The 71,029-nt window shown below is 46.5% G+C and overlaps 2 protein-coding genes across 2 annotated transcripts; one reads left to right on the top strand and one right to left on the bottom strand.

The window, feature by feature from the left end:
• Nucleotides 1-20,621: 20,621 nt before the first annotated feature.
• LOC130480698 (zinc finger protein 420-like) lies at nucleotides 20,622-22,130 on the bottom strand (the record flags this gene model as incomplete). Its single annotated transcript, XM_056853325.1, has 2 exons — nucleotides 20,622-20,983; nucleotides 21,068-22,130. Coding segments are annotated over 2 exons (1,425 nt in total), but the record flags the coding sequence as incomplete, so codon positions are not given.
• Nucleotides 22,131-37,448: 15,318 nt separating this feature from the next.
• Nucleotides 37,449-63,879, top strand: LOC130493271 (zinc finger protein ZFP2-like). Its single transcript, XM_056866970.1, has 7 exons — nucleotides 37,449-37,862; nucleotides 38,032-38,080; nucleotides 41,372-41,505; nucleotides 42,178-42,385; nucleotides 62,003-62,464; nucleotides 63,389-63,722; nucleotides 63,876-63,879. The coding sequence occupies exons 1-7, from the start codon at nucleotides 37,449-37,451 to the stop codon at nucleotides 63,877-63,879; spliced, it is 1,605 nt and encodes a 534-aa protein (XP_056722948.1).
• Nucleotides 63,880-71,029: the final 7,150 nt, after the last annotated feature.

Here is a 71,029-nt window from a genome sequence, read left to right as displayed (position 1 = left end):
GCTGCACGTGGGTCGGGGAAATGATGCCCTCTTCTGTTCCCTGGGAATCGTGTGGAGGATGCGGAGCAGCTTCTGGCCGGGCTCACTGGCTTGAGCCACGCAGAGCATTGAAGAAGAAGGGTGTTTTTTTTTTAATATGCCGACTTTCTCTACCACTTGAGGAAGAATCAAACCGGCTTACAATCTCCTTCCCTTCCCCTCAACACACACCCTGTGAGGTAGGCAGGGCTGAGAGAGTGTGACTGGCCCAAGGTCACCCAGCTGGCTTCGTGTGTAGGAGTGGGGGAAACAAATCCAGTCCCCCAGATTAGCCTCCGCCACTCATGTGGGGAATCGAACCCGGTTCTCCCGATCAGAGTCCACCACTCTTAACCACTGCACCGCACTGTCTCTCAGGCGTCGGCTGTGCTGCTCCCTCCCAAGAGGGGACTTTGTTCTGGGTGATGTGGCTTGATTTTGGAAGAAGTGCACGGGTGGGGAATGGGGCTTCAAGGTCTGGGCATCCAGTTCTCCTTCCCTGCCCACAACCTTTCCTTGCCGTGTTGTTCCAAGGGTACGTCTGAAAGGCAGGTGTAGGGGAAGCTCAGCAGGTCTCTCCATGGTCCGAGTCTGGCTGGCCGCCCTCCTGAGAATGTGGTGAGAGCTCCCTTTGCAGTCACCATCCGTCCGCCGGCTGCAAAGAGAGAACCAGTTGCCCATCTGTCCAGTTGTCCATCTGTCATTTCATTGTCTGGGGACAGTTAGAGCCTGTTTGCCAGTTTCCTTTTCAAGTTGGGAACAGAGCGAATGGCCCCACTTCACACATTGTAAGCTCTAGCCCTGCGGCAAACCCATAAACAGATTCCAGCAGACGGCAAGTCCACGAAAGCAGTTTTATTGGTTAGAATCGACAGGTTACAGAAGCCATATTCAGAAGGACACGAGTAAGGGGCAAAAGGCAAGGGGCATAGCATATATGGAAAAGCAAAAGGAGAGAACTGGTAACCCAGGCAACCCCCCTCCCAGAGGCAGGAAGGAGCATTTGGCAATTCCCACACTATGGGAATTTATGCAGACTAAACACAGGGCTCAGACTGGCCTTGGACAGAACAACCCAACAGCACCTGGAGGCAGCTCAATCGCACTGCCGCATACCATCCTCCTGGCATGCTCCTGACACACATTCACATTCTCAAGGAGCCAAATGGCAGCCCCACATCCCGCCCCCCTTCTACAGACCTGGGTCCATGGCTCAGTGGCAGAGCATCTGATTGGCACGCAGAAGGTCCCAGGTTCACTACCCAGCATCTCCGATTCCAGGATCATTTTGAGATAGGTGATGGGAAAGCCATACGCCTGAGACTTCGAGTGGGAAACGGATAAAATATTTGGCTGACAGGAGATTTCCTCCAGGGGCCAGAGGCAGATCTCCTGCTTTGCACAGTGCCACAGGGTCTTCCAAATCAATTCTGGCAGACTCCCGGCTGCTCCAGGAGTGTTGGCAACCCTACTAATAACAGAGAAGCCAGGAACTTCCTGGCAAACTCTTTCAGCATCTTTCATAAGATGTCATATGAGGCACATTCAGCTGCTGAAAGAGTTTGCCAGGAAGTTCCTGGCTTCTCTGTTATTAGTAGGGTTGCCAACACTCCTGGAGCAGCCGGGAGTCTGCCAGAATTGATTTGGAAGACCCTGTGGCACTGTGCAAAGCAGGAGATCTGCCTCTGAGCTGTGGCCCCTGGAGGAAATGGCTGCCTTTGGAGGGTGGTCTCTATGGCATAACATCCTTGCTTGGGTCCCTCCCCAAATCCCACCCACCCCTAGGCTCCACCCCCGAACCTCCGGGGATTCCCCACTCTGGACTTGGCACCACTGCTCCCACTTATACGCGTGGGACCTTGCTAGAGATTTCCCCTCTGGGCTGACATTTCCGAGATAGAAGATGAAGAAGAGTTGGTTTTTATATGCCGCCTTCTCTCTCACTTAAGGAAGAATCAAACCAGCTTACAATCACCTTCTCCTCCCCACAACAGATACCCTGTGAGGTAGGTGGGGCTGAGAGAGCACTATGAGCTGTGACTAGCCCAAGGTCACCCAGCTGGCTTCATGTCTAGGAGTGGGGAAACAAATCCAGTTCACCAGATTAGCATCTGCCACTCAAGTGGAGGAGTGGGGAATCAAACCCGGTTCTCCAGATCAGAGTCCACTGCTCCAAACCTCTACTCTTCCAAGCCCTGGGATCAAGCCTGGCAGGACAGAAGAAGAAGGTTGGGCCCATGGCTACTCAAGAGGGAGGGCTTTTCGAAAACTAATATAAGACCAAATACTCCAGGAGAGTAGGGACCAGTGACGGAGCTGGCCCCCTGAGAAGTTCCTGCGGCCCTGCGGTTGGGAACATATCCCCGGTTGAAAGTTCTTCCTTGTTTTTCAAGTGGACTTTAAAAAAATTGGTTTGGTTATATCAGTTATGGTAGGAAGGGGGGATGGAGGCTATCCTTGCAGGGAGACTCCCTTACAACACCAAGGATTCCCTAGAAAGTGCCGTGGTAACCAGCCCCCACCACTCAGGACCTCATGAGAACATCTAGACTGACCTGCTGAGAAGGTAGTCTTACAGTGCAGTACTGCAGCAGTAGCAACATAGTCACCAACCTGGTAACACTTGTGCAGTCTAGCACACGGGGAAGAGATGTCCCAGAGAAATTGATTCTACTAAGCGAAGCCAAAAAAAGTCTTTATAGAAAGGTTTATTGTGAAAGAGGGGGGCAAAACAGGGAAAAAGTGGTTGGATTCAAAAAGGGGTGGGGAAAAGGCAAAACGAAATGCAGGGGGAAATGCACACAACCACAATAGCACAAAGATATTCAAAGGAAAAGGAAGACATTTGAAATAACCAAGTCAAGTGTGTTACATATACTGTAGCGTGTTCCTCAGAGCATGAGCAGAGTTCCTTCTGGGAACAAGAAGTCTTAACCTCTACCCAACTTCCTGTGGGCCCAGTTTCCACTGAAGACTGAAAAATGAAAACAAGGGGAAATCCTCAATGTCCAGATATTTATTTCATTGATGGCAAGAGGTACACCTCAACAACAGGTCTTTCTGGTCAAGATCAGCAACTGTTCCCCTGTTATAAAACCTGATTTTAGATCAAAATTGCTGTATTATAAAATTAATGCCAAATTGAAATTTAAATGTTTTATTATATTGTGTTTTATGATGTTTTCAACTGCTGTTAGCCAGCCTGAGCCTGGCTTTGGTCGGGATAGAGGGTGGGATACAAATTCAATAAATAAATAAATATTCCTGGCCATCCCGAAGGGGACTCTCCACCCTTGGCAAGCCCACGTCCCCCTTTCTGCAACACATACTCATGTTCCTCCCTGCATACAATTTCTTGGTGTGTTGTTCTGAAGACAAATGGAAGACAAATGGTGTAGCAACCTTCATGAAAAATTATTTTTCATAGGGAAGAGTAATAAAACACAGACGTTGCCAGCAAAGCGAAGATTAGTTTCATGCAAGAAGATGACCATGGGCCCCGCTGCCAGAGAAGGACAAAATGGATCACTATTTGGATGGCCTGAGCTAGGCAATAACCTAGTGAGACTTGAGCTCTTACATGATTGGGTAGATGGGGGCCAGGGCACCATAAGGGCTTCACTTCCCAAACGCAGGATTGGGCAAGGGATTCCCACCCAGCCAGGACAGCAAGGGTTAAAGGATCTGGTTCCCACTAAAACTGGATATGTTGACAGAGCCCTCTGGCTTCATGTGGAGGGTCACGCCAGGCAGAATGACGAGCTAAGATGCTCATCCCACAGATGGGCGACTGGAAAGTTTAGACTAGCTCATGTGTTTGGTTTTATTTCCTTAGATCCGCTGTAGTCCTTTAGGTGGTAATATTCTTTCCTTGTGTGTTGATGCTCTAGATTTCACAGCTGTGCTGCAGTAAATAAATATCTTGTTACTTATAAGTTCTCCAAGTGTGTTCAAAGACCTTTGTTCGAGTACCCAGTCACTCTTTTTTTTTTTTGAAAATTTTATTGGTTTTTATAATATAAATTTTCCATGTTGACAAACAACAATAAAAGTAATATAAAAAACTAAATCATGTTATAGTTATTTAAGTAATAATAAAAATAAAAAATAAAGGAAAATTTGTTGACTTCCCCATCACCTCCGTCCGCCTCTTAATAAAGTATTCTATCCCATCGTGATATGATCTGATCTTAATTATTCTGATATCTCAGTTAAGTTTCAATCACAATATTCTATTAATATAATTAATTACACTTCTTTATGTTAGCAATGTCATCTAGATCAGATTAAAAGGCACTCTTCCATTTTCCCCAGTCCTAGTTCATATTCACAATATTTCATCCAAGCCTCCCATTCCCCCATAAATTGAACATTGTCCTTTTGGTTTAAAGTAGCTGTAAGTTTTACCATTTCCACCAGTTCAAACATTTTCATAATCCAGTCTTTTTTCCCAGGAGTGTCTGCCCCTTTCCATTTTGCTGCATAGAGCAATCTTGCAGCTGTTGTCGCATAGATCAAAAAAGTCCTTTGTATTAACAAGTCATCAGGTATCATACTTAATAGCATCATTTCTGGTGTTTTGGGTATATTTTTTTGTACTATTAGTCTTAATTCATTATAAATCATATCCCAAAAATCCTTAGCTTTGTCACAAGTCCACCACATATGATAAAAAGAACCAACTTCTTTATTACATTTCCAACATTTAGGGGATGTCACTTTGTAAATCCTTGCAATCTTCTTAGGTGTTAAATGCCATGAGTACCCAGTCACTCTTCATGCATGCACAGAGGAAGGGGAGTGGGAGCTGAAAGAATCCACCCTCTCCGGCACACTGAGGCCCTACCTGTGCCCCCAACCACAGGTAAACAGAAGGGCCTAATTTTAGTTTGGGTGGTGGCAGACTGAGGGACATGTAGGGCATGGGGGAGGAGAAGGAGGAAGGCAACCTCCCTTCACAGACATGCATGCAAGCCCCCCCCCCCATATTTTACAAACACTATCCCACTTTTAACGGGAATAAAGAAGCAGCGTATAAATTCTCTAAATGTACACAGAGTGAGTCAATAAAATCAAATGCATGAGAAGTTCAATAAACAATGAACTAGCATTTGGATTATAGAACCCACCAGAAATGTAAAAGCAGAATTGTTAGCATGATACATGAAATGAAGTCCCTAATAATTTATCCCAGTAACTTTGTGGGATAAATTTTCTGCATAGAACCCTCTTGCATAATATTATGCATATAAAAGCCCTCTTGCATAATTCAGAGCTGCCTAATTTGTGGACAACAGGAGAGTGGGCGCCTTCCTGACCTCTGCATGCAAGACTTTCCATAAGGTGAAGGCTACAACGGAGACGGCACATGTACGGGCAGTTGCTGATTTTGCCCATTTGTAGGTTGGCACCTACAGAAGACTCTTCTCAGACGAGGGAAGCTGATGTGGTGAAGCATGGTGTTGGGGGGAGGGAGATAGGGAGGTCAAAGGCCATGAGGGGCTTTGAATGTGATAGCCAATATTTTAAACTGAGCCTAGTAACAGATGAGCAGCCGGTGGAGTGACTGCAGAATGAGAGTCATACGCATGTTCCATCTAGCTCCCGATAATAGTTGAGAGGTGGTAATCTGCATCTGCTGGAGTTTCCAAATTGATTTTGAGGGAAGACAAAAGTACAGTGCATTACAGTAGTCTAGACTCAACGTTAGTGTGGTGTGGGTCCAGGTGGCCAGATCTGCCGTATTAAGGCAAGGGTCCATTTTCTAGGCTGGGCTGAGTTGGAAGAAAGCCTTTTTTTGTCAACCACAACCAGCAGAACCATCTCTGTCCCTTAGCAGGCTGAAAAGCAGACTGAAAAGACTACAGTGAATTATTTATCTAGGAAGACCTGGAGTTGGTTTGCTACTGCTGGAAACCCCCACCCCTTTCATCTGCACACCCTCCCTCCCAGCATGAATGGAAGTACTGCCAGCATAACACCATAAGCAAGTCCCATGAGGAACACAGCATGCCTATTATATTGGGTGCGGTGGAACACAGGCAGGATGGTGCTGCTGCAGTCGTCTTGTTTGTGGCTTCCTAGAGGCACCTGGTTGGCCACTGTGTGAACAGACTGCTGGACTTGATGGGCCTTGGTCTAATCCAGCAGGGCCTTTCTTATTGTTACAGGCTTTGACGTATTAGAGCATATAAACTGTTATATTAGTGTTGTACATATGCAGAATTATTCAATATGAAACCTTATTATTCATAAAAACCATTTAGAGGCTTGTATTTCATTTAAAATGAACATGCCTGGCTAAGAGCCACTTTTAGAAAACTCCTCTGTTTTAAAAACCCCTAATCTTTTGAAAGATAAGCTTTTGGAACCTAACTGAATTTACTGGAATCCAACTAAGCTTGTGAAATTCAGTCTGCCACGAACACTGATTGTTATGACATAGTATTATATAAAGGTAATATTGTGTTTTAAGGTTTAAATATGAAAGTATTACTATAAGCATAGATTCATTTTGACCATACTCTTTGAGAGATGAGGTTGCTGGTAATGTTTGGTGTCGTGGAGGTATATTAAAGCTAAAAAGTGACTGTGTAAGAAATAGGCAAATGGCCAGCTGGAGGAGGAAAATCCTTATATGGTAGCCTGTTGGAATACAAGGAGGAAATCCTTATAAGGAGGCCGGCTGGAATACAGCGAGGAAGTCCATATATGGTTTAAATCTAGCCATGGAAACCCAGCTAAGTCGGAATACAGTGACTTTTAACAGTGAAATTAAGGTATGAAACAGTATAAATATGGGCAGAGAAAGGGCTAGAACTTCAGACCTCTCTGTCTTTGGACTGAGGGTCTCAGAAGATGGTCTTGGTATGTATGAATTTACTTAGATGTTATTCTAGAATGTGAATTAGATACTTTGAACTAAATCAGACTGTTATATTTTAAGTATTGGATTTTAAAACTGAATAGTATGTAGAACTTGCTTGCTTTATTGTATACATTGTTACTGAATTTTAAGACTTTGTAAAACTTGCATATACACATATATACAAATAATTTCATTGGAGCACATCAATAAAAAGACTTACTTTTTTAAGTGAGTAAAGTATTTGAGTCCTGCTTAGTAGGTGACTAATTGAATAAGATAACATACCACTTCTCAGGAAGGGGTCGATTCTAAGAGCATAGTCACTTGATTGACCTGCTTCATTATGTTCTTATGTAACACACAGAGCACGGGGAGCAATAAATAATATACCAGTTATGAAGATAGGAAGCCAGCAGGGATCGGGGCGGGGGGGGGGGCTTTCCAGTGTGCTCTATGGAGTGTCACATGTATCTGCCTGCTGGACAGAAGTCGTGGGTGTGTGCTCGGTGCAGGGCGCTTCTGGCTCTCAAGTGTTCACTTCCTTGAGACCAAGTTAGCTCAACTGGAGGAGCTGAGACAGGCAGAAAGAGAGGTAGGTAAAGACTCCAGGGATGTAATAGTCACATCCCAGCCCCAATCCTTAGGAATGTAGACAGCTGGGTTTCTGGCAGATGCATGGACCGCACAGTGACTTGCCTGCCTGGTGCAAAGGTTGCAGACATTATTTTATTTATTTATGTTCATATTTCTAGCCCGCCCTCCCCCAGTCAGGCCAGGCTCAGGGCGAGTTACCCGTCATATAGGTTGTCTGGTAGATAGTGCTGGGAAGGAGCCAGTAGTCGTGGTGCACATTGGTACCAACGATGTTGGGGAAGTGTAGTCCGGTGGTCTTGGAATCCAAATTTAGGTTGCTAGGCAGGAGACTAAAAGCCAGGGCCTCCAAGGTAGCTTTCTCAGAAATGCTACCTGTTCCACAGGATCAGCTACCTGTTTCAATGTGTGGATGAGATGGTGGTGCAGGGAGGGCTTTAGATTTGTTAGGAACTGGGCAACATCTTGGGACATGTTGGGCCTATACAAAAGAGATGGGCTCCACTTGAACCACGATGGAACCAGACTGCTGGTGTGTAACATAAAAAGGTGGCAGAGCAGCTTTTAAACTGAACCTGGGGGGAAAGGCGACAGGAGCTGAGAAGCATCCGGTTCAGGCAAACTCAATGCAAATGTACAAATTATCCACATGGGAATGGCATAGACATGAAAGGGGACGGTAAAAAAAAGTGGGATAGCCACTTAAGGATGCCCAAGGGCACATGCCAGGCAAGTCAAAAGAGAAAGACAGTGTGGAGGTGTTTCTATGCTAATGCTAGAAGCCTCCAAGAGAAAATGGGGGAGTTAGAGTTCATGGTTTTAAGGGAAAACATAGATATAGTGAGCATTACAGAAACCTGGTGGGGAGAGAACCATTGGGATACTGTAATCCCTGGTTACAAACTCTTTAGAAATGACAGGGAAGGGCATATTGGAAAGGGTGTTGCTATGTATATCAAGGAAGGCATAGTCTCTAATAAACTAGAAACTATAGAAAGGGCAAACTCATCCACAGAATCCTTGTTGGTTACAATTCCAGGCCCCAAAGGTAATTTGGTACTTGGGACATTCTATCGGCCCCCTGACCAAAAGGCTCAGGGTGATCTTAAGTTGGAAAATGAAATCAGGGAAGCATGTAAAGGTGATGAAGTAGTAATAATGGGAGACCTTCTACCCTTATATTGACTGGATAAATGCATGCTCCAGTCAAGCCAAAGAGATAAATTTTTTAGACATCCTAAATGACTGTGCCCTCGAACAATTGGTCATAGACCCAACCAGAGGGGAGGCGATCCTGGACTTAATACTCTGTGGTGCTGCCAGTGACGTAGTGTGGGATGTGGATGTAGTTGAGCCAGTTGGCAATAGTGACCAAAATGGCATCAAATTTAATTTATATGTAAGTGGGAAAGTGACTGGGAAATCTCACACAATTATCTTTGACTTTACAAGAGGGAAATTCTCTAAAATGAGAAACCTGGTAAAGAGGAAGTGGAAAAGAACAGTTAGGAGGGTCAAATCTCTGGAAAAGGCTTGGGGGTTTCTCAAGTTCACATTACTATAGGCTCAGCTGGATTGAATACCACAGGTCAGGAAAGGTGGTAATAAGTCCAAGAGGTCACCACCATGCCTAATGGGTAAGGTGAAGGAAGCAATTACAGAAAAAAGGCTTCCTTCAGAAACTAGAAGGCTTGCCCAAATGAGGCAAACAAAAGCAAACACAAACTTGCACAAAGGAAATGTAAGCAGAGATGCAAAAAAAGATGCTGTGGGACATATTGCTAAACACATCAAAACAAACAATAAGAAATTCTTTAAATACATTAGGAGTAGGGAATCAGCTAGGGAAGCAGTTGGACCATTGGATGACAATGGGAGTAAAGTAATAGGGCACATTCCTTAACCTGAGCAGAGGTTTTGGGGAGGGAAGAATGAAGAACTGGGGCAAATAGTGGTAACAAGGCAGGAAGTCCTAGAACAGGGGTGGGGAACCTTTTTTCTGCCAAGGGCCATTTGGATATTTATAATGTAATTTGCGGGCCATACAAAATTATCAACTTACAAATTAGCCGACCAAGCTCCAAACAGGCAGATGCCCCAGATGAACCCCCCCCCCCGTGCAAGCAAGCAGGCAGGCATCCAACCGGTGCACTCACCCACCTGGTGGCACAGGATGAAGTGCTGTGGAGCACAGGCTGGATAAAGCTGCTGCAGTCGTCTTGTTTGTGGGCTTCCTGTGCGAACAGACGGCCGGATTTGATGGGCCTTGGTCTGATCCAGCACAGCTTTTCTTATGTTCTTACATTCTTAACATGCCTTAAACCAATACCAGTTCAACAGCTGTATACTTCCAGCTTGATTTAGCACTAACGCTCTAGATCCGTGTTGGCGAACCTATGGCACGCGTGCCGGACTTGGCACGCCGAGCCCTGTCTGTGGGCACGCGCTGGTAAGTCGAGAAGCCCCCCCTTCCCCCGACTCCGCGCTGCCCAGCTCGGCAGGGCTTTGAACTGCTCTGCGCTGTCCGGAGCAGTTCAAAGCCTCCCCTTCCCCGGACTCCTGGGGCTCCCGGCCACACCGGGATTGTTATTCATCTTTACTGGCAGGCTGCCTTCGGATGAGTCGCTGCTTCCTCCAGGCGTTTCTACCTTCCTTTGAAGGTGCCTTCTCCCCTTTTCAGCTTAATTGCCATCATTAACTTTACAATCTTTATTGCCAGCCGCAGCTTTGCTAGCTATTGTCTCATTGCAAATTACTTTGCGGGAGTCCTCCTCGCCCCGTTGCTGACGTCATCACATACTTCCTTCTCCCTGCTCCACAGCAGGTGAAACGGAGCGCGCGTCTACAGTGTGCACAGAGCACTCACATTTATTTTTTCAATTCAGCAGGACTAGTAAGTGTTCCCTCATTATTAATTTCCATTGAGACCTTGCTGCCTTCCCACCGCCCCTAGACTGACACAGGCTTCTGTGTGTTCGTCACAGAGAGGATTTAACATCTACAGAACCGTTTGGCTCATTACTTGCAAGCACAGAAAGGGAGCTCCTGTTTCCCTCCCCCCCCCCTTCTAACCTTGTGCTTACTGCTTCTTGTGCATGCTTGTTATTCAACTATCTTGGCTGCTATTGCTTATTTAATTGTGCTGACAGCAGGTAGACTTCCCCTGACTATGGAAGATCCACTGATTTAGCAATTTGTAATAATCTCGTTTCCTTTCTGTAAAATGTATTAGGACAGCCAGGTAATAGCTTGTTGCTGGGCAGAATATCCCTGTATGTCTGTGTGCTAAGGAAGTGGGTTAAGAGTCATGGAGAGTCAGAGTGAACTATAAACATTGATAGGAGAAACTGGATAGAACTGAACTGTACTGCGCCGCCTCTATGTCTGGAGTGCTATCAGCCTACCCTGAATGTTGATGGGTTGTCATATCTTGAATTTGGATAAATATCCCTTCCTCAGTATGATCGGGGCTCAGAGATTTCTGCCCATTAGGGCCTCTGAGTCAGCAGCTGCAAATAAACTGTTTTCTTGAATAATGATCTCAGGTCTCTCTCTCCCCCCACGAACCCTTGTTTACCGTATCATTTCTGGTGCCGTGCTCGTGAAGGGGGGAGAGATGGGGTGTTGCCCCCCTCTTACCCACCCGGCTCGGGGTGCTGGACCAGGGTGCCTTTGAGTCCTTTCTGCCGGCACGACCTTTTTTTGGTCGAGAGAGTTATGCATGGACACCCTGGCCTCGCTCACCCTGGTAGGGTGTCGTTGGAACCCAACAGGATCGCAAGAACCAGCCCAGCACCTCCGGAGGAAATCACAGAAGGCAGGTGAGAATCGGGAAAGGGGTTTTAGTTCAGTTCAGGTCAGTTTCAGAGCCCTCTGCAATCAGAGGAAGGGAGGTCTGATCAACTTCCAGATTCTGCCCTAGTACAGCCATCAGGTTTGGTTGGAAACCGCAGAGATCTTAGGTCTGACAGGAAAAGGTTTGGAAATGGTGGGTGGCGTGTGAGAGTAAGTGAGTGATTTTGTGTTTGATTGAAGGGGTGGATTGATTGTGTGAGAGACTGTTGTGGAACACTTTTGCATACATTTGTACACATTTTGGGAGGAATGGGTGGAAAGAAAGCTCTGTAGTATCACCTCAGTGGGTGCCACGCAACTTTCCAAAAGTCTATCAGAATGTGGCCCTTCGTATATTTTGTGAACTGGACTGTGTTGCATATAGGGTCGGCTGGTCCGAAGGTAGTGTGTTATAGTTATTTCAACTGATTGTTCTCAGTCACAGACTGAGGGCATACCAATAACTGTCTTGTGTGATTTGCATTGTACAATAGTGGTGTAAAGCAATTGGTAAATGTCAGAAGTGTTGAGCTTGGTATTTACTGGGGAAGGGTTTCTCCGTTTGAATAAGGTCCCGTATATTGATGGGTGGAGTGACTCTGTTACAAGAAAGTTGCCAAACTCTGCTTTTCGGGCTCATGAGAATTAGTGCCGTGTCATGGTTTTATGACTCACTCCTCCAAAGCCGGCCGGAGGAAAAGCAAGTCCCACGCCGTGCGGCCCCTGCTGCCCCTATCTCCGGGTGGCATCCGTATGCCTCCCCAACGCCGCATCAGCCCTGTCCGTGCAGCTAGTCCCGGCTTCCCATGCCGTGCCAGTCTATTAAGCCTGTACCCAGCCGGCACGTCAGTCAGGAATTTTGTTAGATCAACCGTGCCCAAGAAGGCTGCTCCGACGCTCCGGTTTTAAAAAGTCAATTCCAAAAAGCCCCAGCAAGAAGAAGCAAATTCTTCCACTCAAGGGAGAAAAGAAAAGCCTCAGAACTGTAGCCCAAAAGACGCTCACCTCCCCTGCATGCCCAGCGCTCCGATAAGAAGTCAGCCTGTGTTTGCATACCAGAGAATGGGGAGGGGGGAGGCTGGAGGAACAGACGGAGAGAGAGAGAGAAGTAGAAAATGCCAAGTCTCAGTTCGTACACAAGCATCCCGAAAGCAGCAAATCTCTGCTTCTCCAAAGCAGCCGCCAAAATGCATACTGTAATCAGCAGTTCCACAGCCTGTAACTTTTCCGGGACATGCTCACTATACGATCACAGGCATCTGGGAAAGTGAAACGTAGGAACTTGAGAAAAAACTCCTTCGGCTCCCACATGTACCAGGAGTGGCCTAGCCGACCAGACTTTTCTGGAAAAGCAGACCTCCCTTCAGTCCTCCCAAGCAGCCTCCTCAGAACCCCCTCCGAGCCTCCGTGTGAAAGCAGGATCAGTCTCACCAGCCCAAGCTCGCCACAGAGAGCTTCCCATGATAGCAGCGTCTCCAGTCCGGGGGGGGGGCTACAAGAAGCCACTCTTTTCCTTGCAGCTGAAGCCCAGGTTGGAGCTTTGTTCCCCGTGCTTCTGTCTGAAGGGGAGCCACAGGTATTCCAGTGCAAAAAGAAAAGGGTTTGAGCAGCCCTCTGGGACAAGCCCCAAAATGTACAGGCAAATGCTGGGCAATGGGCAGACCAGATGTTCCCAGATAGGATCCATGGCAGGAAAGCCAGAAGAAGAAAGGCAGAAGCACCCCTTGGGGGGGAGGGGCCCTTCCTGTGGACACTGACTGCCTCTCCGTAATTAGCTGGCAGAGTCGCGGCTTGGGATAGTGTGCTTACTACAAGGAAGAATGCCTGTCAACCACCTGGCCCCCTCAAGTCAGGAGCTGAGAAAAGGAATGGGGCAGCCCAGATAAACTGATCCCTCTGTCTTAAGATTGAAGCTGACCCTAAGGGAAATAAACTGAAGATCTGCATTACTCCCCAGCTGTGCGTACCCCAGCTCCAACAGCCCATGCTGCTTCTGGGCTAAAATTCCACAGCCCAGTAGCTGACAGGCACTAATCCAGGCAGCCTGATACTGAGCTACCCACCACATGAAGTCAGCTTTGCCTGGAGCTTAAAATGACTGAGGCTGCCCCTGGCTGCAAGAACTTTAAGAAAAGTACACCCCACCCTGATAGACTGAGTGCCTACCAATGTTCCAGAGTTAACTGTACTCAGGATGCCCTGAGTAAAAGCCATCCTGGCTGCGTCCGGACCTCTCTGAAATCTCCCAAAGCAGCCAACCGCTCCATTCCAGACATTGCATCCAGCCCTGCAGCGGCCCAGCTCTTCTAAGTCTCAACAGGTCCCCTCCGACTGCCATTCCAAAGTTACTTTTCATCAGCTAGCCCAGATGTGGGAAAAATTCAGATGCAGCAAGGACAGTGGGTCAAGAACTTGGCAATGAAGATGCACGTTCAAGCCCGGCCAGTGCCAGAGAGTTTGCCCTGCATCTAGTTCAACTGTTTTCAGATACACAAGTAAAGTACTGCAGGACTTCTTCCCGGATGCAGGCTTCCTCAATTTGTGACTCTGATAGCCCCAGGAGGTGAAAACTCTGCTCAGGGACCTCCAGAGGTCATGATGACATTGTTTTTTTTGTCTCAGAACTTTGATTGCCACTCTCTCTCTGACATGGACAGCAACATGGTTGTATTAAAGAAGGGGGGCGCTCTGACTTTACATACTTTTCTGACTATGGGCTAATGGGGAAAAAACCCTTCTGGTCCAGCTTGGAATATTTCACCAGCTGCAATTGCTTCCAAAACCCAGGGCACAACCTATATATATAATCCAGAAATACCTGAACTGTCTCTTCCTATATGCCAATCTGCTTGAAATAAGTATGAAAACCAGGCTCTCGCATTCAGGACAGAATGTTATTTGTTATATGGAACTGAGTAGAACACCGACAGAAAGCTCAGATTCAAGAGAAGCATCTGGAATTTCAGATGACAAGGGGAGGAAGGTTGCAGTCTGTCCCATACCCTGAACACAGGAGAATTCAAGAGTTGTTGGGAAACAGCTGGAGTCTGTTGTATGTGGATCCTGGATTTTACCCTTCCAGCTAAACCCAGCCGCTTGTGGTGAAGAGAAAGCCTTTTTTTTAAATAAAAAAAAACAGGACATGTTGTTATTGCCCTAATGGATGTTAAAGAAGTTATGGACTTTGACAATTATTGAAATGACTGTTGTGTGAAAGATCTGCTCCCCCTCCCCCGAGATCTGCGAAGTTTTAAGCCGGCCACCCTGCTAGGTAAAGGCTCTGTCTCCAGCCATATCGGCACAGGAAAACTGCTGTGTAGGGGTTGACTTCGATAGATGTCTAGGTCACAAGAAAAGCAGTGGCTGCTGGCTTCTTTACAAAATGCAACTTGTACTGAAATTAGAATATCTGTCAAAAATACTGCTGGAATGGATCCAGACTTTAGTTTCAGCTCTGTCTACATCACATCACTGGCCCTCTTTTGCTCCCTTCCATTGGGGTCTGTCTCTCTTTGAACTGATATATGTCTGGCCACTCCCGTTACCCAGGACCAAAAAGGGGGGATTTACAGCTTTAACCCCTACCGTTGACCAGGAGAAGCCTGAGCCCCCCTCCGTTATTCAGCCCCGCTTCAATGGCTTCTAAAGGAAATTAATCAGCTTGGCTCTCCCTTTGGAAATGCTCCTGTGATGTCACAAGCTCCAGTGCCCAGGCGTTGGCATCTTCCTGATGCAGATGGAGGAAGAGAAACAAAATGAAGGGAGAAAGACTGCCTCAGCTATCCAGAGGTGAGTGACAAGGGACTGGGGTGAAGACAGTAGAAAAAGGGGGGCCAGCCAGGGAAATCAGTGCCAGGAACAAGGGACAAGAGGGCTGAAGACAACTTTCCTAGCATCAAAGCCCGTTCTTGGAAGGTCCAGCCAGACAAAGGGGTCTGCCACCATCTATGCCATTCTTGCCCCTGGTGTGAACCTAGTTTTCGTGACTTTAAATGGAGGTTTGGGGAAAATGAAACCTCTGCTTGTGGACCGTCTAGATGACCTTTGGGTACATGTTATTTTTGGGTCAAAACTTTGCTTGCAGTTTGTTCTGGTCTGTGCAGTACCTGGGATGTGCTTGAAAAAGGAGGAAAACACCCTTTTGAGGCTTGAGGAGGCTTGGAAAGTTAATGAGGTTTGGCAAGAACTTTGCAGAAATTGCCACCCCACAAGCAATGAGAAACATCTTTTGGGTTTTTGGTCTGTTCTCCTGATGGCCGGAAGCAAGCAAAGAAGATTTTTGAGTGTTTGGGAAAAGTGACAAAGTGACAATGGTTGCTTATTAGGTTCTGGGTTATTTACTTAGTCTGTCAACAGCTCTCTGGAGCATAACAGCGTCACTGTTTCCTGTGTGTCAGAAAACAAGTGAAGGGGGGGGGGAAAGTCCTCTATGAAGTCCCTCTATGTCAACAGTGTTTCCATGCAATAACTGAATTAATTGTCTTTTGAGTTTTCCAGGTTTTACTTCCAGCCACTCCTGCCTTTACAAACTTTTGATATGGACATTGCCTTTGGACATTGCTTTTCTATTGGTTCTGGTAGGTTATCAGGGCTATGTGACCGTGGTCTTGGTATTTTCTTTCCTGACGTTTTGCCTGCAACTGTGGCAGGCATCTTCAGAGTAGTAACACTGAAGGACAGTGCTTTTCTACTTTTTCAGCTAAGCTCTATAGACTTACAGGCCTTTAGAACTCTGTGTAGGCTCTTGATATTTTTGTCTTTTACAGTCTGGTTCCAGATATTTCAACGTACCCTATTTTTCCTGATACCAGATGAAGTTTTTTTCAGCAAATGACTGTATCTATATGTTAACTTTGTTCCTGTGGCTTAGACTGGGAGTCATTCGAGAGGGGCCTCCTGCCTCCTGCCTGAGACTGTGGATTTGTCTCCCCCGCCCTGCAGTAGCAAAGGGGGGCTGCTTCAGTTGTTTCTGTTTGTGTCTCAGACTCATTTGTTTTACAGCTCCTGTGGAAAGACTCTGGTGATTTTTAGTTCTGATTCTGTGGCAGTCATGCCTATTCTAGACTGCCTGAGTTATCTGGTGTTTCTCTTTGTAATGATCTCAACTGTATGACTATTGTGAAAGGTTGTGTATGTTTCCATTCAAAGTTGACAAAGGACTTTTGATTTTTGGGATGCTTTGTTTGAAAAAAGGATAAAGGGATGTTGGTGTTGTTTTATAAAATGTACCGATGTGGGATTGATGTTGCTGCTATGTATCATGCATTATGCAATGTCTTAGAAGTCTATGTTCTTCCATTAATGTATCTTGTTCAAATGTGTTCCTGCTTCTTCCAACTGTCCTTCCTAAGTTTTGGATTTTTCAATAAAGCTGTTTTAGGGACCTCCAGGAATTTCCTGGAATTATTGCCCACAGAAAAAGATATTTCACCTGTGGCCATATCAACTGCCTATGTACATAAGCAGGTGCAAGAATCTCACCTTCAGCCGTGAGAATATGTCCCCTTCCTCTGTCTTTTCTGTCTTTCCTCTTGTCTTCAACTGACAGAGTCTGCATAAGCACCCACACACTACCATTCTTTAAGTAGTAATGTTGCCAGACCTAGTTGGCTTCTTAATGTTGTTAAATTGTTTGTTGGATCTATTGTAAGGGCCTTTGTGTTTCAGCAATTGGTTTATTGTAGAAATTGTTTGTTGGATTTCAGTAGCAAGAACTGACGTATTTTGAGATGGGATGTATTTGTGAGATCAGTTGTTAAGACTGTATAGGATGACCTGAATTAATTGTGCCCAGGATGGGAATTAGAAAGTTGGTCAGAATGACAATTGGGAAGTCGATTGAGTGGTGGAGTGAGTGGTTCACTGAGATAAGAGGGTTCTGAAATGTGTATTTTGTGATAGAAAGTATGATGAAACGGAATACAGGAATGATTGACAAGCCTTATATGTATGTCTTGTATCATAAGGGGGGGAATGTGACAGCAGGTAGACTTCCCCTGACTATGGAAGTTCCACTGATATAGCAATTTGTAATAATCTCTTTACCTTTCTGTAAAATGTATTAGGACAGCCAGGGAATAGCTTGTTGCTGGGCAAAATATCCCTGTATGTCTGTGTGCTAAGGAAGTGGGTTAAGAGTCATGGAGAGTCAGAGTGAACTATAAACATTGATAGGAGAAACTGGATAGAACTGAACTGTACTGCGCCGCCTCTATGTCTGGAGTGCTATCAGCCTACCCTGAATGTTGATGGGTTGTCATATCTTGAATTTGGATAAATATCCCTTCCTCAGTATGATCGGGGCTCAGAGATTTCTGCCCATTAGGACCTCTGAGTCAGCAGCTGCAAATAAACTGTTTTCTTGAATAATGATCTCAGGTCTCTCTCTCCCCCCACGAACCCTTGTTTACCGTATCAGTGCTTATTGCTTTTTGTGTATGCCTGTTACCATCTAGGCTGCTATTGCTGGATTAATTCTGTTGGGAGACTTTAATACACTTGCATGGGATGCAGACACATTTACTATAGCTGTTCTATTTAATTCTAAAGTTGTTCATGTATTGTGGCTTTGTATTGTAATAATATTATATTGACATAGGAATATTTATTGCCATTGTAATTCATGTACTGAAAAGTGTATATTGTTACTAAACAATACTATTTGAAACAAGTGCAAGCTTTTTTGGTATTTATACTTGTGTTCACAGTTGCTGTAAGCAGTAGAGCCTTGTGCTGTATCTTGGGTTGTGACACACATTTTTGCAGCATAGGTGTTCTTTTCCATTTATTTCCTAGACTTGCCACCTGGAGGTTGGCAACCCTACCATGGCGTTTTAAGTGCAATTCTAGGGCACACACTAACTTGAGGGTGTGCTATACTTGGATACAGCGGAGCAGCAGCCCCACATTGTTGGGTATTGCACGGCTGTTATATGCTTAGGTGTGAGAGATCCCCCTCTCTGAGTTTGCTTCTCCAAATCAGTTGCTCAGACGTTGATACAGAAACAATAGACTTATTGAAGCCTTCAGGAGATGAGACAGGCACAGGTAGAAAGTTGCAAGTGAGGGGCTATACGGGTTTACAGAATATATTGACTCCAGGGCACTGGGGCACTGGGGTTCACACTTATTGTTATGGGAAGTTACAAGCTTGGCATAATACAAAACATCAGACGGATCCCAGGAAGTCTGGTGCGGCTATCACACTTCCAAGGCCGCACCGGCCTGAGGGAGTACTGGCAGGAAAACAGCGGGGGGGAAGATACATGGGCCATCAGGCCTGGCGCCTGAGACCAGAAGGTGTGAACTGCTTTTACGAGTTCACTGATAATACCGCAGGTGATGGAAAGCAGAGACACAAAGACAGAGACCCTCACATTAGGGTTGCCAACCTCCAGGTAATAATAGTAGGAGATCTCTGCGCGGAGCAGTTCAAAGCCCCCCCCCTTCCCCTGACTCTGCGCCGCCCAGCTGGGCAGCGGGGGCAAACTGCCGTGTTGGCACTTTGCGATAAATAAGTGGGTTTTGGGTTGCAGTTTGGGCACTTGGTCTCTAAAAGGTTCACCATCACTGCTCTAGATGATGATATTCAGAAAGGGTCGTTTTTCATACCCATCTTGTGTAGGTCTTTCCTGTTTCGTTATCAAGTCACTATAAGTTAGATAATTTTTATTCTTTCTATCGCGTAAGTCCAAATAACCTTCAGCTTGTGACATAATTCTTGGCGGGGTAGGGTTATGTCAAATCTTCAATAAGTTCCATACTTTTAAAAGATGACTATGGATGCTACAATCATCAACACTTATAGATTGTAATATCCTGGGATCATTCTTTTTCCATAGTTGAAAATGAAATCCTTGCGTGATGTCAATTTTTTCAAGCCTGACCTTTCTGTCCTCAGGGTGTACAATTCATTCTGAAATCCAAACCAGACATGCTGCCTGGTAATACAACTTTACGTTAGGTAGACCCAAGCAGCCTCTTTTTTTCTCATCTTGAAGCACTTTAAATCTAAACCTTGTTTTTTTACCACTCCAAACAAACTGTCAGGTTTCCAGCCAACCTGGGAAATTCCCAAAAAGCCACTCACTCAGACAGTCAGGTCAGAAGCAATTAAACTTTATTGAAGAAGCATCAGGTAAGCTAGGTAACTTGCAGGTTCGAAGCTGCTAATGAACAAGCCAGACTACAGGGCATAACTAACATGGCTACAGGATTACATCACAGGTGCATTGTCTAACAAGCTTGGGAACTGAACTGATAACCATGTCTGGTGGGAGAAGGGAGGGCGAAGGGAGAGCGAAGCAGTTTCAGTAGACACCGCTCGTTAGTCGCACCAAGGCCACGGCGACGGGCAGGGGGAACCAGGAGTGAGAACAGGAGCGAAAATATGTAAACACCCAAGACCGAGCCTTTACTCATGTCAAGAGCCCGACCGCTTGTATGGTTCTGCTCCTGCATGGCAGCAACGGGGAACACAAGGCAATAGCAAAGAGTCCAGAGGCCACCTCTGACACAAACTTGTTTAACCGTTGTTGCCATGATTTAATGATCGAGTCTTTTAGGTAAATTGGCAAAACTGAAAATGTTTGTCAGGTTTTTCTCCTCAGTGAATTTGATGCAAAACATGACTTAGCATTTATATGGTTTCTCCCGTGGGGATATTTTGATGTACCTTAAGATGTGCCTTTTGAACAAAGCTGTTTGCACACTGCAAGCATTTATATGGTTTCTCCCCAGTGTGAATACATTGATGGTAACCAAGGTTTGACCTCTGAGCAAAGCTCCTTCCACATTCCAAGCATTTATATGGTTTCTCCCCAGCGTGGATACACTGATGTCTTGGAAGCTGCGAACTCGAAGCAGTGCTCATTCCTCAATCCAAGCATTTATATGGTTTCTTCCCCATGTGGATATGTTGATGTTTAGTAAGACCTGAACTCTCAGCAAAGCTCTTTCCACACTCCAAACATGTATATGGCTTCTCCCCCGCATGTTTATTTTGATGGTAAGTAAGATGTATCTTCCGAGTAAAACTCTTTCCACAATCCAAGCATTTATATGGTTTGTCTCCAGAGTGGATACGCTGATGGTAAGTAAGGTGTGTCTTCTGAGCAAAGCTCTTTTCACAATCCAAGCATTTATATGGTTTCTCCCCAGTGTGGATTCGTTGATGAGTAGTTAGGTGACCTCTCTGACCAAAGCTCTTTCCACAATCCAAGCATTTATATGGTTTCTCCCCCGCATGCACATGTTGATGGTAAGTAAGTTGTGTCTTCTGAGCAAAGCTCTTTTCACAATCCAAGCATTTATACGGTTTCTCCCCAGTGTGGATTCGTTGATGAGTAGCTAGGTGACCTCTCTGACCAAAGCTCTTTCCACAATCCAAGCATTTATATGGTTTCTCCCCTGCATGCACATGTTGATGGTAAGTAAGCTGTGTTTTCTGAGCAAAGCTCTTTCCACAATCCAAGCATTTATATGGTTTCTCCCCAGTGTGGATACGTTGATGTTTAGTAAGATCTGAACTCTGAACAAAGCTCTTTCCACAATCCAAGCATTTATATGGTTTCTTCCCAGTGTGGATACGTTGATGGACAGTAAGTTGTGTCTTGATAGCAAAGCTCTTTCCACACTCTAAGCATTTATATGGTTTCTCCCCAGTGTGAATACGTTGATGGTAAGTAAGGTATGAACTCAAAGCATAGCTCTTTCCACAATCCCAGCATTTATATGGTTTATCCCCCGTGTGGATATGTTGGTGGATCCTAAGTTTTACACTGCAAGCAAAGCTCTTTCCACAATCCAAGCATTTATAAGGTTTCTCCCCAGTGTGGATACGTTGATGGTAAGTAAGGCTTGAACCCCGAGCAAAACACTTTCCACACTCCAAACATTTATATGGTTTCTCCCCAGTGTGGATACGCTGATGTTTAGTAAGGGCTGAACTTTGTTTAAAGCTCTTTCCACACTCCAAGCATTTATATGGTTTCTCCCCAGTGTGGATATGTTGATGAGTCCTAAGATCTTTACTCCAAGCAAAACTCTTTCCACACTCCAAGCATTTATATGGTTTCTCCCCAGTGTGGCTTCGTCGATGATTAGCTAGGCTACCACTATGAGCAAATATCTTTCCACAATCCAAGCATTTATATGGTTTCTCCCCCGTGTGCATACGCTGATGGACAGTAAGGTGTGTATTATAGGCAAAGCACTTTCCACACTCCAAGCATTTATATGGTTTCTCCCCCGTGTGGATTCGTCGATGAGCTGCTAGGTTGTCACTCCGAGCAAAACTCCTCCCACATTCTAGGCATTTATATGGTTTCTCACCAGTGTGGATACGTTGATGAATAATAAGGTGTGAACTCCGAGCAAAGCCTTTTCCACACTGCAAGCATCTATATGGTTTCTCCCCAGTGTGGATTCGTTGATGGACAGTAAGTTCTATCTTGGTAGCAAAGCTCTTTTCACACTGCAAGCATTTATATGGTTTCTCGTCCATGTGGATACGCTGATGGACAGTAAGTTGTCCCTTGGTAGCAAAGCTCTTTCCACACGGCAAGCATTTATATGGTTTCTCCCCAGTGTGGATACGTTGATGGACAGTAAGTTGTCCCTTGGTAGCAAAGCTCTTTCCACACGGCAAGCATTTATATGGTTTCTCCCTCGTGTGGATACGTTGATGGACAGTAAGTTGTCCATTGATAGCAAAACTCTTTCCACACTGCAAGCATTTATATGGTTTCTCCCCTGTGTGGATACGTTGATGTTTAGTAAGGTCTGAACTCTGAACAAAGCTCTTTCCACACTCCAAGCATTTATATGGTTTCTCGTCCATGTGGATATGCTGATGGACAGTAAGTTGTCCCTTGGTAGCAAAGCTCTTTCCACACGGCAAGCATTTATATGGTTTCTCCCCCGTGTGGATACGTTGATGGACAGTAAGTTGTCCCTTGATAGCAAAGCTCTTTCCACACAGCAAGCATTTATATGGTTTCTCCCCCATGTGGATACGTTGATGTTTAATAAGGTGTGAACTCTGAGCAAAGCTCTTTTTACACTCCAAGCATTTATATGGTTTCTCCCCTGTGTGGATACGTTGATGTCTAGTAAGATCTGTCTTGGTAGCAAAGCTCTTTACACACTCCAGGCATTTATATGGTTTCTCCCATGTGTGGATATGTTGATGGTAACTAAGGTGTGAACTTGAAGTAAAGCTCTTTCCGCACTCCAAGCATTGATATGGTTTCTCCCCTGTGTGGATACGTTGGTGGACAGAAAGTACTGTCTTGGTATCAAAGCTCTTTCGACACTGCAAGCATTGATATGGTTTCTGGCCAGTGTGTATTCGTCGATGAGCAGCAAGGAGGCAATTCTTAGCAAAGATCTTTCCACACTCCAGGCATTTATGTGTCTCCCTGCCATGGAGTCGTTGATGGCCAGAAGGGACTGTCTTCCAACCCAAACTCCTTCTACTCTCCGAACACTTATAAGCTTTCTCTCCTGTATTAATTCTTCGGTGAGTATCAAAGACCTGGGATTCCGCACCCTCAGACGCAGACCGTTCATTCCCCCTCTTCCAGTTTGTTCCAGTGCTTCTTTTCTTCTCTTTTATGTCGAACAGAAAGTGTTCTGGTTCTTCCTCAGATTTCTTCTGTGGATAATCAGCCTCTGGAATAAAGAGAAAAGACTGGTAAGACCTTCCAGCCAAAGCGAAATCAAGAATAGTAGGCCATTTACTGTGTTTGATAATGAGATAACAGTAATCAATTGAAGGGGACACAAATTCTGCCCTTCATAAATCTGCTGTTGATTTTTTTCTTTGAAGGGTAGTTCCATCAGAGACAAGGCGACTCTGTGGAAACTCAATGTTTAGAGGCAGCCTTCTCTCTCTAAAGAAAGGTGCTTTGGATCTGTACCTCCAGGGACTCTTGTTGACCACTGTGTGGCAGGGGAGGCTGGACTTCAGGGATCTCTGGCCAATCTTTTCCTGGATTCAAACACAGAAATGACTGCATTGACTGCAGAGTGAGTTTGGAGCAGAGGTATCCTCCTGAACGATGGAATCCCAACCTGAGCTCCAAACTAATAAAGTTCACCATACTCTCCACCCCCAGGTAAATTAGGCCTCCCAAGCCCTGTGTACTGGGGCCCTGCTTGCAGAGCTGAAAAAGGTGGTGCCTAGAATCAAATCAGAGTATTTTCACTGGTGGCCCCTCGTCTGGGGAATGACTTTCCCTTTGAAGCTCAACTGGACCTTACCTTCCTATCTTTTCAGAGCAAGGCCAAAGCATGTCTTTCCAAACAGGCTTTAACTTTGGGGTTTATCAATTTAGCTGTTTTATGGTCTTCTTCTGACCTGAGGAGTGTTCTCAGGATATTTTTGAGGCAGCTCAGTGGCTATTTGATGCTCTTTGTGTGCCCATGGCTTTTTAAATTGAACAGTTAGGAAGAATTTAGGATCTCATGCTAATGTTTTTTATTTTTGAGCCAAACTGAGGAGGTCTGTGGAGAAGCAGCATACAAATAAATCAAGCCGAGCACTCTATAAGCATTTCCCGCCAAGCTTCGGTATAAACAAGGCAGCGTTCCACCCCCATCCCCCGTTTTAACTTCTTCTTCTCCCTTCAGAAAGCTTTCCTGGCCATTCTTGGCCTGTTGCCTCTTGAGAAATTCCTCCAGCTGATAAATTTAGCACAAGAGGAGTCCTATCCACTTCCACCACACAAGTAAGCAGATACCTGCTGATCTCTCTCTTTCTTCTGCATCTTGGTCAAGCGGATCTCCTGCTTCTTCCACTGAGGATATGCAATCTGGTTTGAAATCCAGAAGTCCTTCTTTGGGGGAAAGAAACAGACCAGTCACTTCCAGACATTCTAACTCCAAGAAATATTCAGATTTTTAAACCAAGCCTGAGCTTAGACACAGCCACCAGGATACGGTTTCTTAGCCCCCTCCCAAGGCAAGTAGGATCTGACATCCGACTCCACTGCGGTTCTGACGAAGGGTCACTGTCTAAGGGGGCTTCTGTCCCTTTGAAGAGACCCCACAATCCCTCCAGGATGGGAACAAGTGGTGATGGATCCCCAAAACTCCTATTTAAAATTTTTTAGGACAAATCTATCTTCTGTATTAACATTTTATACCACTCAACCTGAAAAGCGCACAGAAGGAATACATCATCTTTCTTTTCTCTCCAGCCCAGAACAGGAAAACAGCACCTGCCCAACTGAATTCAAGAGAAGCCTGGCAGGGAAGAATTCAGCAAGTGTGAGCTCATCACATGAAGCTGCCTTCTTCTGAATCAGACCCTGGGTCCATCGAAGTCAGTATTGTCTACTCAGACCAGCAACGGCTCTCCAGGGTCTCAGGCAGAGGTCTTTCACATCACCTACTTGCCTAGTCGCTTTAACTGGAGATGCCGGGGACTGAACCTGGGACCTTCTGCATGCAAAACAGATGCTCTACCACTGAGCTACGGCCCTTCCTTCCTCATCATGACACAGCGCCAGACTTCCCCTGCTAAAATCCCATTTTTCTTCATTTGTTATTCAGGGCTCTGCCGCCTCGTTTTAATGAACCTGTGAGCCATGCCTAAGCTTACACTGGCATAAGCAGAATGAACACAGCAGAACCATCATTCCTCCCCTCTGCCCACTCCGCCCCACATGTATCCTCCTCAAGTCCCATAGGAGGGTGCAATGGCCTCAGGACAAGCAAATGACTTTCAGAACTTCATAAAATGCTACTGAAAACCCTATACAAATATAGATAGTATTCTTATTTTAATTATTATTATCATTATTTCATGGAATCATAGAGTTGGAAGGGACCACCAGGGTCATCTAGTCCAACCCCCTGCACAATGCAGGAATTTCAGTTACCTCCCCCACACACACCCAGGGACCCTTACTCCATGCCCAGAAGATGGCCAAGATGCCCTCCCTCTCATGAACTGCCTAAGGTCATAGAATCAGCACTGCTGACAGATGGCCACCTAGTCTCTGCTTAACAACCTCCAGGGAAGGCACACTTACCACCTCCCGAGGAAGCCTGTTCCACTGTGGAACCGCTCTAACTGTGAGAAATTTCTTCCTAATGTCTAACTCTTTTGATTTAATATCAACCCTTTGGTTCTGGTCCGACATTCTGGGGCAACAGAAAACAACTCGGCACCATCCTCTACATAACTGCCCTTCAAGTACTTGAAGATGGTTATCATGTCCCCTCTCAGTCTTCTCCTCTCCAGGCTAAACATACCCAGCTCCTTCAACCTTTCCTCATAGGACTGGTCTCCAGACCCCTCACCATCTTTGTTGCCCTTCTCTGGACACGTTCCAGCTTGTCTACATCTTTCTTAAATTGTGGTGCCCAAAACTGAACACAATACTCAATTTTAAATTCTCATTTCCATGGCTGCTCTGAAAGGCCAAAGAAGATGACCTGTTGACAATCCATAAACGGTTATTGAGGAAAATTCCCCTCCCACCCTGTTTTCAGTGGATTTTCACCTGCACTCATGAATTTGTACAATCAGGCTACTCGGTCCTCCATGGGCAGTAGGGGGTGGGTGGGCCTTCCTCCTTTTCCTTTACAAACCAATATCTCAACATGCACACTGATACTTACAGACTCCAGTAAGTATGCAGAACCCCCTCCCTTGCCTGCGTTTGGACCTTCTCTATATCCCCTCTGGGGGTATCCATTGGAAGAGCCCGGGGGATGGTGGTGGAAAGTGCCAGCAAGTCAAAGCTGAGTTACAGTGACCCCCGTAGGGTTTTAAAGTGAGAGATGTTTAGAGGTGGTTTGCCATTGCCTGCCTACCAGCAGGCTTCATGTCGAGGACCGACCGTGCTTAGCTTCCAAGATCAGGCTAGCTTGGGCCACCCAGGTCAGAGCTGGGGTCCTTCTGAGAAGGAAAAGCTTTTGCCTTCAGCATCTGTGAATCAAGTGAAAGGAGAGCCTTACCCAGAGAGGCCACAATCTGTCGATTGTCCTCCATGACCTCCTTGTGAAGCCTTTTTTGGTCCGGATCCAGCAGAGCCCACTCCTCCTCGGCGAAATGAACACACACCTCCTCAAAGGTCACCAGACCCTGAAAAGAGAGAGAGAAATCCTCTTTCTTCAAAGATAATGTAAGAATTCTTCCCTTTCTAAGTGCAATCCAAAAGGAATATTATAAGATGTTGATGTTCAAGACTCAAACCTCCATAAGACATCTCCATTTTCAACCCAGTGAGCAGGCAGATAAGAGCCAGGGGAAAGGAACAGAGAGAGATTCTCCCAGGCCTAGGGAGGGTGGGGGGAGCACCCAGGGGCAGGATCCATATTTCTAAACTTACCCGATCAGGCTGAATGGAAGCTGCTTTCTCTCTGCCAGAAAGAGAAGGCAAAGAAGCCATCTTTGTTTTCATAGCACCACCTGGGAGGATAAAAAGGTTGTTTTTAGTTTGCATTTTAGTTCCACTTGGGGAAATAAGATTCTCCCTGTATTGGCTCATGGTTGCAACTATCCTTGCATCCTTATTTTGGATAATCTAGGCTTAATACAGCTTTCATATATAAAACTGTGGTCTGTCCAGAATTCACAAGGAAGAACTAACCCCACTGGCAGAACCACTGGTACTAAATCTCACAATGGTGGGCAAGAAGAGAACATATGGGAAAAGGAAGCCCTGCAACTAGTGGGAGTGCCAAACCCTTCCCCTCTTAACGTCCCAGCCTGGCGACACGGTGTTGGGAGTCCACTGACTCAACGTCTTTATTATACTTGATTGCCGCCTTCTAGGTTTCCTCCCGGTCTGCAGTCCTAGACAGGGAGAAACTTTTCTCCCTCTCCCATAATACTAGAACGTGGGGTCATCTGCTGAAGGTGGAGGGTGAGAGATTCAAAACAGATGAAATGAAGTATTTCTTCACACAATGCATAGTTAAATTGTGGAACTCCCTGTCCCAGGATGTGGTGATGGCTGCCAACTTGGAAGGCTTTAAAAGGGGAGTGCACAAGTTCATGGCGGAGAGGGGTATTCATGACTGCTAGTAAAAATGGATACTAGGTATGAATGCATACCTATTTTCTCCAGTATCAGATGAGCATGCCTATTATCTTAGGTGCTGTGGAACACAGGCAGGATGGTGCTGCAGGTGTCTTGTTTGGGGGCTTCCTAAAGGCACCTGATTGGCCGCTGTGTGAACAAGACTGCTGGACTTGATGGACCTTGGTCTGATGCAGCATGGCCTTTCTTATGTTCTAGCCCAAATATATTATTGCATCTTACTAAGCAGCTTTGTTAAATTCAAGTATCTTACCTTCTAATCAGCTGACTACCCAACATTATAGTATCTGATCTGCTTACAGATTGACTGAAGTGTCTTTTAATCATTTGTATATTCTTCCTCAAGTCCCAGTTAAGGCGGAGTATAAAGGAACCTATTGTTCATATTATTAACAAGAGATGTAATCATTTTATTGATGATAAGGATCACAAATTGTCATATTCATAGACAATGACAAGGCCAGTGATGTCATACTGCCAAACGTGGGTGAGACCACTTTTAGCACAAGACTTTTCATACCCTGGCACTCAACGCCTAGTCAGATGGCACGTAGTTTTGAAAGCACCCGACTGCCGCCTTCCACCCCCATCCTTTCGAGGTTTCTCAACTCTGGACACTCCTTGCCTAGTTGAAAAGGTTACTACGGCATAAGAGCTTCTGAAAGCTTATGGTTTTGTCCCCCTTTTATTGGCCTAGTGCACAGATTTTGCAATTTTTGACAAGTACTTATCACTAAGAAAAGCCCTGCTGGATCAGACAAAGGTCCATCAAGTCCAGCAGTCTTGTTCACACAGCGGCCAACCAGGTGCCTCTAGGAAGCCCACAAACAAGACGACTGCAGCAGCACCATCCTGCCTGTGTTCCACAGCACCTAAGATAATAGACATCTGACTTTGGAGGAAGCGTTGTCCTCAATTCCCTGACTGTTATCTTGCACTGAAATTAAATTAGGTTTTTATTGCCCCAAACATAATTTCTATGCTGAGAAGCTGGAGCAAAGCATCTTTCCCACACAAGACCAGGGGGCATCAGAGCAGCCCACCTACACTCGAAGAGGCCATGCAGTGGGAACTGCACCCCTTTCGACCTTACCCAGAAAAGCTGCTGTGTGGAAACACTCGTGCGCGATCTTCTGCTGCACCTGAAACAGAAATGGGGATCTCAGAAAAGGGGAGGCTGATGAGAAAAGGAAGAGGAATTAGGCTAAGATGGGTTCCAAAAAGGTGGGGCAACCCATGTGGATTTTGCAGGTATCCTGGATCATATCCTGCCCCCCCCACCTTCCACAACACTACAAAGATGAATCCCTCTCACCTGCTGATCCTGATTCTTGTCCTCTGCCTGGCTCAAGAGGAAGCCTTCTGCCAGGGCCACCGCCTGGCAACTGGTCTCTGGTCCGCATTCCCTGACCCAGTTCCCCATCTCCGGGGGTAGGACAGTCAGGAACTGCTCCAGGACCACCAGGTCCAGCATCTCCTTCTTGCTGTGCCTTTCTGGCTTCAGCCACTGGCGGCACAGATGGTGGAGTCGGCTGCAAACCTCTCGGGGGCCCTCGGCCTCCTGGTAACGGAGCTGCCTGAATTGCTGGTGCCGCACATCTGGAGGACGGAGGTTCTCTTCCGGGCTCTTCTGCACGGTTCCTTCCCACAACTCCCTTTTGCTCCCAACCTCGGAGGCATCGGGACCTTTCCTTGATTCCGAGACAGCTGAGTCCGGCTCTCCTCTCATCCTTCCTTCTGCTCCAAAAAGGCTTCACCTGGACCAACAGATCACCTTCCTCCTCTGCCAGATTCTTCCATAAAGGCAAGTGCTAGATCTCTCACCTCCTGCAAGACAAAGACTGGTTTTTGCATTGAGATTGTGTGCGTGTGTACATACTTCCACGCATATACGTGACATATGCATCTGAAGAAGGGAGCTCTGATTCACAAAAGCTCATATTAGAATCAAGGGTGTTGGTCTTCTGTACTTCTGCTTCAGTGGAACCGGCTTCCTTGGAAGGAGGTAAGCCCTCCTTCCCTGGAGGTTGTTCACAGAATCATAGAGTTGGAAGGGACCACCAGGGCCATCTAGCCCAACCCCCCTGCACAATGCAGGAAAGTCACAACTACCTCCCCCCACACACACCCCCAGTGATCCCTACTCCATGCCCAGCTTAAAAACCTCCAGGGAATGAGAGCTGCTGAGCAAAACCCATCATGGCTTCTGTAAAGGTAGGTCCTGTCTCACTAACCTATTAAAGTTTTTTGAAAGTGTCAATAAGAACATAAGAACATAAGAAAGGCCCTGCTGGATCACACCAAGGCCCATCAAGTCCAGCAGTCTGTTCACACAGTGGCCAACCAGGTGCCTCCAGGAAGCCACAAACAAGACGACTGCAGCAGCACCATCCTGCCTATGTTCCACAGCACCCAAAATAATAGGCATGCTCCTGATACTAGAGAGAATAGGTAGCATGACTAGTATCCATTCTAACTAACAGCCATGAATACCCCTCTCCTCCATGAATATGTCCACTCCCCTCTAAAAGCCCTGCAAGCTGGCAGCCATCACCATCATCCTTCTGGAGCTCTTCACAGTCCAATTTTGTTTTAACCACCCTAAATAATTTGGTGTCATCTGCAAACTTGGCTACTTCACTGTTGAACCCCGACTCCAGGTCATTGATGACCGGGTTGAAAAGCTCCGGTCCCAGCACAGACCCCTGAGGCAGCCCACTGCTCACATCCCGCCACTGTGAGAACTGACCATTAATTCCTACTCTCTGCTCCCTATTTTTTCTTATCCCGTGACTTAGCAGTCTTTGGTGGGGGACTCTGTCAAAAGCTTTTTGGAAATCCAACTACACAATATCCACGGGCTCATTCCTGCCCACATGCTTGTTGACGCTATCAAAAAACTACCCTTACAGAAGCCATGTTGGGTTTTGCCCAGCAGACCTTGCCCTTGACAATTCTATCTTTAATCATGCTTCCCACTAATTTTCCTGGAACGGACGTTAAGCTAACGGGCCAGTAATTTCCTGGGTCCCCCCTGGGTCCTTTTTTTATAAATGGGTGTGACGTTGGCCATTCTCCAGTCCTCTGGGACAGAGGCTGATCGAAGGGACAATGTTGCATTTCTTTGTTACAAGTTCAGCAATTGCCCCATCTGAGATCTTGAAGATCTCTAGCATGAATGCCGTCTGGTCCCTGTGACTTGTTAGTTTGCAGTTTGTCTAGACGTCCTAGGACTTCCTGCCTTGTTACCACGATTTGCCTCAGTTAATAAACACGTGGATAGAAATGTGGCAAGTGTGCCAAGCTGCAGAAGTGGAGAAGGGAGCCTTTCAAAAAAAAAAACCAACCCACTCATGTTTGCTCCTCCGGAACAGCAAGAGAAATCCCCGCGGGCCCTTCGGGACCCCCGCCTCTGCCCCACAACCAAGCCCGGCCGATGGGGCGGATTGCAAGAAAAGGCCCACAGGGAGGGGCGGTTTGGGGCGAGTTGGGCTCTGCCTGCGGGGAAAGAGGCGCTCAGGCGTTGCAACACGGAGCCCGCCGGTGCAGGGAGGCTAGGGGGGGGGGTATTCTTGCTGCCCTTTGGGGTCTCCAGGGGGGTGAATCCCGCGGGGCTTTTTTTTGCAAGACCCCCCAATGCAGCTCCTCCTCCTCCTCCGGGCTGCTCCGCGCTCGCAACCAGGGAGATGCGTTTTGCAAAAGGAAATCTCACTGCACGGCTCACCTCTGGCTGCAAAACCCCTGTCGCCCCCTCGCCTCCTCCTCCTCACCGGAAAAGCACCCGCAAGCCACGTCACCTTCTAGGTCTGTGCCTCTCTAGGAATGGAAAACTCCCCTTTTAACCCTCGATCCATGGAATCATAGAGTTGGAAGGGACCCCCAGGGCCCCCCAGCCCAGCCCCTGCACAATGCACGGAATGCACAACCGCCTCCCCCCCACCCAAAAGAAATCACACAGATGGGCTCTGTGCACTTTGCACAAGAGGAGCTCCCCGGCTTGCTTCGCCCCGCCAGAGGCTGCACCGGTTTCCCCAGCGAGCCTCACTCCGATTCAGTTGCAAAGGGAGGCAAAGGGGGGACCGGATCCGACCCCCCTCCCTTCCCTGTCCTTCCCGATGCTCATTCTCGTCCCCACGAGTCCGAGGAGGGATCCTGAGGTTCAGCAGGGGAGGAGGGCAGCAGCTAGGAGGGAGCCGCCGGATGCCATCCCAGCTGCATAGGAGTCAGGAAAAGGCCCTAAGGAATAGTGTGGAGGATGCGGAGCAGCTTCTGGCCGGGCTCCCTGGCTTGAGCCACGCAGAGCATTTCCCAGGCATCGGCCGGATATGAGAGCTGCCCACCACCCCCGCTGACCTCGGGGGGGGGTCGACTAGATGACCTCTGCGGTTCCCCCCAACTCACTCTTTCCAACCCTGTCCTTGTCTCCCCTGCTGAGGAGCTTGGTCAGTGACATGCGAAGCGGGATCTCAGATTCAGGTCTGCTGCAAAGCGAGTCACGCCGTTGGGGTGTTGAGTGCCGGAGGGGAATGTTTGTAAGGGGACATCCTGCACGGCTAAGGCAGTCAGTTATCTATTACTGTCATGGACCAGCAGTATAAAACATACAATAAAAAAAGGAAAATCACACAAAACCCATTCATAAAAAGTGTACAAATAGCAGGTGCATTTTGCTGAATCAGCACTGAACCACGGTAGATTCTGGAGGCTGCACAAAATCTAGCCACTCTGTCCATGGTTCCAGGTCCAAGGTCTGCAAGAAGAAGGGAGGTATACCGTTCCTCTCATCTTCCAGAGTTTATGGGATGAGCACAATGAATGCATATCTTACACCTCTATAGAAGGAGGAGGGCAGCAGAGCGTGCCCAACTTGTTTCAATTTCCCCACTTGTACAAGGGCAAATGTGGCCATGGGGTGGCAAACCAAGGAATCTCCCTTCTGAGAGTGCAGATGGGAGAACATTGAAACGGGCCAGAGTGAAAGGTTTCCCCTATTCGAGGACAGATAAATTAGCCAACTAGTTTACTGGCACAAACCTCTCATTCCTAAAAAGATGGCATTTTGTAATGGTGTTGAAGTTCAGTATCCCAGATCCTTTGCTTAATTTCAGATTTAGCCCTTTTAAATAACCAAGGGCTATTATTTATTTATTTATTATTTCCATTTGTTACCCCGCTCTTCACGGCCAAAGCCAGGCTCAGAGCGGCTGCTAGGAGAATATCTAATAGACTGCAATTTCTCTGAAAGGGTCCTTTCCCATTTTGACTGAAAGGTGTCTGTTAATGTCAGAGGTGCAAGACCAACATGAAACGCATCCACTTTAATGGAACTGCTGATTCCCAGATCCAAGTTTCCTGTAAAAATAAGATGTCCCAGTCACACAAGGAGTTTAAAAAACAGGAATTTGATGTGCCACCCTCCTAGATTCCAAGACAGCATCTTTAATAATCTTCCAAGATTTTATTCAGGTCTTCTCTTGGATCGTGATAAAAATGGCCGTTTCTTGTGGAGGTTGCAAGATCAAGATGAATTGGTTCAGAAAGGTGCATGCCAACTCATGCTCTGTCGAATAACCGTTAGGTAAGTCCTTCTGGGCCCCAACTTTAGTTGCAGCTGAGCTAAGGGATGTATTTATAGCTAGATCAGCTGGATCCATGTCTTTAGTGTCCCGTTCCAGAAATAAGGGCATGCTCTGCATTGCTGGAGTTTCCTTCATTGTCAAAAGTTTATGCCCTAGCCATTCCAGTCTTTTGGTTATGGCTAACTGTTTGTCCCCCAGCGAGCCTCACTCCGCTTTAATTGCAAAGGGCAGCAAAGGGAAGACTGGATTCGAACTCTTCCCCATCCTAGCCGATGCTCATTCTGGTCTCCATGAGTCTAAGGAGGGGTCCTGAGGTTCAGGAGAAGAGGGAGTTAGGATGGAGCCACTGCATGCAAAGGAGTCCCAGCTGCATGTGGGTCGGGAAAAGGCCCTCTTCTGTTCCCTGAGAATCGCGTGGAGGATGCGGAGCAGCTTCTGGCCGGGCTCACTGGCTTGAGCCACGCAGGCATCGGCTGTGCTGCTCTAAGACTGGTGGAGGCAGGACTGTCCATCAGCTGGGGTGGGAAAGGGATGGGGGTCGAATCCCTTTGTTTCCCCTTTGCCTCCCTTTGCAAGTGAACCGGAGTGAGGCTCGCTGGGTCAAGCGAGGCAGCCTCTGACCAGTGCAGAGAGTCCATCTAAGGGTTAAGGAGGGAAATCCCGAGTTCCTAGAGAGGCAGCCACCGAGAAGACCAGGGGACTCCCTCGTATTCCTCCGTGAAGTGGAGAAGAGGCGGTACCCGAAGGTTTGGAACAAGAGGTAAACTGTGAGATGAGGTTTCCTTTGCAAAACTCCTCCCTGGTTTCGAGCATGAGACAGCCCAGAGGAGGAGCTGCATTTGGGGTCTTGCATTTGGGGTCTTGCAAATAACCCTGCAGGATTCACCCCCCGCAGACCCCAAAGTGCAGCAAGAAGACCCCCTTCCCCCCCTTAATACCCCTGCACCGGCGGGCTCCACTTTGCAAAGCCTTTTCCCGCTGGCTCTCTGGGAGCTCCTCTTCCTCGGTTGCTCTCTGCAAAAACTCTAGCAAAATCGCCTCCGTTTTGGCATCTGGTTGCAATCCTGCCCATGAGCCAGGCTTTGTTGTGGGGCAGGCGGGGGTCCCAGAGGGCCTGCAGGTTTTTCCCTTGCTGTTCGGAAAGAGCAAGCTGGGGGTTTTGGAGGGTTCCTTTTTCCCACTTCTGCACCTTGGCACCCTTTGGGTGGCCTTTTTGCCAGCGCCAGATCTCTGCCTCGCTGGAAAGCTGCCTCTCCCCTTGGGCGGGGGTTTGCAGGGACACCTGGGGAAGGTCCAGCCCCCCCCTTCTCGGTGAGCCACCAAGACCTCCAAAGTCAGCCTTGGGTTACTCAAACCAGCCGCAAACTCTGAAATGTCTCTGCCTCGCTTTGCTTTGTTGTAGGGCAAAAATGTTGATTTACAAATGGGAGCCCGCAGGGAATGGTGGGAGGCGTCTCATTGCCCCCCCTCCCCCAGTATTTCCTCTTTCCTGAAAGCCCCCTTAGCCTCTCCCCTTTTCCTGCTTTCTTCTCACCTTCACACACATGAAGCTGCCATATACTGAATCAGACCCTCGGTTCATCAAAGTCAGTATCATCTACTCAGACCGGCAGCGGCTCTCCAGGGTCTCAGGCAGAAAAGGGTCTTTCACATCACCTACTTGCCTGGTCCCTTTATCTGGAGATGCAGGGGACTGAACCTGGGACCTTCTGCATGCCAAGCAGAGGCTCTACCACTGAGCCATGGCCCTTTCCCCGGCCCTTCTGGGGTTGCCAGCCTCCAGGTGGGGCCTGCAGCTCTCCTGGCATCACGACAGACCCCCCAGCTGCAGAGATCAGTTGCCCCTTAGGGTTGCCAGCTCCAGTTTAGGAATTTCCTGGAGATTTGGGGGGGGGTGAGACCTCATCGGGGTACAATGAATACAGTACAACCTCTGAAGCAGCCATTATTTCCACGGGAACTGATCTGTCTGGTCTGGAAATCAGTTGTAATTCTGGGAGATCTCCAGGTCCCACCTGGAGTTTGGCACCCTTAGTTCTTCTGGGGAAAATGGCAGCTTTGGCGTGTGGAGGCTATGGCATTATACCCCTCTGAGGTTCCTCCCCTCCTCATATCCCACCCTCCACAGGCTCTACCCCCTCAAAATACTAACCTGGAGATAGCAGCCCCATCTCTTTCCCACACAACAGCTAACTTACCTTTATCTGCCTTCAGCCCTCCCCCCCACCCGCCCCGCCGGCAGCTCTCGCCTAGGAAAAGTGTGACCAGGTTGTTTGGTTTCTGCCACTGGGCCAGGCCCACTTGCATGGGTGGGAACCCTCAAGGACTTGTGGGGGGTGGCACCTTAGCTACATTTATTTATTTGGTTCATTTATACCCTTCCTTTCTCCACAATGCAGACAAAAGCAGCTCATATTATTCTCCTCTCCAACTTTGTATCTGCACAACAAGCTTGTGAAGTAGGTTAGGCTGAAAGTATGTGACTGGTCCAAAATCACCCAGTGAGCTTCCGTAGCGAGATGGGGATTCGAATCTGGCTCTCGCAGGCCTTCTCTGAACATTACACCAGACAGGCCTTCACAGGGGAGCTGCAGTTGAACAGTTTCAAGCAGCCAGGCTTAGTTGAGTCATGGAAGTCGGATGGTATCAAGTCACCCAGAGGTTGCTGCCAGGCCTGGGGTTGCCAACCCCCAGGTGGGACCTGGAGATCTCCTAGAATTACACCTGAACTCCAGATGGCAGAGATCAGCCCCCCTGGAGAAAATGGCTGCTTTGGAGGGTGGACTCTACAGCATTATATTCAGCGGAGGCCACTCCCCTCCCCAAACCCTGCTCTCCTGCGACTCTTTCCCAAAATGCCCAGGCATTTCCCAACCTGGAGCTGACAACCCTAGCTCAGGCCTGGCCCCTCGGTGCCCTCCCTCAAAGGCCAAAATAGGCATAGGAAGGGTCCTCCCCTTCTCCATTTTATCCTCAAAACAACCTCACAATGGTAGAAGACAAAGCCAGGATGCAGGATGATCTTGACAGGCTGGAGAATTGGGCTAAGACCAATAAAATGCATTTCAACAGAGATAAATGTAAAGTTCTGCATTTAGGTAGGAAAAATCAAATGCATAATTATAGGATGGGGGAGACTTGTTTGAGCAGTAGTGTGTGTGAAAAGGATCCCGGGGTCTTAGTAGACCAAACATGGAAAATGAGTCAGCAGTGTGATGCAGTAGTTAAAAAGGCAAATGTGATCTTGGGCTGCATCAACAGAAGTAGAGTGTCCTGTTCATGCAAAGTGATGGTGTTGCTTTATTCTCCTCTGGTTAGACCTCACCTAGAGTACTGTGTTCAGTTTTGGGCACTGCAATTTAAGAAGGATGTAGACAAGCTGGAACATGTCCATAGAGGGCATCAAAGATGGTGAGGGGTCTGGAGACCAAATCCTATGAGGAAAGGTTGAAGGAGCTGGGTATGTTTAGCCTGAAAAGGAGAAGACTGAGAGGGGATATGATAACGATCTTCAAGTACTTGAAGGGCTGTCACGTAGAGGATGGTGCTGAGTTGTTTTCTGTTGCCCTAGAAGGTCGGACCAGAACCAACGGGTTGAAATTAAATCAAAAGGGTTTCCATCTAGACGTTAGGAAGAATACAAAAAGCGGTTCCTCAGTGGAACAGGCTTCCTTGGGAGGTAGTAAGCTCTTCTTTCCTGGAGGTTTTAAAGCCGAGGTTTAGATGGTCATCTGGCAGCAATGCTGATTCTATTACCTTAGGCAAATCATGAGAGAGGGGGCATGTTGGCCATCCTCTAGGCATGGAGTAAGGGTCCCTGGGTGTGTGTGGGGGAGGTAGCTGTGAATTTCCTGCATTGTCCAGGGGGTTGGGCTAGATGACCCTGGTGGTCCCTTCCAACTCCATAATTCTATGAACCCTATATGGTATGTCAGCCTCAGAGCATGTGACTGGCTCAAGGTCACCCAGCTAGCTTCTGTGGAAGACAAAGGAATTCGAGCCTGCATCTCCCAGATCCAATCTGACATTCTCACCATTATATCGCTAGTCGCTCCTCCTACTTATTCACTCATTTTTGTAATTCACAGTGGGTAGCCGTGTTAGTCTGTCCGCAGCAGTAGAAAAGGGCAAGAGTCCAGTAGCACCTTAAAGACTAACAAAAATATTTTCTGGTAGGGGATGAGCTTTCATTAGCCACAGCTCACTTCTTCAGATACCATTTTTGTGTTTGTCTATTGTAACAAAACAAAACAGAAGTCCAGAAGACAAAACACCCTGAATTCTAATATGAGCTTTTTTGAATCAGAGCTCCCTTCTTCAGATGCAGATGTCTCGGCAGAGATCAGTCCCCCAATCTGACATCCAATCTGTATGTACACATGTACATAAACCAGTATTTGCTTTACAGGAGGTCAGAGATTCTACACTTGCCTTTATAGAAGAATCTAGCAGAACAGGAAAGTGATCTATTGGTCCAGAGAGGTTAGAGAGGAAGGGAGGATGAGAGGAGAGCTGGACTCAGCTGTCCATGAATCAGGGAAAGGTCCTGATGCCTCTGAGGCTGGGAGCAGAAAGGAACTGTGGGAACAAACTCTGCAAAAGAGCCCAGAAGACAACTTCCTTTCTCCAGATGTGCAGTGCCTGCAATTCAGGCACTGCCATTACCAGGAGGCTGAGGGCCCCCGAGAGGTTTGCAGCCGACGCCACCGACTTTGTCTCCAGTGGCTAAAGCCAGAAAGGCACAGCCATAAGGAGATGCTGGACCTGGTGGTCCTGGAGCAGTTTCTGGCCGTCCTACCCCCAGAGATGGGGAACTGGGTCAGGGAATGCAGGCCAGAGACCAGTTGCCAGGCGGTGGCCGTGGCAGAAGGCTTCCTCTTGAGCCAGGCAGAGGAGAAGAATGAGGACCAGCAGGTGAGAGGGTTTCACCTTTGTATTGTTGGGGCAGGCGGGCAAAGGATATGATCCAGGATACCCTCAAAATCGACATGGGTTGCCCCACCTTTTTGGAACCCATCTTATTCTGTTTCCTCTTCCTTTTCTCATCAGTCTCACCTTCCTCGGATCCCCACTTCTGTTTCAGGTGCGGGAGAAGATCACGCAGGAGCGTTTCCACAGAGCAGCTTTTCTGGGTAAGATCAAAAGGGGTGTTGTTCCCACTGCGTGGCCTCCTCAAGCGTAGGTGCTCTGATCCCCCCACCTTTTGTCCTGTGTGGGAGAGAGGCTCCACTGCAGGTTCTCAGTTTAGCAATTGTGGCTGGGGAAGTAAAAACCTAAAATTGATTTAATTTCACTGCAGGGTAATTAGTTTAATACAGTCAGGTAATTGAAGGCAAAGCTTCTTCCAAACTCAAATTATGACAGTTAATGTCAAAAATTGAGAAAATAATGCATTAGGCCAATAAAAAGGGGGACAGTATCTTAACATTTCAGGAGCTCTTAGACTGTAGTAACTTCTGATACTTTTAGTGCAAGAGCTTTTTGCTTCCCAGAATTCAAATGAGCAAGAAGTGTCCACTTGAGAAAGCTTGAAAGGATGGGGGTGGAAGGCGGCAGTCTGGTGCTTCCAAAACTACGTTCCGTCTGACTAGGCGCTGAGTTCCAGGGTATGAAAAGTCTTGTCCAAAAGTGGTCTCACCCACATTTAGCAGTATGACATCACTGGCCTTTTCATTCTCTATGAATATGATATTTTGTGATCATTATCATCAATAAAATGATTATTAATAAAACATAATAGGTTCCTTTATATTCCGTCTTTCTATCTGGGACTCAAGGCTGAACATGCAAATGATTAAAAGTCAATCGGTAATTAGAAATTATTTGAATTATATTTGAAGTTAACAAAGATTCTCAGTAAGACGCAATAATGTCTTTGGACTAGGACTGTAGACTGGGGGGGAAATCCAGGAGAAGTGAGGCGACTCTAATGGAGAGGATGGGTCAGTGGCCTCTTTCACTGTGTTGCCCAACTGGGATGTCAAGAGGGGAAGTCCTTGGTACTCCACCAGTCGCAAGGCTGCCTTTTCCCAGATGTTCTGTTCTTGCCCACCATTGTGAGGTTTAGTACCTGTGGTTCTGTCCGTGGGTTTAGAAGGGCCTGTTAGTTCTTCCTTGTGAATTCTGGACAGAACACAGTTTTGTATATGATAACTGTATTAAGCCTAGATTTGTCAAAAGTGCAGAAGCAAAAAATTATCCGAAATAGGGATGCAAGGATAGTTGCCTCTATGAGCCAATACAGGGAGAATCTTGTTTCCTTTACTAGAACTAAAATGCAAACTAAAAACGACCTTTTTATCCTTCCAGGTGGTGCCATAAAACATACAATGGATTCTTTGCCGTCTCTTTCTGGCAAAGAGGAAGCAGTTTCTATGCAGCCTGATTGGGTAAGTGTGGAAATATGGATCTTGTCCCTGGGTGCTTCCCCCTCCCTCCCTGGAGAATAAAAAATTGAAACATCTGATGGTGATTTCAGTCTTGAATGTCAACATCTTATTATAGTCCTTTTGGATTGCACTTTGAAGAAGAATTATTACATTATTATTGAAGACAGAAGAATATTTGTTTCTCTTTTCAGGGTCTGGTGACCTTTGCGGAGGTGTGTGTTCATTTCACTGAGGAGGAGTGGGCTCTGCTGGATCCGGACCAAAGAAGGCTTCACAAGGAAGTCATGGAGGACAATCGTCAGAATGTGGCCTCTCTAGGTAAGGCTCTCCTTTCCCTTGATTCACAGATGCTGAAGGCAGAAGTCTTTCCTTCTCAGAAGGACCCCAGCTCTGACCTGGATGGCCCAGGCTAGCCTAATCTTGGAAGCTAAGCAGGGCATGTCCTGTTTAGTATTTCGATGGGAGACTACCAGGGAAGTCCAGGGTCACCATGCAGAGGCAAGCAATGGCAAACCACCTCTGAATGTCTGAAAGTGACCCATCTGTTTCTTTCCCCCAAAGAAGTACTTCTGGTTCCCAAACCTGATTGCATATCCTCAGTAGAAGAAGTAGGAGATCCACTTTTCCAAGATGCAGAAGAAACAAAGAAATCAACAGGTAGATGTATACTTGTGTGGTGGAAGCGAGTAGGACTCCTCTTGGGCTAAATTTCATCCGGTGGAGAACAGAGGAAATTCTCAAGGGGCAACATCCCAATGGTCAGGAAAGCTTTCTCAAGGGTGAAAGAGAAGTTAAAATGGGGAATAAAATGCTGGCTTGTTTGTACCGAAGCTTGGCAGGGAATGTTTATATAGTGCTTGTTTTTAATACATGATTTATTTATATGCTGCCTCTCCACAGACCTTCTTAAGTTGGCTGAAAAATTAAAACATTAGCATATGATCCTAAATTATTCATAACTGATCAATTTTAAAAGCCATGTCACAAGAGGATCATCAAAATAGCCACTCATCTGCCTCAAAAAAATCCCAATCACAGTCCTCAGGTCAGAATAAGAGCTAAATTGATAACCCACAAAGCTAAAATCTGGTCAGAAAGACATGTTTTGGCTTTGTTCTGAAAAGTTAGGAAGGTAAGCTCCAGTTGAGCTTCAAAGAGAAGGTCATTCTGCAGATGAGGGGCCACCACTGAAAATGCCCAGTCTGTAGGCATCACCTGCCTCCGCTCTGCAGGCTGGGCCCCAGAACACGACTTGGGAGGCCGAACATACCTGGGGTTGGAAGGTATGGTGAGCTTCATGAGTTTGGAGCTCAGATAGGGTCTCTGTAGCCCAAGAGTATAGTTCTGCTGCAAACTCACTCTCCAGTGAATGCAGTAAATTCTGTGTTCAAATCCAGGAATAGATTGGCCAGACATCCCTGTAGACTAGCCTCCCATTTACTGTGTGGTCAACAATGGTCCCTGGAAGGTTCTTCAGAAAAGGAGCAGATCCAAAGCATCCTCTTCATAGAGAGACTGCCTCTAAACATGAAGGTTGCACTGAGCCACCTTGTCTCTCATGGAAGTACCTCCAAAAGAAGAATCAACAGCAGATTAACACAAGGCAGGATTTGTCTCGCTTTCTAGTGATTTCTGTTATGTCATTACTGAGCAGTTAAGAAGAAGAAGCAGAGTTGGTTTTTATATGCCGACTTTCTCTACCACTTAAGGAAGAATCAAAGTGGCTTACAATCACCTTCCCTCCCTACCCCCACAACTGACACCCTGTGAGGTAGGTGGAGCTGAGAGAGTGTGACTAGCCCCAGGTCACCCAGCTGGTTTCATGTGTAGGAGTGTGGAAACAAATCCGGATCACCAGATTAGCCTCCGCCACTCATGTGGAGGAGTGGGGAATCAAGTCCTGTTCTCCAGATCAGAGTCCACCGCTCCAAACCACCGCTCTTAACCCCTACACCACTCTGGCTCTCTAATGGCCTTCTGTTCTTGGTTCTGCTTTTGCTTGAAGGTCTTACCAGTCTTTTCTCTTTATTCCAGAGGCTGATTGTCCACAGAAGAAATCCGAGGAAGAACCAGAACAACTATTTGACACAAAGGAGCAGAAACGCAACAATGGAACAAACCAGAAGAGGGAGAATGAATGCTCTGCCTCTGAGGGTGCTGAATCCCAGGTGTCTGATACACACCGAAGGATTAACACAGAGGAGAAACCTGATAAATGCTTGGAGAGTAGAAGGAGCTTTGGCTGGAAGGGAGACCATCCTGGCCATCAACGACTCCACGGCAGGGATACACATAAAAGCCTGGAGTGTGGAAAGAGGTTTGCCAAGAATTTCCTCCTTGCTTCTCATAAACGAATCCACACAGAGGAGAAACCATATAAATGCGTGGAGTGTGGAAAGAGCTTTGCTTCAAGTTCACAGCATACTAAACATCAACATATCCATACTGGGGAAAAACCATATAAATGCCTGAAGTGTGCAAAAAGCTTTGCTTTGAGGTCACAGCTTATTAAACATCAACGTATCCACACTGGGGAGAAACCATATAAATGCCTGCAATGTGGAAAGAGCTTTGCTTGGTCTTCACAGCTTATTGAACATCAACAGATACACACTGGAGAGAAACCATATAAATGCTTGGATTGTGGAAAGAGCTTTGTTCGGAGTTCACAGCTCACCGCCCATCATCATATTCACACTGGGAAAAAACCATATAAATGCTTAGATTGTGAAAAAAGCTTTGCTCGGAGTACAGACCTTAGGACCCATCAATATATCCACACTGGGGAGAAACCATATAAATGTTTGGATTGTGGTAAGAGCTTTTCTTCGAATTCACAGCTTACTAAACATCAACGTGTCCACACTGGGGAGAAACCGTATAAATGCTTGGAGTGTGGAAAGAGCTTTGCTCAGAGTACAGATCTTAAGACCCATCAACGTATCCACACTGGGGAGAAACCGTATAAATGCTTGGCTTGCGGAAAGAGTTTTGCCCGGTGTAAAGATCTTAGGACCCATCAACGAACCCACACCGGGGAGAAACCATATAAATGCTTGCTTTGTGAAAAAAGTTTTTCTCGGAGTACGTATCTTAGGGCCCATCAGCGTATCCACTCTGCAGAGATAATATATGAATGTTTAGATCAGGGGTGTCAAACTCATTTGTTAGGAGGGCCGAATATAACATAAATGTCACTTGGTCGTGCCGACTATGTGTACCAAATAAATAAATACCATACAATGTAATGCGAGGTACTGGAGATACGAACTTTATAGAAGACACAGGCAAAGTCAATTAATGATTTTTTTTTTACTTAAAACAAACAAGTTTACAAAAATAACATTCTTACAGTGTTTTATTTAACAGTCTTATTGTTTTAAGTATGTTTGTATTTTAAGTAAAAATAAAGTAAAAAATAGTATCATTAATTGGCTTTGCATGTGTCTTCTATAAAGTTAAGTGTCTCTAGTCCCTTGCATTAATTTTTTGTTCATTTTAAACTGGGGGTGTGTGGCTGCCCTGACTGGTGAACTTGCAGCGGGCTCTCCAGCCCAGACAGAAAGTGAAACAGGTGAGAGAGAAAGAGGCAGAGAGAAAGAGGAAAAGAGAGAGAGATGAAGAGAGAAAGAAACAGGGACAAAGAGTAAGAAAGAGAATGAAAGAAAGGGAGGGGGGAAACAAAGACGGTGGCTGGGCACGCAGGGCGCTGTGGCCCCACTCAGCCCAGAAAGGGACAGGGTGGGCATGCTGGCTGGTGAGTGACGCCGGAGCAGTCCCGCTCAGCCTAAAATGGCAACGAGGGGGGGGGCGAGAATTGGGAAGGTGTACCATCCTAGACATCTTGTGGATGTTTTATGGACTATGTTGGTGCTTGTTTCTATATTTTAATAGTTTTTTTAACATGATTTTATTGTAATTTTAACATATTTGTTGGTGCTGAATTAATGTTATGTACGCCACCCTGAGCCCAGCTCTGCCGGAGGGCAGGATATAAGATTGAAGATAAATATAAATAAAATATAAATATAAAAATGGAAGCAAAAATCTTCTAAGAGTATTACTTGTGTGCTAGACCTGTAACAAAAATGTTGTAGAGGTGTACCTCTTGCCAGCAATAATACAAATATCTGGACGTTGGGGATTTTCCTTGTCTTCTTTTTTCAGTCTTCAGTGAAACTGGGTCCACAGGAAGTTGGGTACGGGTAAAGGACTCCTTTGACTTCTTGTTTCCAGAAGGAACTCTGCACGTGCTATAAGGAACCAGCTACAGTAAATATAACACGCTTGAAAATATTGTCGAAGGCTTTCACGGTCGGAGTTCATTGGTTCTCGTAGGTTATCCGGGCTGTGTAACCGTGGTCTTGGTATTTTCTTTCCTGACGTTTCGCCAGCAGCTGTGGCCGGCATCTTCCTCTGAAGATGCCGGCCACAGCTGCTGGTGAAACGTCAGGAAAGAAAATACCAAGACCACGGTTACACAGCCCGGATAACCTACGAGAACCAATAACACGCTTGGCTTAGCTATTTTAAATGTCTTCCTTTTCCTTTGAATATCTTTGTGTTGTTGTGGCTGTGCGCTTTCCCTTGCATTTTGTTTTGCCTTTTTCCCACCCCTTTTTTAATCCCTTTCCCTGTTTTGCCCCCCCCCCTCTTTCACAATAAATCTTTTCAAAAGGCTTCTTTTTGGCTTAGCAGAATCGATTTCTGTGGGATATTTCCCTTCATCTCTTCCCCATGTGCTAGCCTGCATGGGTGCTACCAGGTTGGTGATAACTTATGTTGCTACTGCTGTAGTACTGTGCTGGAAGACTGCCCTTCACAGCGGGTCAGTCTAGGTGTTCTCAGGAGATCCTGAGTGGTGGTTGCTGGTTACCAGGGTACTTTCCAGGCAATTATTGGTGTAAGGGAGTCTCCCTGCAAGGAAAGCCACCATTCTCCCCTTTCTACCCTAACTGATATTACCAAACCATTTTTTAAAAAGTCTACTTGAAAATGGGAAAAAACTTTCAACAGGGGATATGTTCCCAACCTCTGGGCCACAGGAACCTCTCAAGGGGCCAGCTCCTTCTCTGGTCCCTACTCTCCTGGAGTATTCGGTCTTATATTAGTTTCCCAGAAACCCTCCTTCTTGAGTAGCCATGGGGCCACCCTTCTTCTATTCCGCCAGGCGTGATCCCAGGGCTTAGAAGTGTATTTGGGAAATGTCACCCCAGTGGGGAGATCTACAGCAAGGTCCCAGGCCTGTGAGTGGGAGCAGGGATGCCAAGTCCAGAGTGGGGAATCCCCAAGGTTTGGGGTGAGGGGTGAGGGGTTTGGGGAGGGACCCAAGCAAGAATGTAATGCCACAGGGTCCACCCTTTAAAGCTGGCCATTTCCTCCAAGGGCCACAGCTCAAAGGCTGATCACCTGCTTTGCACAGTGCCACAGGGCGTTGACCTCCAAATCATTTCCGGCAGACTCCCGGCTACTCCAGGAGAGTTGGCAACCCTACTAATAACAGAGAAGCCAGGAACTTCACAGTAAACTCTTTCAGTAGCTGAATGTGCCTTGTGACATCTGCCATCTCCTATCAGCCAAATACTTCCCACTCAAAGTCTCAGGCCTATGGCTTTCCCATCACCTATCTCAAAATGATCCTGGAATTGGCGATGCTGGGAATTGAACCTGGGACCTTCTGCATGCCAAGCAGATGCTCTGCCACTGAGTCATGGACCCAGGGGGGGAAATGAGGGGTCTGCCATCTGGCTCCTTGAGAATGTGAACGTGTGAAGCGGTGCCATTCACTGCTTCCCCTACTTGAAAAGGAAACCGGCAAACAGGCTCTACCTGTCCCCAGACAGTGAAATGATGGATAGACAACCGGTTCCTTCTTTGCAGCCGGCGGACAGTTGATGACAACAAAGGGATGGCCGTGTTAGTCTGCCCTTTACAAAATAAACCCAAATTCCAGTGCTAAAGGCTGACATTTAAGGAGAGCCCAAAGGAGCCGGTGTTGGAGCGACCCAACTGTGGACTGACTTAGCTGTGCAGGAGGTCCCTGTCAGTGAGGGCACCCAGTCGGACCCGGGATGAGTAAACTCTGTTCTCTTTCCCCCCCTTCCGTTCCCATGGGAAAAAGGGACAGAGACTGGAAACTGTAACACCTCCACTTCAAAGCCTTCCCGCTGTAAATCTGAGATCGATTTTCCTAGTGTCATTTATAACACCTTGTGGAAGCTTCAAAGAAACTTGTTGTTCTTGCATTTCAAAGTCTACTTGTAATTAATTCTTTGTATGTTCTATATATGCTGTATTTGTCTTTCTCTGGTCATTCTGCCGTTGGACAACTCAAGGATGCTGATCTCGTAAGCTTCTCTGAAATAAACTTTAAACTTTCTGTAACGTCTGAAGTGGAGTTTATATTACTGGAATGCTACGAGGTACTGAAACCCTGACAGTCCCCTTACAAACATCCCCCCCTCTTCCACTCCCACCCCAAGGGCTTGGCTCGCTTTGCAGCAGATTTAAATCTGTGATCCCACTTCTCCTGTCACCGACCAAGCTCCTAAGCAGGGGATTCTTCAGTCAAGGGCAGGGTAGGAAACTGGGATTTGGGAGGAACCTCGGAGGTCATCCAGCCTAGCCCCCAGGTCAGGGATGGAGGGGGGAGCTCTCTTCGCCTTCTCAGGAGGGCGGCCAGCCAGACTCGGACCGGACAGAGGCCTGCTGAGCTTCCCCTACACCTGCCTTTCAGACGTACCCTTGCAGCAACACGGCAAGGAAAAAGCTTAGGGAAGGAGAACTGGATGCCCAGACCTTGGAGCCCCATCCCCCCACCCATGCACATCTGGCGGGGGGGGCACCTCCTCCCCCCCCCGCCCGGCCAAAATCAAGTTTTAGCACCCAGACCAAAGCCTCCTCTTGGGAGGGAGCAGCACAGCCGGTGCCTGGGAAATGATCTGCGTGGCTCAAGCCAGTGAGCCCGGCCACAAGCTGCTCCGCACCCTCCATGCAATTGTTAGGGAACAGGGCATTTTTTCGCCCCATATACAGCTGGGACTCCTTTGCACCCAGTGGCTCGGGTAGGATAGACAAGGGGAGGGAATGAATCCGGTCTTCCCTTTGCAGTTAAATCGGATTGACTCTCGCCGGTGCAGCCTCTGGAAAGGAGAAGCCTGGAGGTCCCTTTTTGTGTGTGTGTGTGTCCATCTAAGGGTTAAGTGGGAAGAAGTCTGAGTTCCTAGAAAGGCATAGATAGAGAAGGCCACGTGGCTTGCTAGGGCCCTTTCCGGCGAAGAGGAGACCAGTCGGAGCATGAGGTTTTGGACAAGAGCAGGAGGTGAGCCGGGGAAGGAGGTCGCCTTTTGCAAAACGCCTCCCTGGTTTCCAGGCCGGAGGAGGAGCTGCATTGGGGGATCTTGCATTGGGGGGTCTTGCATTGGGGGATCTTGCATTGGGGGGTCTTGCATTGGGGGGTCTTGCATTGGGGGGTCTTGCAAGGAGCCCTGCAGGGTTCACCTCCCCCCCCCCAGGAGACCCCAAAGTGCAGCAAGAATATCTCCCCCCCCTTAACACGCATGCACCGGCGGGCTCCATTTTGCAAAGCCTTTTCCCCCGGTTGCTCTCTTGGGATCTCCTCTCCTCCTTCCCTCTGCAACCCGGCCTCTCTGCTCTCCCTCTCTGCACGGGCGGCGGCTCTTTTGCATCTGCCCATCCGGATGCTCTGTGCAAAAAAACGCCTGCAAAACCGCCTCCCTTTGGGCATTTTCTTGCAATCCTGCCCGTCAGCCTGGCTTCGTTGTGGGGCGGGGGCGGGGGTCCCGAAAGGCCTGCAGGGCTTGTCTTCTCCTTGCAGCTGTGGGGAGCAACCATGGATTTTTGGGGGGTTCCTTTTTCCCCCCCCGCCGTGGCTCCGTGAAGACGCAATTCTTGTCTTTTTTACTCTTGCCAGCAAATCTTCTTTTCTGGGGTTTTTCCTGTGGATTGGCACACACATGGATTCACAAATGGGGACGTGCAAGAATCATCTCCTGGCCCCCTCCCCTTTTCCTGCTTTCTTCTTTCCGTCTAGGGTTGCCAACCTCCAGTTGGGGCCTGGAGATCTCTTGGAATCGCAGTGGATTTCCCAACTACATCCATCAGTTCCCTCTTAGGGTTACCAGCTCCAGGTTGGGAAACTCCTGGAAATGTGGGGAGCGGGTGTAACCTTGGGAGGACGAGGTTTGGGGAGGGAAGAGACCTTATCGGGGCATAATTCCACAGGGCCCACCCTACAAAGCAGCCATTTTTCTCCTGGGGAACTGATGTCTGCCATTGAGAGCAGTTGTAATTCTTGGGTGATCTCCATCCCTCACCTGGAGGTTGGCAACCTTTGTTTCCCTGGAGGAAATGGCTGCTTTGGAGGGTGGCGTCTCTGGCATTGAACCCCTCTGAGCCCCCCCCCCATAACCACTCTCTCCATGCTCTACCCCCCAAATCCCAGTGTGGAGAAGACAACCTCATCTCCTTCCTACCCAACAGCCAGCCAACCAACCTTTAATTGCCCCTCTTGTCTTCAGCGCCGCCCCCCCCCAAGCTGGTGTCTGCCACTGGGCCAGGTCCGCTTGCATGGTAGGGAACCCTCAAAGACTTGCGGTGTGACCCATCGCTTTCCGATCCATCCCCTGCCCCCCCCCACACTTTCCTCTTTCTCTCCCCCCCATCAACCACCATATCCTCTCCCCTTTCCCTGCCTCATTCTCGCCTTCTCAGCTATTTACCAACCTGCCTTTTATCTGCCTCTCATTTTCAGCAATTTTTATTGTTTATTTAGTTCATTTATACCCCCGCCTTTCTCGTAGGGTGGACCAAAGCAGCTCGCGTTATTTTCCTCTCCTTTGTATCTGCGCAACAACCCTTTGAGGGAGGTCAGGCCGAAAGTATGTGACTGGTTCCATAGCAGGATGGGGATTTCGATCTGGCTCCCGCAGTCCCCGCTCTGAACGCTACACCAGACTGGCTTTCGCAGGGTAGCTGCTGTTGAACAGTTTCAAGCAGCCAGGACTAGTTGAGTCATGCAAGTCGGGTGGCATCAAATCACCTAGATGTTGCTTCCAGGCCGAGGGTTGCCAACCTCCAGGAGAGACCCGGAAATCTCCCAGAATTACAGCTGAACACCAGGTCCTCTAGAGATCCGTCCTCTAGAGAAAGGGGTTGCTTTGGAGGGTGGCATTATTTCCAGCTGAGGCCTCTCTCCTCCCCACACCCTGCATAGTGCGGTGTATTGCTTAAGAGCAGCAGACTCAAATCTGGAGAACTGGGTTCGATTCCCCCACTCCTCCACATGAAGCCTGCTGGGTGACCTTGGGCTAGTCACAGTTCTCTTTGAACTCTTTCAGCCCCACCTACCTCACAAGTTGCCTGTTGTGGAGAGGGGAAGGGAAGGTGATTGAGACTCCTTAAAAGGGAGAGAAAAGCGGGGTATACAAACCTCCTCCTCCTCCTCTCCTGCTTCTTGGAGAGGGGAAGGGAAGGTGATTGTAAGCCAATTTGTTATTCCTTAAAGGTAGAGAAAAGCAGGGTATAAAGACCAACTCTCCTCCTCCTGAGGTTCCACCTCAAAATTCCCAGGCTTTTGCCAACTTGGAGCTGGCAACCCCCGCTCAGGCTTGGTCCCAAGGTGCCCTCCCTCAAAGGCCAAAATACGCCTGGAAAGGGCTCTGCTCACCCCCTTGCTTTTACTGGCAGAACCAAGCCTGGGAGCCTGTGCTTCCCTACCAACGGCCCCTGCGGGAATCCATCGCTTATGGCTGCAGGCACTCCTTTTATCATTTTTGGGTTTTATATTTTTCTGCAAAGCTGGGGCCCTTTTCAAGTTTGTAGAAAGATCCGTATTGCCCGTTCAATGCTCCTGTCATGAGTTAAGTATCCAAAGATTTGACCGAGGTCACTGTTAGTATATTGATTTTTTTTTGGAGGATTTTTGATGCTATCTCTGCAGGGAACTTGCCTGTGGTGGCTTAAAAAGCAAAATATAATAAAAACCGTAAAGCAACCCTCCTCCCACCGCAGCATAAAAAGATAAATCCTTGATCAGCCTAAAATGAATGGCCGTTCCCAGACCAGAAGCACCTTATAAAGATCAACTCTGTATTTAAAAGGTGACTTTCAAAAGCCTTGTTTTTATTTGGCATTCAAACCTCTTGCCATATTTAGATGTCTTACCTGCACAGCTGGTGAAAAGGTAGAAAACCCATCAGGGACTTGGGGGCCCTTCAGAGTTCAAAATCAGGTCTTTCCTTTTCTCCGGCTCCTGCGTAGCTCTGCTGATCTCCATGAACAAGCCCAGCTGCTGTTGGGATCTTACAGCAGTTGTCTGCAGGAGGATTGGGGCCATCTGGCATCTTTGGGAATCTAAGGGGCAGCACCTTGAGTCTTTTTCCATCTGGAGTATTCCAACGAGTGTATGAATTGGGCCCCTCCTCCTGGTCCCAGGCGGTGTTCTCTAGCTGGAGAACGCTGCAGGAATCTTGACTGTATAGTTTAGTCATACTTTCATTAAGCCATGGGTGTCCTTTTTACACACAAACTCACACACAATGTCAATCCAAAAACCAGGAGGTGAGAGATCCGGCACCTTGCCTTCGTAGAAGGATCTAGTAGAGGACGAAGGGGATCTGTTGGTCCAGGTCAGGGGTCGGCAAAGTGCGGCTCCCGAGCCGCAAGTGGCTCTTTGGGCCCCTGAGTGCGGCTCTTCCCACGTGCAGGCGCGCAGGTCGCGAATGTTGGTCGAGATGGGGGGCGGGGGGGAGGCAACGAGACGAATACCAGCATGGCAGTCCCAAAAGGGGGCGGGAGAGGGTCTGCGCAGGAGGCGCTCGCGTGACGAAGCTGCGACCGCGTGCCGATGATGCTGGCGGGCCTGCTGTGGGGATTGGGTTTTTTTTAAGCAGCGGAGGGAGTGGCTGCCGTGTCGGTATTTGTACGGTGAGCCCAAGTTTTCTTTTAGGATTGGGAGGGGTTGTGACGGAGCATCCCAGTCTCTAATTCGCATTGCGACAAAGGACGTGCGTCGCCCGGACAAGGAAGCCCTGCACGGCGCCTTTCTCTCCACTCTTGAGGCCGCCCGCAGCCCGGAGGGAAGGGGGAGGCAGAGAGCGAGCTGCCCCGGCAGCCGCCACCTCCCCCCTCCCCGCCGCGCAGGCCCTCCTTCCTCCCGGGCTGGCAAGGGGAGCGCCAGAGCGCAGCGCTCCCTGCAGTGTAGAGGGGGGCTTGCCAACGACGGAGGGGCCTAAGCCCCGAGGCGCCCTCCCTGGCCCCTCGGCCAGTTCACAGCACAAGTGGTCTGCTTTGAGAGGCCTGGAGAAGGAAGACATGATGATTTTTAACACCTGGAATAGTATTCCTGACTCATATGATCAGTTGAAAAAACTAGCGTTTGCTGTTCTTTCCCTTTTCGGTTCTACATATTCATGTGAGCAAGCTTTTTCAAGCATGAACCTTATCAAGAGTAAATTGAGAAGTCGTCTTATTGATGAGAACCTGGAATCGTGCCTAAAATTAAAAACAACCACATACAAACCTGACTTACCCAAACTTTCCAAGGAGATGCAAGGCCATTGTTCACATTGTTTGTCAGTCATTGTCATGATTTAATGTTATGGATACGTTACTTACAATTTAATTTTATCATTAAATAAGATCATTATTAAGTATGATGTCAAGTTTTATTCAGTGTACCTATAGTTTAATTAAGACTTAAAACTTTAATTAAAGTTTATTAAGTTAATAAACAGTGTACCTACCTATATATTTTAAGTTTAAAAAATTTGACTCTCAAAAGAAATCTCAATTGTTGTACTGTTGATATTTGGCTCTCTTGACTAATGGGTTTGCTGACCTTTGGTCCAGGTAAAGGCTGTTTGGAGAGGAGGGGAGGATGAAAGGAAAGCCAGACTCAGCTGTCTCAGAATCAAGGAAAGGTCCTGATGCCTCTGAGGCTGGGAGCAGAAGGGAGTTGTGGGAAGGAACTGTGCAGAAGAGCCCGGAAGACAACCTCCTCCCTCCAGATGTGCAGGGCCAACAATTAAGGCAGCTCCGTTACCAGGAGGCGGAGGGGCCCCAAGAGGTTTGCATCCGACACCACCAACCTTGCCTTCAGTGTCTGAAGCCAGAAATGCACAGCAAGAAGGAGATGCTGGACCTGGTGGTCCTGGAGCAGTTCCTGGCCGTCCTGCCCCCGGAGATGGGGAGCTGGGTCAGAGAAAGTGGGTCGGAGACCAGTTCTCCGGTGGTGGCCCTGGCAGAAGGCTTTCTCCTGAGCCAGGCAGAGGACAAGAATGAGGACCAGCAGGTGAGAGGGATTCATATTTGTAGTATGGGGTGGGGTGGAAAGGATATGATCCAAGATACCCTGGAAATCAACATGGGTTGCCCCACATTTTGGAACCCACCTTAACCTGTTTTCTCTTCCTTTTCTCATCAGTCTCCCCTTTCTGGGCTCCCCATTTCTGTTTCAGGTGCAGGAGAAGATGACGCAGGAGCGTTTCCACAGAGCATCTTTTCTGGGTAAGATCAGAAGAGGTGTCGTTCCCACTGGGTGGCCTCCTTGAGTGTAGTTGGGCTGCTCTGATGCCCCCTGGTCCTGTGTGGGAAAGATGCTCCACTGCAGGTTCTCAGTTTAGCAATTGTGGCTGGGGAAGTAAAAACCTAAAATTGATTTAATTTCACTGCAAGATAATTGGACAAATACAGTCAGGGAGTTGAGGGCAAAACTTCCTCCAAACTCAAATTATGATAGTTAATGTCAAAAATTGCAATAATAGTGCATTGGGCCAATAAAAAGTGGGACAATATCTTAAGATTTCAGGAGCTCTTAGACTTCAGTGACTTCCTATACTTGTAGGGCAAGAGCTTTTTGCTTCTCAGTTTTCAACTAGTCAAGGAGTGTCCAGAGTTGAGAAACCTCGAAAGGATGGGAGTGGAAGGTGGCAGTTGGGTGCTTTCAAAACTACGTTACGTCTGACTAGGTATTGAGTGCCAGGGTACGAAAAGTCTTGTCATACTGCCAAACATGAGTGAGACCACTTTTGGACGCCACTGGCCTTGTCATTCTCTATGAATATGATAATTTTGTGATCCTTATCAATAAAATGATTATATATTTATTATTAATAGGTTTCGTTATACTCAGCCTTTCTATCTGGGTCTTGAGGCAGAGTATGCGAATATTTAAAAGTCAGTCAGTAAGCAGAAGAAGAAGAGTTGGTTTTTAATTGCCAACTTCCTCTGCCACTTAAGGCAGAATCAAACCGGCTTACAATCACCTTCCCTTCCTACAACAGACACCCTGTGAGGTAGGTGAGACTGAGAGTATGACTAGCCCAAGGTCACCCAGCTGGCTTCATATGGAAGAGTGGGGAAACAAACCCAGTTCACCAGATTAGCCTCCGCCGCTCATGTGGAGGAGTGGGGAATCAAACCCGGTTCTCCATATCAGAGTCCACCGCTCCAAACCACCGCTGTTAACCACTATACCACACTGGATTAGATACTATAATGTTGGGCAATCCTCAGATTAGAAGGTGAAATATTTCAATTTAACGAAGATTCTTAGTAAGATGCAATAATGTATTTGGGTTAGGACCGTAGACTGGGGGGAAATGCAGAAGAAGTGAGGCAACTCTAATGGGGGAGGATGGGTCAGTGGCCTCTCTCACTGTGTCGCCCAGCTGGGACGTCAAGAGGGGAAGTCTTTGGTCCTCCACCAGTTGCAAGGCTGCCTTTTCCCAGATGTTCTGTTCTTGCCCACCATTGTGAGATGTAGTACCTGTGGTTCTGCCCGTGGGTTTAGAAGGGCCTGTTCTTCCTTGTGAATTCTGCACAGACCACAGTTTTGTATATGATAGCTGTATTAAGCCTAGATTTGTCAAAAGTGCAGAAGCAAAAAATTATCTAAAATAAGGATGCAAGGATAGTTGCAACCATGAGCCAATACAGGGAGAATCTTATTTCCCCAACTAGACCTAAAATGCAAACTACTAGGAAAGCATAAAATGCCATACAACTACCTTTTTATCCTTCCAGGTGGAGTCATAAGACCAACGGTGGATTTGTTTCCCCACTCCTCCACATGAAGCCAGCTGGGTGACCTTGGGCTAGTCACACTCTCTCAGCCCCATTCACTTCACAGGGTGTCTGTTGTGGGGAGGGGAAGGGAAGGCGATTATAAGCTGGTTTGAGTCTCCCTTAAGTGGTAGAGAAAATAGGCATTTAAAAACCAACTCTTCTTCTTTCTGGAGTCCATTAATATCAGTGTGTAAGCTAAACTATTGGTTTGTAAATCCATGGAAAGCAGGGCAGGAGGGGGATTGTCCTCAACAACAGTTTATGGGATGTCAACAGGTCATCCTCTTTGGTCTCTCAGAGCTGCTATGGAAATGAGCATTCAAAATAATCCTTGAATTGGTACAGGGCCCTCAGTATGCATTTTCCAAAGTTCGAAAAGAGATGTGCTTGCCCCGAGGACAGTACAGATTCCCATAGTTATTGAGGGATGATAAGTGTGGGGTGGAGGGGGCAGAGGGGGTGAATGGGGGTCCTTGTGCTTTGTTCATTCTACTTGTGCCACTTTTCAGGTTGAGCAGGATAAAAATGTCCTCAATGCAGAAGACAGATTTATAAGTCTTTTAAAAAAATGTAAATGGGACTTTTGGAATCCTTCACCACCTGTTCCCATCCTGGAAGGACTGTGAGGTTTCTTCAAAGGGAGAGGAGCCCTTAGACAATGACCCTTCATCATAGCCTCACTGGACTTGGATGTCAATTCTAGCTTGCTTTGGCTAAGATCCTGGTAGCTCTCTGGGCTCAGGCGTGGTTTCAAAATAGGGCTCAGGCTTGGTTTCAAAAACTGAATATTTCTTGTAGTTGGAATGAATCATAGAATCATAGAGTTGGAAGGAACCACCAGGGTCATCTAGTCCAACCCCCTGCACAATGCAGGAAATTCACAACTACCTCCCCCCACACCCCTAGTGACCCCAAGATGCCCTCCCTCTCATCATCTGCTTAAGGTCATAGAATCAGCATTTCTAACAGATGGCCATCTAACCTCTTCTTAAAAACCTCCAGGAAAGGAGAGCTTACTACCTCCCGAGGAAGCCTGTTTCACTGAGGAACCGCTCTGACTGTTAGAAAATTCTTCCTAATGTCTAGATGGAAACTCTTTATATTTAGTTTCAACCTGTTGGTTCTGGTCTGACCTTCTGGGGCAACAGAAAACAACTCGGCACCATCCTCTACATGACAGCCCTTCAAGTACTTGAAGATGGTTCTCATATCCCTTCTCAGCCCAAGATCGCATTTGCTTTTTTAGCTACCGCATCACTCTGCTGACTCAAGTTCAGTGTTTGGTCTAAGAACTTGATCCTTTTTGCACATACTACTGCTGAGACAAGTTTCCCCCATCCTATAATTTTGATTTTGATTTTTCCTACCTAAATGCAGAACTTTACATTTATCTTTGTTAAGTGCATTTTATTAGTTTTAGCCCTATTCTCCAGCCTGTCGAGATCATCCTGTATCCTGGCTCTGTCTTCTGCCGTTTTTCCAAGAGGTTTCCAAGAATCTTGCTACCGTCAGTGTTATATGCATGTCACTATCCCTTAATAGGTAGTGCACTAAGCCCACATCTGTTTGGGCTAGACTATTTTTGAGTAATGGTAGCAGGAATTTTTCTTGCAGGAGTGCATGTTGGTCGCAGTGTAGTAAGACATGGGCTACCGATTCAGGATGTCTCTTTGTACAAGCACAGAGTCTCTCTTCATGTGGAGTTTTGGTGTATCTGCCTCTAGTCATGGCTGTCGGAAGTAGATTTAAGCGAGGCCAGCATAAACTGGCAACTTAGCATTGGAGAGGTCAAGTTTGAGAAATAGCCTGGTAGCTTATCTTGAACCGGGAAAATGCCAAAAGACAATGGTGAACATGTTCTTACAGCATTAGAATATACAGATTGGCTTTCAATATCTAAAATCCTTTGTTTTAGCACTTTAAAAGCTTGAACCTTGAGAAAAAGGGACTCAAAGGAAACTCCTAATGACTTGATTTTCTGAAACAACACGCGCTCTCCAAGCTGACTGAAAACTGTCGGAGAGCATTTGAGAAACCTGACTTGCCTCTGTGGCTCTGAAATGGAAGTGGAGCCAGAATTTAAATAAACACAACCATGTCTTAGTCACTAAGAAGTGTCTCTAGACATAGCACCAGGTAGGCGACACGGTATACCTAGTAGCCTCCTCACAAAATGTGATTTGAGTTTTTTTCAATAGATGTAAAGTTCCCTGTTCTCCAAAAGGGGATCCCATATAGAAGTTGAGGGAGTAGCTTTATCTTGAAAACCCAGATGGCTGCTGGCACAAATTGCCCTCCCTGGGAATGAAAAAACTTAAGCAACCTGCCTATCTTGCATTTAAGCATATTTTCAGACATGATAGAAGCACTGCATTATCGACATATAATAAAAGGGGAATAGATTTAGCATTTAATTTAGGGGAGTGTCCATCAACCTGTTGAAAGCGTGAAGGGAGATGGGCCAGGTATAAATTAAAAAGTTGGGGAGCCAACACACAGCCTTGTTTAACTCCCTTATTTATCATAATGTTTGGGGTAAGGAGACTCTCCCTGTAACATCTAATCCTACAATTACTAGAAATATGCAGCTTCTGGATCAGATATAGTAAAAGGGTATCAATTCCCATGTTGATCAGCTTGACCCAAAGACGCTCCCTCGAAAGTGAGTCAAAAGCTCCTTTCAGGTCCAGACCACGTACAGTTTTTCCTTTCTCCAAGATTGTAAATTCCAAGATTACATGGTCACTACTACCCAGAGTGCCTACTACTTTAACCTCATTAACCAGCTCTTCCCTGTTAGTAAGAATCAAATCTAAGATAGCAGATCCCCTTGTTTCCCTGTCTACTTTCTGGAACATGAAGTTATCAGCAAGACAAATCAGGAATTCATTGGATCTTGCATTTTTAGTGGAGTTGGACTTCCAAGAGATATCTGGGTAATTAAAATCTCCCATGACCAACATGTATCCTGGTTTCCCTGTCCACTTTCTGGAATACAAAGTTGTCAGCAAGACAAGTCAAAAATTTATTGGATCTTTAGAGTTGCATTTTCAGAGTTGCACTTCCAACAGATAGCCGGGTAATTAAAATCTCCCATGATCACCGTGTCCCGTCTCTTTGAGACCTTTGTAATCTGGTCTAGGAGTGCCTCATCCAATGCCTGGTTTGGTGATCGATAGCAGACCCCCATCATAATACCACGAATATTCTTTTATTTTTACCCATAGACTCTCGACTGAACTACCATTCTCAGGTTCATGTATTTCTTCACAAGTGTACACATCTTTGACATACAATGCTACTCCTCCTCTCTTCCTTATCTGTGTATTCCTTTTAAACAAGTTGTACCCCTCAATCTTAATATTCCAATCGTGACCGATATCCCACAAAGTTTCAGAAATGCCTATTAGGTCCAAATCCCCTTCCTGTATTAGGGCTTCAAGTTCTTCCTGCTTGTTTCCCATACTCTGCGCATTAGCATACAGACAATGGAATCCATGGTTTATGTGCCCCGAGGTTTTCATTTCTGAACTTACCTGCAAGTTTACATTTCCTTGAATACATGCCACTCCCGCAAATCTTTATTATCCTCATCTTCAGTTATTGTCATCATGCTAGACAAGTTCTTGTCTCACTTCCCCATAGGATTTAGTTTAAAGCCCTCCTTATCAGCTTGGCAAGGCTTTCACCAAAAACATTTTTTCCTACCCTTGTGAGGTGCAAACCATCTGCCGATAGAAGAGCTTCATCTCAAAAGCGTGAGCCATGGTCCAGAAAATCAAATCTTTCTTGACAACACCATGTACGCAGCCAGTCATTAATTTGTAGTATTCTTCTTTCCCTTACTAAGCCTCAACCTTCGATAGGAAGAACTGACGAAAACAGAACCTGCACCCCCAGGTCCTTCATCTTTTTACCCAGAGCCGCATAATCTCTTTTTAATACGTTCTAGGCTGTGTCGGGCAATATCATTTGTTCCCACATGAATGAGCAAGAAGGGGTAATAATCTGTGGGTTTGAGAAGTCTTCCTACCTTTTCTGTCACATCTTGAATGCGTGCACCTGGTAGACAGCAGACCTCTCAAAACGCAAGTCCGGTCGGCACACCTTAGACTCTCCCCCTCTCAGTAGTGAATCCCCAATTACCAGAACACGCCTCTTCCTAAATTGGGGAATGGAAGATTGAGTCTTCTCATGCACAGGAGCCTGAGAAATTTCTTTCAAGCTTGGGGTGGGGGGGCTAGCCCTTGTTTCAGTGGTCCAGAATCAGTATCTATGGGGAGATACTGGAACCGATTGCTGAGCAACAGAGGGTCAGAATGACTCCTAATTTTCCGGCTCCTGTGGGTCACATTCTTCCATGCACCCTCTTTCTGTGTTGGTTGCGCCTCCATTTGTTGAGATTCCTTTCCTCCTCCTCCTGCCCCTAAGAAGTGCTTCATGCGCTCTGTCCATGAACTCTTCACCCTCTTTTATAAAACAGAGTGTGGACAAGCTAGGCTACTAACTTATTTTTGCTGCAAGTGTAATTATTGTTACCCTCAGGTAAGAATACAAACATGCCACAGACCTTGCATGTTACTGCTTCAGCTCCCTCACTAGCCACACTGCTGGGATCCATTGCTGAAGTTGTTCAGTGACTTTCCTACTCTTCCCTAATAGTGCCTCTTACAAAATGCCTGTCAAGACTCCCTGCTTGAGAAGCAAAACACACCAGCAACAGCTCTCTCTAAGCTCCTTCTCTGTCTCTCAACCCAGCCTCTGGTGAGAGGAGTGTTCTTAAATACTTTCAGCCCCACTCCTCAACAGCTAACAGCAGAGAAATTAAGTTCAGCCACACCAGCAACAGCTAGATAAAAGAACAAGAGAACTACTCAGAAACCCCTCTCCAGCAGGCTCCAGGCACCCACTCACTCTCACACACAGCAACCTCAGCTACTGCTTCCCAGCCACTGAGGAAAAACTAAAACTTGCCCTGAACTCTCTCTAAGCTCCTGCTATGTCTCTCAGCCCAGCTGAGAGAATGTCTGGAAGTCACTGGTTTGGTTCTTGTAGGTTATCCGGGCTGCGTAATCGTGGTCTTGGTATTTTCTTTCCTGATGTTTCGCCAGCAGCTGTGGCAGGCATCTTCAGAGGAGTAACACTGAAGGACAGTGTCTCCTCTGAAGATGTTACTCCTCTTCAGTGTTACTCCTCTGAAGATGCCTGCCACAGCTGCTGGCGAAACGTCAGGAAAGAAAATACCAAGACCACGGTTACACAGCCCGGATAACCTACAAGAACCAATGAACTCTGACCGTGAAAGCCTTCGACAATATTTTAGTCACTGGTTTGTTTCTTTCCTCCAAAGAAAAACTTCTGGTTCCCAAACCAGATTGCATATCCTCAGTGGAAGAAGCCGGAGATCGACTTGTCCAAGATGCAGAAGAAAGAGATCAATCAGCAGGTATCTGCTTGCTTGTTTGGTATAAGGGGATAGGGACTCCTCTTGGGCTAAATTTCAGAAGCTGGAGGAATTTCTCAAAAGGCAACATTCTGAGAATAACAAGGAATGTTTTCTGAAGGGTGAAAGAGAAGTTAAAACTGGGGGGTGGGTGCTGCCTTGTTTATATCTAAGCTTGGCGGGAAATGTTTATAAAGTGCTCTGCTTGATTTATTTGTATGCTGCCTCTCCACAGACCTCAGGTTGGCTCAAAAATAAAAATGTTAGCATGAGATCCTAAATTTTTTTGAATTGATCAATTTAAAAAGCCATGGGCACAAGAAGAACATCAGAATAGCCACTGATGTGTCTCAAAAATATCCCGAGAACACTCCTCAGGTCAGAAAAAGACCATAAAAAAGCTATATTGATAAACCCCAAAATCAAAGCCTGGTTGGAAAGACATGCTTTGGCCTTGCTCTGAAAAGATTATCTTTTATTTACGTACTTTATTTTTCCTACCCCCTGCAGCATTGCATGGTATATTTTTTTTAAAAAGGAGGAGGATATTGATTGTTCATGTGTTCTGGAACTTCTAAATTGAATTCTGTCCTGCTTGTGAAATTGCTGTACGCTTCTTTAATTACAGGGTACTAAATTTGGCAGAGACCTGCAGCAGATAACTCATGTAGGCTGGGGGGCAGGTGTTAATTTGGAGGATGCTGTGGGTGGGTGCGCACTTGATTTGAAATAAAAAAGCTAACGGAAAAAAAAGGGAGGGTCATTTCCAAAATGAGGGGCCACCACTGAAAATGCCCACTCTCTAGGCACCACCTGCCTCAGCTGTGCAAGTAAAGCCCCAAAACACAGGGATTGGGAGGCCGAATTTACCTGGGGGTAGAGCAGGGGTGGGGAACCTTTTTCCTGCCAAGGGCCATTTGCACATTTATGACATCATTCAGGGGCCATACCAGGTGTAGATCTCCCGGTGTGGGGGGGAAGAGGCTAGGGTTGCCAGGTCTCCAGCCACCACCTGGAGGTTGGCAACCCCAGGGGAGGCCACACAGAGAAGGCCTGCAGGGTGCCCCCACTCCCCCCTCCCAGGCGGAAGGGCAGCCAGCAGTGCCCCCGAGCAAATGAGGTGCCAGGGGGGCACAGCCCACAGTCGATCGGCAAGGGAGGAAGGAAAACAGAGAAAGAGGAAAAGGGAGGAAGGGAGAGAAAGGGAGAAAGAAATGGAGAGAGAGGGAGAAAGAAAGAAAAGGATGAAGGGAGACAAAGAAAGACAGAAAAAGAGGGAGAGAAAGGAGAAAGAGTGACAGAAAAAGAGGAAGAAAAGAGAGAAAAGCCTTCCCCCCCCCACACACACACACCCGCTGGCCCCGCGCAACCGGGCCCCGCGCAACCGGGCCCCAGCCTCCCCTGCCCACACACATACCCGGCGGCGCACAGAGCCCCGCGCAACCAGGCCCCAGTCTCCATGCCCTTTCCTCCCCAGAGTCCACAAAAGCCCCCCCCCCCCCGAAGCCCAATTGGCTCCTGCATGCATTCTCTGCTGCCGGGAGCCACCAGCCTCTTTCCCCCTCCCTCTCTCCCCCTCCCTCTCGCTCAACAGCCGACAGTCGGCGAGAGGAGGTCCAAAGGGCGCCGCAGCACCACTGTAAGCCGTGGTGCCAGGAACACCCTCTGGGAGGGCTGCCCTGCGCCCCGCCTCTGCAGCAGGGACCCGGAGCTCCCGAGGGCCACAAAAAATGTCCTCGGGGGCTGCATACGGCCCCCGGGCCTGAGGTTCCCCACCCCTGGGGTAGAGAGTATGGTGAGCTTTATAAGTTTGGAGGTCCAATTGGGATTCCATAGTTCAGGAGTATAACTCTGCTCCAAACTCACTCTCCAGTCAATGCAATCAGTTCTGTGTGTGAATCCAGGAAGAGAATGGCCAGAGATCCCTGAGACTGCTGGACTTTTTTTAAAAAAAATTTTTATTTTCTTATTAAGTCACATACAATTTCAATATTGTCCTCTTCAGAGTTACATAAAATAAAACAATTTCAAACTAATCAACCTAATCAGTATTGACTTTTCCTGACTTCCCCTCTCCCCTCCTCTTTCAAATTAATATCTATATAATCCCCTCTGTATTTGATTTCTGATTCATTATAATTAATTGTATCATTTCAATAAACTACATATTATCATCCTATATACTTTAATTGTTAAATTCTTCATCCTTTCAACATTAATCAATTGAATTAGATTAAGTCATAGCATTTAACATTTCCCATATTTAATTCGTTTTCACAATATGTTATCCATGCCTCCCATTCTCTCACATATTCTTCATTGTCTTTTTGATTTACTAAAGCGGTAAGTTTAGCCATTTCTGCTAGTTCAAACATTTTATTTATCCAGTCATTCTTGTCTGGTATCTCAGACATTTTCCATTTAGCTGCATAGACCAATCTTGCAGCAGTGGTGGCATGTATCAAGAAAGTTCTTTGTGTCAAGATATGGTCTGGTATCATACTTAACAGCATCATCTCCGGTGTTTTTGGGATATTTCGCTGTAAAATTGGTCTTAGTTCATTGTAAATCATATCCCAAAAGTTTTTAGCTTTGTCACAAAGCCACCATATATGATGAAAAGAGCCAACTTCTTCCTTGCATTTCCAACAGTTTGGTGACATTGTACTGTACATTTTAGCTAGTTTTTTCGGTGTCAAATACCATCTGTAGATCATCTTGTATATGTTCTCTCTCAACGACTGTGAAAGCACAAGTTTCATATCTCTTGTCCAACAGACTGCTGGACTTGATGGGACTTGGTCTGATCCAGCAGGGCTTTTCTTATGTTCTTATGACTTACCAGTCTTTTCTCTTTAATCCAGAGGCTGATTGTCCACAGACGAAGTCCGAGGAAGAACCAGAACACCTCCTTTTGGACAAAAAAGAGCAGAAAAGAAACAATGGAAACAAAGAAACAAACCGGAAAAGAAGGAATGAGTGCTCTGCTACTGAGGGTGCTAAATCCCCAGTCTGTGATACATACCGAAGAATTAACACAGGAGAGAAAGCAGATAAATGCTCGGAGAGTAGAAGGAGCTTGGGTTTGAAGAGAGACTCTTCTGGCCATCAACGACTCCACAGCGGGAGGACACATATATGCCTTGAGTGTGGAAAGAGCTTTGCTTCAAGTTCGCAGCTTACTAAACATCAACGTATCCACACTGGGGAGAAACCATATAAGTGCTTGGATTGTGGAAAGAGCTTTGTTCAGAAGGCACACCTTACTTACCATCAACGTATCCACACAGGGGAGAAACCATATAAATGCTTGGAGTGTGGAAAGAGCTTTGCTTCGAATTCGCAGCTTACTGTCCATCAACGTATCCACACGGGGGAGAAACCATATAAATGCTTGGAGTGTGGAAAGAGCTTTGCTTCGAATTGGCAGCTTGCTGTCCATCAACATATCCACACAGGGGAAAAACCATATAAATGCTTGGAATGTGGGAAGAGCTTTGCTTCAAGTTCACAGCTTACTAGACATCAGCGTAACCATACGGGGGAGAAACCATATAAATGCTTGGAGTGTGGGAAGAGCTTTGCTTCAAGTTCACATCTTACTGTCCATCAACATATCCATTCTGCAGACAAACCATATAAATGCTTGGATTGTGGAAAGAGCTTTGGTCAGAGAGGTAACCTAGCTACTCATCAACGAATCCACACTGGAGAAAAACCATATAAATGCTTTGATTGTGGAAAGAGCTTTGCTCAGCGAGGTAACCTAGCTACTCATCAACAAATCCACATGGGGGAGAAACCATATAAATGCTTGGAGTGTGGGAAGAGCTTTATTTCGAATTCACATCTTACTACACATCAATGTATCCATTCTGGAGACAAACCATATAAATGCTTGGAGTGTGGAATGAGCTTTGTTCAGAGTGGTAACCTAGCTACTCATCAAGAAATCCACATGGGGGAGAAACCATATAAATGCTTGGAGTGTGGAAAGAGCTTTACTACCAAGACACATCTTACTTACCATGAACATATCTGCACTGGGGAGAAACCATATAAATGCTTGGAGTGTGGGAAGAGCTTTGCTTCGAGTTCACATCTTACTACACATCAACGTATCCACACCGGGGAGAAACCATATAAATGCTTGGAATGTGGAAAGAGCTTTGCTTTGACTTCACAGCTTACTAGACATCAGCGTATCCACACGGGGGAGAAACCATATAAATGCTTGGATTGTGGAAAGAGCTTTGTTTCAAATTCACAGCTTACTGTCCATCAACGTATCCACTCTGGAGACAAACCGTATAAATGCTTGGAGTGTGGAATGAGCTTTGCTCAGAGTGGTAACCTAGCTACTCATCAACAAATCCACATGGGGAAGAAACCATATAAATGCTTGGAGTGTGGAAAGAGCTTTACTACCAAGACACATCTTACATACCATAAACATATCTGCACGGGGGAGAGACCATATAAATGCTTGGAGTGTGGGAAGAGCTTTGCTTCGAGTTCACATTTTACTACGCATCAGCGTATTCACACTGGGGAGAAACCATATAAATGCTTGGAATGTGGAAAGAGCTTTGCTTTGACTTCACAGCTTACTAGACATCAGCGTATCCACACGGGGGAGAAACCATATAAATGCTTGGATTGTGGGAAGAGCTTTGTTTCGAATTCACAGCTTACTGTCCATCAACGTATCCACTCTGGAGACAAACCATATAAATGCTTGGAGTGTGGAAAGAGCTTTGCTCAGAGAGGTAACCTAGCTACTCATCAACGAATCCACACTGGGGAAAAAACATATAAATACTTGGATTGCGGAAAGAACTTTGTTTCGAATTGGCAGCTTACTGTCCATCAACATATCCTGGTTGGTCACTGTGTGAGACAAGATGCTGGACTGGATGGACCACTGGTCTGATCCAGCAGGGCTTTTTTATGTTCTTATGTAGTCTCTCTCATCCTTCTGGAACTTTCCACCTTTTACTTCCACAGGTGATCATTTCCACTCACCTGGAATCGTACTCTGATTTCCCCATTTGTTAGGAAACTCCCCTAGATACTTGCCCATCCTGCTTCTAAAATCACATCAACAAATCCTTAGTATTGTCCCTCTATGACTCAAAGAGGTGGTTATCCATCTGCTACTTTAAAAAAAACCTGTAGAAAAATTTTGTAGCCAGTTAATGCCCTGTTTCTAATCTGCCCTTCCTGGGCAAAGTGATTGAGAGAGCACCCTCACAAACACGTGAACATATATTCAGATTAACCTGGGGAATTAGCTTGCATGTTTAAGATGGGCCCAGAAAACTGGGATCTTTTACCTGAAGAGGTGGTTGTGAGTAGTAAGGAGAGAATGATAGAGATATGATTTTAAAGGAATGTAGAGTTTGCTGAGGGATTTCATACAATAGTGTGTGTCTGTGTGTGTGTGGGTCTTATCCTAAGCAAATATTAGCAGCACTAAACCAAAGCACAGACACATTCCTTTTCCCAATTAATATCGCAACAACAACCAAACATTCAGCAGAGCCATTCCAGTTTGGAGCAGGAGATAATCTTTGAGATCAAGGTGTCCATGTGTGGAAAATGGGGAACTGGTTTAGAAAATGAGTGGGGAGGGAATAGCTCAAGAGGGAGGGCAAAGATTACCTGTCCTATTCTGCAACAAAATGAGATGAAAGAAGGAGGGATTTGGTGTGTGTTGGGAGCCTTTTGTTGCTGTTCAGTAGGTATCCAAGATCAGACTCTCCTTCTTGGCTCTAAAGCCAGGCTAGTTGTACTCTTTTTTGCCCATAGCATAAAATGGGTCTTTTTCAGGAAACAAAAGATGACAACAGAGGAGAAAGAATACTTGGAACATTAGCAACTAATCAGGAGAAAACTGTAGAACTGATTAAATGGTTCTGAGAAGTGGGGAAGTGCGACAGGAAGGGCGGTTTCTGGTTGAATTATAATTCATGTTTTATTTTGTGTATTCTCAGTTAATGTTAGTGTTGTACATAGACAGAATTTTCCCATTTTTTGAATCATTGAGCTCCCATTGAAATCCATTCAGAGGCGTGTCTCTTCCCTAATGGTTGAAGCAGTCAGAACTGCTTATAGCTAAACTTAGTGTAGAGACCTTGACAATATGCCAATTCTTAAGTGTGTGTGTGTTAAATGCCGTCAAGTCGCTTCTCACTCATGGCGACCCTATGAATGAAAGTCCTCCAGAATGTCTTATCTTTGACAGCCTTGCTCGGATCTTGCAAATTGAAGGCTGTGGCTTCCTTTATTGAGTCAATCCATCTCTTGTTGGGTCTTCCTCTTTTTCTGCTGCCCTCAACTTTTCCTAGCATGTCTGTCTTTTCCAGTGACCCTTGTCGTCTCATGACGTGACCTAAATACGACAGCCTCAGTTTAGTCATTTTAGCTTTTAGGGTCAGTTCAGGCTTGATTTGATCTATAACCCACTGATTTGTTTTTTTGGCAGTCCACGGAATCCGTAACACTCTCCTCCAACACCACATTTCAAAGGAATCTATTTTCTTCCTATCAGCTTTCTTCACTGTCCAGCTTTCACACCCATACATAATAATAGGGAATACGATGGCATGAATTAATCTAGTCTTGGTGGCCAGTGACACATCCTTACACTTCAAAATATTTTTTAGCTCATTCATGGCTGCCCTTCCTAGTCTCAATCTCCTTCTGATTTCTTGGCTGCAGTCTCCCTTTTGGTTGATGGTGGAGCCAAGGAATAGAAAGTCTTGAACAATTTCAATTTCCTCATTCAAGTCTTACATCAACATATAAATAATTGTCTAGCTGACTTAAAAATGTTTCCTTTGCTCAGTTGAAGGGACTGAGGATGCTTAACTAATAGAAAATATAAAGCTGAAACTTTTATATTAGCTTTATAAACTATAGGTATTCAATATAGTTATTGGATTATACTTATTGTAACCATTGTTCCTAAAGTATTAAGCTGCTAGTAGAATTAAATGTTTTATATAGATTGAATTACTAATATAGCTGAATGTTGTAATAATATGTCAATAATGGTATTGAGACAGTAAGAGTTAACTCAGTGAGAGTTACTAGGAAGTGCTTAATGAAGCAGTCTTGACTGTTCAGCTTTGACTGCAGCTGAACTTCTGTTCTCACATTATTTAATTAATAGACATATAAATATAGGTGTAGATACACAGGAAAGTTAGATCTCTCCAGTCTTTGCATAGATTGGAGACTCTCAGAAGATACTTGGTTTGGTGTATATATCTACTTATATGCTATTCTAGATATTTTGAATCAGATTCTTTTAACTAAATCAGATCTCTTTAACTGTTATTTTAAGTGTTGGATTTTAAGACTTAGTAGTATATAGAACTTGTTTTTATTCTTGTATTCATTTTTAAGACACACATATTCTGTTTGAAGCTTTACAATAAAAAGAACTGATTTGTTTAGGTTAAATAAGTTGTGTCCTCCTTATTAAGTGATTATCTGAATAAGATAACATACCACTTCTTAGGAAAGGGTCGATTCTAAGACCATAATCACTGAAAGGCACTGACCTGCTTAAATGAGTCATATATGCAGCAGGAGCTTTGGGGACAACGGGAAGATTTGGATTGGAAGTTCCAGACTCACAGGAGGGCACTCAAATGTTCAAGTTGTGTTAAATGGTCAGTGACGGACTATCATGTAAAAGACAACACAGGAAGAGGCATCTGTGTCTTCTAGCCAGGCGAGGCTTAATTACTGTCCTCCATTTGGCACTCCCTGACATCTTCCAAAAAGGCTTCCTTGGAAGCATCTGCTGTGGTCGTTGTCCCAGAATGCTGTGTTCACCGCTGCAAGGCTCTCTCTGAGACACAAAACATGGCAGTTGCTCTCTGTGTTCTGTGTGTACATGTGTGAGCCAGTGTAGTGAGCCAGTGTAGTGGTTGTGTGGTAAAGGGTAAAGGTCCCCTGTGCAAGCACCGTTGATTCCTGACCCATGGGGTGACGGCACATCCCGACGTTTTCTAGGCAGACTTTGTTTACAGGGTGGTTTGCCAGTGCCTTACCCAGTCATCTTCCCTTTACCCCCAGCAAGCTGTGTTATAGCCTTAGCTATATATAAGGCTTATTATATATCTTTCATAAACTGCAATTTTCAACTTTCAGCATCTCTCCAGGGTAAATCTGTCCAGGAGAACTGGCAACCTCAGACATGGTTTGTTTACATCATTCAATGATCAGTAGGAACTGTCCAAGTTTTGGGCAGAGAGTTGCGTTGACTGCTGTTCAGTTCTGAGCAACCTGCCAGCTCTCCGTCCTTCGTGTAAACATAAGAGCCATGAACGGATTTTCTTTTTTAAAAAGACAGATGGGGGGTAGGTGGGCAGTTACGTTTCTCACCTTTAAAGACATGATTTTGTGTAATTTCTTGCAATTTAATTAATGAACAGTTGTTAAGAATATTAGTATTTTGTAGTTTTCATTTATTAAGCAAACAATGTTGACTTAACACTGAAGAGAGATTAATCAGCATTGGGAACAAGGTATCTCTTCATCTCTTGTTGTCTGCTTCATCTTAGTCAAGGGTTGCAGAGGATGAAAAGATTACAAATGTCTGCTTTTTGGGGAGAAATGTTCTCATCTTTACATTTCATGCTCCTTTTACATATCACGTCTTACAAATTATTTAATGTTCTTATGGAAACTAGGCTTTCAAAAAGTATAAAAGCAGGGAGAAACTTTTGTCTGGACAAGAAGTGCTCCAGGTATTGGTATGTATGATGACTCTCTAAAAGGCATGTTGATTCAGATCTGTATTGTTTTAACTTAGAGTTCTTCATGTCTTAAGAACTAGCTTGTTTCATATTGTAAACCTCTCTATTTTGCTATTCTTGCTTTTCATTTATTTTGCTTAAGCTTTGTGAGTAAAAAGAACTTTTAACGAGTTAAAGTTGAGTCTCTGCCTGGGGTGGTTAAGCAAAGTAAGATAGCATATCTCCTTAGGGAGAGATAAATTCTATAAGCATAACCACTAATCACGGTAGCAGATCGGCTTCAGTTGTGAGCAGCAGAGTATAATCTGGAGAACCGGGTTTGATTCACCACCTTCCACATGAAGCCTCTTGGATGACCTTGGGCCAGTTACAGTTCTCTCAGAACTCTCTCAGCCCATGCGGAGGCAGGCCATGGCAAACCACCTCTGAATGTCTCTTGCCTTGAAAACCCTATGGGATCAAGTTAGCTGTGACTTGAGTCGACTTTCCACCAGCAGGGCCCCAAACCCCTGGTTTTCACTAACACTGCAGAAAAGAACTCTGAATTAGCTAACCAATTTGAACAGCATTGTATGCCAAGTAAAAATGAGGTTTTTGAAGGTTACCTTTTAATTTAGGAGTTGATCTTAACGCTTACAGCGCATTCCTGACCTTCAAGGGCAAAAGCCCTTAGGAGGCCAGGAAGTTTTTGGGTCCCTCTGCGCTGGCGTCCCACTGGCGTAGAGGCCCATGCCGGCGTCCCGGGGGAGGGGCTGCTGCTAAGCAGCCTCCTGTCCCCTTTCGCCCAGGGTACACCAGCGGCAAGGAGAGCGAGGTTGTGCCAGGTTTTTGCTGGCACAGCCTAGCTTTTCTCGATAGGACGGAAAGCCCCATGTAACATTTAAAAAGTCTCAAAGTCTTTTGAAATGTTTGCAGCATGCAGGGAACTTCTTAGGAGGCACCGTGGCGGCGCCTCCTCCCCGGCATCCCAGCATGCCGCCAGGTCAGGAATGGGCTGTTAGTGTTGTATGCCTTTTATTACGATTTGCTTTTTAAGCTTCCTCAGGCAAGTTCCTTGGAGAGGCAGCATAAACATTGTTTAAATGAATCATAATTAGTCATAGAAGTAAGTAAACCAGGCAGAGCTCTTTCAAGCGTTTCATTTGAGAATTCCAAGTCCAACTTAATTTCGGAGGGCTTGACGACTCCTTAAGAAGGATCGGATTCTCCCAACCATCCCGGATTGCAGGAGGAGAGGCAGATTTCTAGAAAGAAAAGATCTTAAGTTAGCAAAGGCCGCTGACCTGTGATCTTTCAGCTATTGTTTGTCTTCCTATTGTCATTCGGGACCGACTTAGAGGAAACCGAATCTCCCCTCCCCGTTCTTGCGTGTGCAGAGCTAGTTGAGTGATTGGAAGGGCGCAACCCACAGTAAGAGGTTGCATAGTCTGGGGCCAAAGTAGAATTTGTGCACACTCCTAGATGGAGCTCCAAGAAGCAGGAGAGGAGGAGGTTTGTATACCCCTGCTTTTCTCTCCTTTTTAAGGAGTCTCAGACTGGCTTGCAATCACCTTCTGTTCCTCTGCACACAACCGACCCCTTGTGAGGTAGGTGGGGCTTGAGAGTTCGGAGCGAACTGTGACTAGCCCAGGGTTACCTAGCTGGCTTCTTGCGTAGGAGTGGGGAAACCAACCCGGTTCTCCAGATTACGTGCCGATCAGATGCTCTGCCACTGACCCCTGACTAGGGTTGGGAAATACCTTTGGGGGTGGAGCCTGAGGAGAGCTGGGTATCGGGATGGGATGGACTTCATTGGGGTATAATGCCAACTACAGAGATCAACTCTGCATGAATCACCAATTTGAACCTATTTTCTTCCCTTCAAAAGCTGCACAGATGGAGAGCTTATGCAGAAAAAGAGGAGATGGGCTTCTCTGATGGAGGGCAATTCTTCTTATGCACTGTAAAACTCAACCATTTTTAAGTGGAGTCACGGAGTATGCCATCGGTTTTAATTAGGGTTTCCCATTAGGGTTGCAAGTTGTGGGTTGGGAAATTCCTGGAGATTTTGGGGAGGACCCTGGGGTGTGCGTGGTTTGTGGAGGGGTGGGACCTCAGTGGGGTACAATATCTTAGGGTCCACCTTCCAAAGTGGCCATTTTCTTCAGGTGAACCGATCTCTGTTGCTTGGAGATCAGTCGTAATAGTGGGAGATCTCCAGTCACCACCTGGAGGTTGGCGACCCCAGCCATGACCCAGATCTCTAGAATGTGGGGCTGCAATCCGGCTCTCTAAGAATGTGAGTGTGTGAAGCGGTGCCATTCACAGAGGCTCTACCTGTCCCCAGAGAGTGAAATAATGGATGGACAACCGGTTCCCTCTTTGCAGCCGGCAGACGGATTGATGACTGGAAAGGGACAGCCGTGTTAGTCTGCCCTTTACAAAATGAACCCAAAACCCAGTATTAAAGGCTGACATTTAGGGAGAGCCAGAAGAAGCAGGTGTTGGAGTGATCCAACTGTGGACTGACTTAGCTGTGCATGAGGTCCCCTTACAAACATTCCCCCCTCTTCCACTCCAAGGGCATGACTCGCTTTGCAGCAAACCTGAATATGTGATCCCACTTCACGTGTCACTGACCAAGCTCCTCAGCAGGGGATTCTTCAGTCAAGGACAGGGTAGGAAACTGAGATTTGGGAGGAACCTCGGTGATCGTGTAGTCGAGCCCCGAGGTCAGGGAGGATGAGGGCAGCTCTCATTTCAGGCTGATGCCTGGGAAATGCTCTGCGTGGCTCATGGTAGTGAGCCTGGCCAGAAGCTGCTCTGCACCGTCTACACCACTGGTTCCCAACCGGGGGCCCATGGACCCCCAGGGGTCCGTGAGAACTAAATTAAGGTCCGCGAAACAAAGTTATAAACCCATAATAAATTAATATTTTCAATTAAAAGTTCTCTATTATAAAAATATATATTCAAATATTATTCTAAGTTTGATGTTTAACTATGATTAAAGTTTATTTTCAAATTCTCTGAATTTTTATTTTGAACCTTGGGGTCCCTGCACCGAACAAAAAGTCCTAGTGGTCCCTGGTCAAAAAAAGGTTGGGAACCACTGGTCTACACGATTCTCAGGGAACAGAAGAGGGCATTTTATTGACCCATTTGCCATTGGGATTCATAGAAACATAGAGTTGGAAGGGACCACCAGGGTCTTCTAGTCTAACCCCCTGAACAATGCAGGAAATTCACAACTACCTCCCCCACACACACCCATTGCCAAGATGCCCTCCCTCTCATGAACTGCCTAAGGTTATAGAATCAGCATTGCTGACAGATGGCCATCTAGCCTCTTAAAAACCTCCAGGGAAGGAGAGCCCACCACCTCCCGAGGAAGCCTGTTCCACCGAG

The sequence above is a fragment of the Euleptes europaea genome, chromosome 1 (genome assembly GCF_029931775.1).
Source record: "Euleptes europaea isolate rEulEur1 chromosome 1, rEulEur1.hap1, whole genome shotgun sequence".
Lineage (NCBI taxonomy): Eukaryota > Metazoa > Chordata > Lepidosauria > Squamata > Sphaerodactylidae > Euleptes > Euleptes europaea.
Note: the sequence above shows the minus strand (reverse complement) of the source record. Positions and strands in the feature narration are given on the sequence as shown.

What these genes read in the sequence shown, in the direction of transcription:
- LOC130493271 (XM_056866970.1), top strand. Translation starts at nt 37,449, where the DNA reads ATGAGAGGAGAGCTGGACTCAGCTGTCCATGAATCAGGGAAAGGTCCT. An exon ending in AGAAGAATGAGGACCAGCAG is followed by an intron (nt 37,863 to 38,031) that starts GTGAGAGGGTTT and finishes CTTCTGTTTCAG; the next exon opens with GTGCGGGAGAAGATCACGCA. An exon ending in CCACACCGGGGAGAAACCAT is followed by an intron (nt 42,386 to 62,002) that starts ATAAATGCTTGC and finishes GCGGGAGGACAC; the next exon opens with ATATATGCCTTGAGTGTGGA.